We start from the raw sequence: 72,089 nt of genomic DNA, 5'->3' as shown, positions 1-72,089 counted from the left end.
TAAAATAAATTAGATGCTCAACACAGCACTCTCCTTAACACTATTGAATATCAAGCTATTTAGTTTCCTGAGCCAATGCTGCATGCATGCCCTTATAAGATTTTGACATATATTATTTTGTCAAAAACTTTCCAAGTCAAATCTGGAGATTTTCTAAACTTGATGGGAGAAGATTTAAGAGCAAGAGAATGAGGCAGGAGGATCATGAGTTCAAAGCCAGCATCAGCTATTTAGTGAGGTCCTAAACAACTCAACAAGACCCTGTCTTTAAATAAAAAAAAAAAAAATATTTTAAAAGGGTGAGGCTAGGGGTAAGGCTCAGTGGTTATAACAGCACCATTTGATTCAATCCCCAGTACAAAAAAAGAGAAAAAAAAAAGAGAAAGAGAAAATGTACACATTACTAACACTATTAACATAATTACTAAGATTCGAGGCACCTAATATTATTGAGAAAATTGAAAAAATTATCAGTAGAAATTGTCAATTTGTTTTTTCAATCTTTTCCTTTCTTATAGTATTCAGTTTGACACAGCTCCTTATCTTCTCAGATAATCACATTGGGTCTTAAAGCAAAGAACAGCTTTCATTTTAACTCTCTGTTTTAGGGCGGGCATGTAATTCAGTGATAGAGCACTTGCCTAGCATTTGGAGGCCCTAGATCAGCACCACTCATACACACAGAAATAAATAAATAAATAAAATTAAATCTTACCTCTTTATTTTTATTTTTGACAATGAAAGTAAATTCAGTTTTATTTGATGAGAAATTAATAGGTTATTATTTTCAAAACTATTTTGAAGTTATTATCAAATAAATTGCATTTGCTCATACTCAGATTTTAGAAAATACGGTCTGTGTTTTTATTAATGATTTTATAATCAATATATTTGAACTACAAAGATGGTTCAAAATACAATCCATTGTTGCTGTTTGCTTTTATCAGTACATATAAATTCAACATGTATTTTGTTTTGCCTTCATCAAGCATCCACTTGACATTCACTTATGAGTGAAACACCTGGAGGCACTTCCTCAGGAGAGTTCACTCTTCAGTGATAGCCAATACAGATGAACATGAATATCCATAGTACAATCTTACAGATGAATATATTAAGGTGTACTGCATAGAGGTGGTTCTACTCTTATATTCTAGTAGGAAATACGGCCTTAAGAATTAATTTGAAAATAAACATTACTCTTGTGGTGATATTTTAAAAATAAATAAATAAATAGAAAGAAAGAAAGAAATACAAGGTTTCAGGGAGATATTTTTTTAAATTTTTTTACCAAAAGGATCAGATAGCTAAAATATATGTAATTCCTTAAAATTTACCATATAATTTTACATATGATTTCTCCTTTTTTCCCAAGTACACAATACTATAAAAATCTAACAGCCACTGGTTTAGGTGTTTATATGCATTATCCCATTTCATCCCTATTTCAGGTGACTGAGGTAGCCATTACTATCTGCATGTCACAGACAACAAAAAGAAGATCTGGTAAATTGAACAATTAACCAAAAGTCATGTAACTATTTATATCAATACAGAGATCCAAATCCAAAACTGACTTGAAAAGTCACACTCTTTCCATTGCTTATAAAGTGAGAAAAACACAGATTATTCTTCACTTATTTTCAAATGAAAAAAAATAGAGTAGTTAATTTTCTCAAGTAACATAGAGGTTATACAATTTAGGTATTCTAATTTAATTTTTTGTTTGTTTGTTTTATGGTGCTGGAGATTGAACCCAGGGCCCTGTGCATGTAAGACAAACATTACCAACTGAGCTACATCCCCAGTTCTGACTTAATATGTAAAATAAATTTCATTTCAATTTCTTTTTTGTGTTTTGTGGTGTTTTTTCAAACTAATAAGATTAATAAGGTAAAATTAAAATTCATAGAACATCTTACTATATTTTACTGTATGCAATTATAAAATTTCTTAGAATTTAACATTTTCCTCACTTTAGAACATTTGAAATATTCCATTATAACTCTGTAGGACAAGTGAACAAAACCAAGAACGACACTCTTTAGTCATTGAATAGTTAGTAATCTAGTTTTTATCTACAAAATTTCACAAGTGTTAACATGGTATCATGAAACAATGTATCAGTAATACCTGATTTATTTTCAAAGTTAAATTATTGGGTGGCATGAAGAACAGAAGGAGCTTTAACATAATTTCAAAAATTATGGAAATCAAGAGTCACAACCCAGGAAAGGGAGTTGAGTGTCTATGCAAAGGGATATCCTGGTAAGGAACATCAGAATGAAAGGAGTACCCATAGGAAGATATCTGGAGCAGTCTGCGAGATGTTGCAACTCAAGTGATATGAAGTGTGTCCTCATATATGGACAATCCAAGTCAGAATCCAACAGTAATGAGAAGATCCACTGAAGAGACAGGGAGGCATTAAAATAAGTAATAATAATGATTATAATCCTTTCATTAAAGAAGAGACCAAGAACCAATACTTAATGTTTAATGGCAAATGTGATAATTTTAGAACTATGTTAAAAGAAGTAAAGGAAAAGCTTGACAGCACATAATTCAAGTGGTTAAAGCAAATATCACTAGTGGGTAAAATCAAGATCTTTCTGTATTGGACAAAATGCAATGAGAGGAACCTGAGTATGACCTCTGCAGTAATGTGCCAAATATACATAAGCTAAATTTAAATATGTGTACAATGAAGGCAGTCCTGTATTGAAGGACTTTCTAAACTGTGAGCAGTATCCAAAAGCGTTAAGGCCATAAAAGTTAATTAGAAACAAACAAACAACAACAACAACAACAAAAAAAAAAAACCCTTCAAAATAAATTATGTAGACTAAGGAAATGACAACAAGAACATGTGGTTTTGTATTGTATTGTTAGGTTTTGCTGCAATAACACATGGCTAAAAACTTAATGGTTCAAAACAGCTTAAATTTATTGTTTTCTGTAGGTAAGAATTCCAATACAAATCTTATTTCACTAAAGTCAAGATATTAGTATGTGTTATGGTGCCCCCCCAAAAAAATCCAGGTAGTGAAATGATTAGATTATGAGAGTCATAACTTAATGAGGAGATTAATCCATATTATTAATTAATAATTACAAAGGACTACTGAACTAGGTGGTAACTGTAGGCAAGTGGGGCATGGCTGAAAGAAGGGTCAGTGGGGGTATGCTCTTGGGGATTTTATCTTGTCCCCTGGCTCTGATCTTTCACTCTCTTGTTTCCTGGTTTCCATGAGTTGAGCAGATTCCCTCTACTATGCCCTCCGCCATGATGTTCTGCCTCAGCTTTGGCCCAGAGCAATGGAGTCAGCCAACCATGAACTGAACCTCTGAAACCATGAGCTCAAAATAAACTTTTCCTCCTCTACATTGTTCTGGTCAACTATTTTGGTCACAGCAGCAAAAACCGAACTAACACAGCATGATTGCATTACTTTCTGAGAGCTCTGTGGTAGAGGTGAGGAGATCCATTTTCTTACTCATTTTGATTGCAAAATTTTGTTCCTTTCACATAGTCTCCTACATATTAGAACTAACAACTGGATGTCATCAAAAGCAAATCCTTCTCATACTATCATCTTTCTCTGCCCACAGCTCAAATAATTTCTTATGTGGTTAGACGTGCCCCACCTGGATAATTCAGGTTAATCATATTACCTCAAGGTTTCTATCCTCAATCTCCTCTTGCCATAAAAGAAAACATGCTGTTTCAAGCTATTTGGACAGAACATCTTTGGTAATGGGTGAGGAGGGGACTTTCAAAGTTACTTTTAGTGAGTGACTTCAGTCAAATTTATATGTCTCCTGAAGGATACACCAAGATTTCCCACATTTTGAAAAGGACAGGGGAGTCCTAGAGATAAATATTAGTTATAATTACTTTTATTTTTAAAGATTTTTTTGTATTCAATTTATTCAGCTATTGTGCAATAAAATTCATTGTTTTAAAGGTACGATGGAGTATATATACACATTTCCTCCATTTAGAATTTAATTAAATTTCTTGATTTTGATGAAAATCAAAATTAAGCAAGTTAATGAAAAAAACTCCTATAAGAAAGTATATTGAATTTGGAAAGAAGTTTTATTTTGTGTATTTTCTTTTATTTTCATTCCTTTAGAAATTGTCCACATAAAAGAATGACCATTCTGCATACTCAGTTTTCATTTTTATTTTTTTGCAATTTGATTAAACTATTTATGTTGGAAATTCCTTTGTAGGCAAAAACAGTTTAATTAATCCAAAATTTCACTGAATTTTGTCTAATAAAAAGGAAATCAGGTCAAAAACCTCAGAAGAATAAAGCAATTAACCTAAATATCACAATGAATTAGTTTTGGACAGTAAACATCTGAATTGATATCAAAATTGAAATTTTCAAAATTACAACCAGATCCTTTCCCTACTAAATCTCAAAATGATGAGATAAATATCAAATACAATATCTACAGCATATTTTCTTGTATACATCATAATTAAATTTATTTTTAAATGCATTTGCTTTCTTTTTTATTTTTAGCTTATTTATTCTATTTTGTTATATATGACAGCAGAATGTGATTCAATTAATATTACTCATATAAAGCACAATTTTTCATGTTTATAGTTGTACACAAAGTAGAGTCACACCATTCATATCTTCATACATGTACTTGGGTAATGATGTCCATCTCATTCCACTGCCTTACACCCTCCCTTCCCATCTTTCCCCTTTGCCCTATCTAAAGTTTTTTTATTTTTCCCATGCTTCCCCCACCATCCCCATAATGGATCAGCATCCTTATATCAGAGAAAATATTTGACATTTGTTGTTTGGGGATTGGCTTAAATCACTTAGCATTATATTCTCCAACTGTATCCATTTACTTGCAAATGCTGTGATTTTATTCTCTTTTAATGCTGAGTAATATTCCATTGTGTATATATAACACAGTTTCTTTATCCATTCATCTACTGAAGGATATATAAATTGGTTCTACAATTGAGCTATTGTGAATTGTGCTGCTATAAACATTGAATACTAACAACAAATAACCCAAATACAAAACAACAAATAACCCAATCGGCCAAGAAACTGAACAGACACCTCTCAGAAGATAATATGCAATTAGTCGACAAATATTTGAAAAAAATGTCCAACATCTCTAGCAATTAGAGAAATGCAAATCAAAACTACTCTAAGATTTCATCTCACTTGAGTCAGAATGGCAGCTATTAAGAATACAAGCAATAATAAGTGTTGGTGAGGATGTGGGGGAAAGGTACACTCATACATTGCTGGTGGGACGGCAATTTGGTGCAGCCAACTGGATAGCAGTATGGAGATACCTTGGAAAACTGGGAATGAAACCATCATTTGACCCAGCTATCCCACTCCTCAGTTTATACATAAAGGACTTAAAAACAGCTTACTACAGGGATGCAGCCACATCAATGTTTATAGTAGCACAATTCCTAAATTGTGGAACCAAACTAGATGCACTTCAGTAAATGCATTTGCTTTCTAAATATTCAAATATTTTCTGATAATTTCTTCCAGTATAATTTTGTTGAGATTTTGACTGCAGTATATTTTAGTTATTTTTCTAAAATTTTGCTCTACTTTCTCTGAATAATCATAATTAATAAAACACCTAAACTGTTTCAAAAAGGAAAAAGTTCAAAGTCAAGTTATATTGCTTATATTTCATAAATTCATTGTTATTTGGTAATTTCAGGAAGAAAAACATCAATCGCTAGTTTTTGAACTCAGCTAATGAACTCATGTATATTCACTTGTGTTATATTTAATGAGCTTTTAATTTTGTATCATTTGAAAGATGTTTATCATACATGTCATTCTCAAATTCTAAATAGAGTTTCTTTAATTCATTCTGTGTGGACACAAATGCTACAAGAATAAATGGACTACCACCTTGACTCACTAATTGAGGAATCAGGCAAATAACAAGTTTAGCAAATATTTGCAAAATATAAAAGAGGTTTTTAAGAAGAAAATAATGTTAGGATATTCTACCTTTGCCACTATTGTTAAAATTCAGAAGAATTAGAAGTAAGACTTGAGAAACAGGAGGAAAAGGCAATGATTTTAAGTAGCCAAGTTAACATACACACAGCAGATAATCAAACCAATCATAACCTGGAAGTAACAAGAATGTGATGGAAAAGAAAATATGGCTCAATATGAAAAGGAAAGATTAACTAAATGTACAACATAACTGGGAAATGTCAGAAGAGATTATGAGAAATACTTCTAGAGATCATGAATTGCTTCTCTTTCATTCCTCCAGTTCTCTGATTGGTTTACATTCCCTCTACCTTCTGAGAAACAAAGTGATGGATACCCATGGCAAAATGAACGCTTATGGCTAGTTACTCATTCACATATGTTACACATATCATAGTTCAGCCACCAATGCTGAATAATGAGCTCAATATTTTGGTTGTATTTCTCCCTGAATCTATAATCTAATTAATCATTATATAACAGCAATAAAAACAAATAAGAGAGGAGCATTTATTTTGTTTTGATGGAAATTATGTTGGACACTTTGGATAGTCTCAATAAAGTTGCTTCTTAAAATATTCATACTTGAGTTAGGTGTGAACAATCTAAGTATAAAAAATTAGAAGTTACTGTGAATCTTCTCATCATAGTGCTTTGCAGGTATTCTAAAGTTATTACTCCATCTGAAAGAAATAGAAACTAGAAATCAAAGTTGATGAACTGAGTACCATTTATGCATGAAAACAACAAGGAAATCTAATCAACAGACTTTTATTAAAATACAATGCCTTGTCTTGGATTAAAGACAGGCCAAAGAATTATTTGCTTTTTATTTAAGATAAAATGTTTAGGTTGTTATGTTCATATTTGATGATTTCCTAATATGACCAAGGATGTTGATGAGAGCATTCAATGCTGGCTCAATACTGGTTCTAATGACTTATAAACAGACATTAAAGGATTTATTATCATTCTATAATCATCATCATCATTACTATATGGTAACTGAGTGTATCTTAATCTTTGCAAGAGTAGAACACCTAGACACCAACAGCCAAGTTGTATATGTATATAATTAACATTTGTGAATGACACCCTCTCCCAATCTTTACAACAAAAGATATAATAAAGATTAATCCCGATCTTTACTAAGCAAGGTATAATCCCCTCACAACTGCCACAGAGCCTCACCATTCAACAACATAAGCATCATCTGGGAGTTTATTAGAAATTCAGCATATCAGATTCAACCCAGATTTCCTGAATCAGAATCTGCATTTTAGAAGATCCCCAAGTGATCTGTTTTGCATTGAAGTTTGAAAAGGACTCCTGTAGGGTTTTGTGTTTTTTGTTTTTGTTTTTGTTTTCTGAGACAGCATAAATAACACTAAGTAGTCCAGGTACAAAGGTGCTACTTTTGAAAAGACTTGAAGGCAAAATTGGCATAATAAATGTATGAAAAACTAATTAATGCATATTGTATAAATTGTTTGAGACTGTGGGATGTGATTTTATGCACAAAGGTTAAAGCTAAGGAAAAAGATAACTTACAGAGCTTTTCTTTGGGCTTAATATGTATCATATCTTGAAGAGTCTAATTGAGAGGAAATATTGGTAAGAATTTAAATTGTTGGTAATATTCCTTTTTAGAGAAATGATTCAAATATACTATATGGTTGCAACATCATATATGAATATTTATTTGTTAAAATACTAGAAGTACAATTACAATATGAATTCACAAGAACCGAAACATTAATATTTAAAGCCATTGTTTGCCTTTGTCTCCTGCTGATAACTGTTTTCCTTAAAAGCACTACAAAAGACATTTTGAACAGATGGTGGCTGGTTTTCTCTATCCTGCATCCCCTCACAACTGCCACAGAGCCTCACCATTCATTAATCTTCCATAGACTCCAGTAGCACAGCAACTAAATTACACACATACACACACTGAGGCCAGCATTTCTGTCAGGCTGAAAATTAAACTGAAGAGCACTGTGCCAAGTCTTTTAACCAAACTTCACTATAAAGCAGTTAGAAAAATAAACACTTAGCTTGGAGGCTGACCCATGAATGTCCAATCTTAAGTGGAAAATGTTGGCTGGTCATTAGATTTTAGAGATTCTACACAAGGTATATCAGGGATTTTATGGTGGAATTAAAGCCTCAAAACATCTGCTTTGAATTCACCTTGACTCATGACTGTTTTAAAAGCAAGCTATTTCCATGTCTTTGAAATAGGAAAAGAACAAAAATATTACAACAATGATTGTACCAAAATTGTTCTCACCTGTTGTTTAGAAGAAAATAAAGTAATATTACATGTTTTTCAATTAGTCATTGGAACATTTATTTCAGATGACATAGGTCCTGAAAAATAAAATGGGTTTATCAAATAAAAATATCAAATATTCAACACTCTATATTTTAACACTTTACCTGATAACACGTTAACAGTTACCTTGTAAGAGTAAATAATGGATGTTTCCTAGGCATCATTTTTTAGTAACCCTTTTGATATTATCTCTAATTTAGAAAAAAACTTGCAAGGGTAGTTCCAAGATCTTTTGTATTCCTTATCCAGAGTCACATAAGAGTTTAAATTGTACCAAAAAAATTGCTTATTACTATATATCTCTATATTTTAAAACATGAATTTAATTCAAAATATTATTTAAATAACTTGGAAATATGGTGTCATAGCCTCAGTCTTCATAACCATGGCAATTTCTGAAATGGGACCCCAAAAGCTCAGGATATTATGTACTGAAATTTTTTCACTGTTCTTTATATACTTTGTTCAGATTAACTACATATCTTTTAGAAAAATCATATTAAACAGTTGTCTCATGGAGCTTATGGCTAAAATATTTGAACTACTATATTAATTTTTTTGGTGGGTTCATACTAGGCATTGAACCCAGAGGCACTTAACCACTTAAGCCACATCCCCTGTTCTTTTTAATTTTTAACCTTCCACAGACTTCTTTTTATGTTTTTTTAATTTTGAGACAGACTCTCACTAAGTTGCTTAGGGCCTCACTGTTACTGGGACTGGCTTTAAACTTTTGGTCCTCCAGCTTCAGCCTCCCAAATTACTGGGATTATAGCCATGTACCACCACACCCAGCTCCAAGTACTATATTCTTTTTGTGAATATAATCAGTTTTTCTTCCTGTAAGAATGTCATTTTCTTTAGAGAAAGAGGGAAAAATATCAATATTTATTAAGTGTTCAATTTGTATCAGGCTTTGTGTTTAAGGCTGTTTATGACATTATCAATATTTTTAAGGTTCCTTATGGAGAAAAAAAAATCACTTGATATTAAAACTATGGGAGTATTATTTTTCATTTAAGTTGATTTTACTCTGCATGGCTTTATTTTAGAGAATTGATAAGGGTGAATTAAAAGAGGATTACTAAGATGGGAATCTAAAAAGGTAGTTTTTGAGAAAAACATGGACATGGTTTGAGTATAACACAATAGTCACACCAGACACTGGACAGGGTCATGGCTGTACCTTAGGTAAGAATGCTCATAATAGATGGGTAAAAGGTGATAGAGCTATTACAAGAAACCCTTTGAGACATCAAGAACTTAAGTACCAAAGAGGAAAAATGGGAATCTGTGCACTGGCTCATGCTCTTCTGAAATGGGCTGTGGACAGGAATAAACACAATCATAAGGAACCCTGGTGATACTTTAGCAAGCAATGCCTTAACAAGACTCCTGAAGAAATTACTCTGTACACTCAGAGTTACAGCACTAGTCTCCACTCAGTTGATTAATATTTTTGAGAATCTATCACATCAGGCACTATTCTACTGAAGTTAAGCATTGAATACAAACTCAAACAGGAGATATTAGATTTTTATTATTTATTGCAAAGCTCAGAGTGATCCATGCTGAAGCTAATTGGATATCCTTTTGGTTTATTTACTGGGGTTCTTGTCTATAAGAATGCAATAGGAAGTTGACTGTAATAAATGTAAATGGGAAAAATTTTCAACATTGTTTCCATATTTCCTGAAAGCACAAATATTCATGTAGAAATTGATCTAGACATAAAAGGGGTCATGAAGGGCATGATATAACATGTGGGGCATGTTGCATCAGAAAAGAGGAAACCTAACTTGCAATCTGCTTCGGGATCCGGGGGCCACATGTGGCTAAGATAGCTCCTAGCGATTAGCCAGAAGGCATTGCCTGGGTTTTTTGATGAAAAATCAGACGACCTCTAGGATAGGCTCAGAACCCTTCCACCCCCATAGACAGCTCTTGTCACCCATTATGGCCTGTAGGATGGCTGTACACATGAACTCTTCCCATCCTGCTGACCTTTATCCTGATTGGCTCCTGTACATTATATTAGCTGTGCGTTTTCTCAATAAACTGAGCTCCTGCTTTGACAGGTCTCCCTGACGAGTCTGATTGTCCTCTGGCGGAGGAGGACTGGGTGCAGGTGGTCAGTTGACTCTTTACTTTCTTGGCTCATCCTGGTGAGGGCGTGCTCTCCCCAATCTCTCCCGCAGGTCAGGAGGGAAGGGGTGGGGGGCTAACAACCCTGACAGGGTCATGTTTCATGTCTACCCATGGGGCAAAAAGACCATCTCTGAGGTTCAGAAATGCTATATAAAAGCAAAAAATATAAACTGTGTTTTTCATAAGATTTCCAACTTTACACTAATTGCTCTGTCTTTAACAGAACAATGCATTTTCAGCATTTATATGATGTAGATGTAACAATTGAGAACATTATTTAGAGTTTTAGCTTCCTACTGCAGCTGTAACAAATTACCACAGACTTAATGACTCAAACCAATTCACATTTCTTATCTTACCATCTTTGATGACATAGTATTAAATGAGTCTTACTAGGCTGAAAGCAACATGTCAGCAGAATTGTATTCCTTTACGGAAGATTTAAAGGACAATCTGTTTTACTGCTTTTTTCAGCTTATAGAAGCCACCTACACTCCTTGGCTAGTGGTCTTCCATTTTTTTCTTTTTTTATAGATATCTTCAATTTTTTATTGATTTTTTTAAAAATAAATGACAGTGGAATGCACTATAATTCTTATTACACATATACAGCACAATTTTTCATATCTCTGGTTGTACATAAAGTATGTTGACACCTATTTGTGTCTTCATACATGTACTTTGGATAATGATGTCCATCACATTCCACCATTCTTGCTAACCCCCTGCCCTCTCGCTTTCCCTCTCACCCCTCTGCCCTATCTAGAGTTTATCTATTCCTCCCATGCTTCCCCTCCCTATCCCACTATGAATCAGCCTCCTTATATCAGAGAAAACATTTGGCATTTATTTTTTTGAGATTGGCTAACTTCACTTTAATTCACAATAGCTAAACTGTGGAACCAACCTGGATGCCCTTCAGTAGATACAATGAATGGATACAAAAACTGTGGCATATATACACAATGGAATTTTACTCAACAATAAAATAGAACAAAATCATGGCATTTGCAGGTAAATGGATGGTGTTGGAGAATATAATGGTCTTCCATCTTCTAAGTTGGAAATCAGATGTCCAGTATTTCTTATGCCATATCAGTTTGAGAGCCTTGTGCCCCACTTCCACTTGACTCTATATTTACACTGGACCTGTATGTATAATCCAGGATAGTCTTCCTATGCTACGGTTTCATAATTAGCAACCTTTATTCTATATGATACCTTAATTTAATTTATCATAAAACACATTTTATTGATGGGTTGTGAGGATTATGACATAAACATCTTCATTTTTAGCTTAGAGTTCATTGCTCTGGCTACTATACACAGGTAACTTCATTGACATATGGAGGTTTAATTTGCTAAGAATTTCATACTCCAAGTTTCAGTCAGACATTTAAGAAACCAAATTATCTCTTGTTACTTTCAAATTGTTTACTTAATTGGAAAATTATAAATTTTAATAATGTCTGTAGAGTTCCTTTCAGATAGTTCTATAGAATTTTTCTTTGGGTTGGCATTATCTTCAAATAAAGCAAAGCCTATGGGATTTGTTTGTAACCATAGAAAATATCAACCATGCATTAATGAATCTCAATTAAATTGTTGATTAATAAAAAAAACACATAAGGTGTTTATTTAAAACTGGAATATTTAAAAAATATTCACAATTTGTACATTAGTTTTAACACTTTACCCATTAACATCTACATCAAATTAAACAAAATATTGACTACTTATTGTGGTAATTTCTCAAACATCCTGATATTCATTCAAATTGTTTGAAATTGGGAGATGGAACAAAGGAAGTTGTCAGTGAACCTTTGGCCATGTGGTTCTTGCCTCCAAATTCTCCTAAAGGAGTTCCACTTAGGAAGTGTTTCCCCATGCCAGTTTTTTAGATTATTATTTGTGTGTATGCCTACACACACACACACACACACACACACCTTTGCTGAATACTGAGATGATAAGACTGGCTAACATGTATACAATCATATCTCAGGCTCTTGGCATATGTCTTGTGATAAATAATTACTTTTATAATTTATTAAAGTCTAAAAGACCATTAAATTGATTAATAAATTGATTTTTACTTTAGCCAGAAGACATGATATTAAGATATATGTCTATGAAGAAAGATAAACCTGTACTTAATGCCAAGCTGTGCTTTCTATGACCCAGGATCCTCCCACTCCATTGTGTCCAGCTTCCCATCAGGGAACTCAAGCCCAGCTCAAAATACATTCATCAGTGGTTAGATGCATATTCCAGCATGTGGGGATTGATAGGCCACTGAAACTTGTATTCCTTCAGGGTCTGATTGATTTGAACAACTCAGAGTAATATTTCCTTATCTGTACAATGGGAATACCTAATGTGTAGAGTTATCTGAAGAATAAATGACACATGAAAATTAACTAGAAAATGTAGCATTCCTGCTAGAAATTCTCTCTTCCTTGTCAAAAATGTGAATTCTATTTTTGTTGCTGTTGTTGCTCCCAAATAACCCCATAGCAATCTTATTTTTGCAAACTATTCAACTGGATTCCAATGTTTTACACCTCACTTTTAAAAGTAGATAATACAAGCATTGCCAAATTATTTTAATATAAGTGTACTATCTAAATATAATAATTATAAATGGTATGAATAAAATGTAAAATCATCCAAATTATTAGAACCAGAAGGCAAATCAACTATTAATTAATATCACTGTTCTTATTTCTTAGATGTTTTTAGATATATACCTACTGTGAAACTCTTGATTTTGCCTGTCTTGCCAACCTAACAGTTTGTGCCTACCTGTCTGATGAAATTCCACAGTTCTCACAGGCTGGGTACAGATGGTTCAAGAGAATTCTTGTGACAAATAGTCCTTTGGGATCCACAAACAGGACAATATATTCCTTAAAATTATAAGATTCCTTGGGGCAGTTGTTGACAGCTGCAATGCATACATTCATGGCCTAATTGCCAATTAAATGACCCATATTGGGAGGTGCAAAGAAATTGAGGGAAAGATCACACCCTACTGAGCTATTTTTGTATTTTAACTACTTATTAGATTACCTTGATTTTTAAAGAGGCATTACAGTGTGCCTACTAATACAATAAAACTTTCCACAATTTTTTTAACCACAATAGAATCAGAATATTTCTTTTATTCTGGAAGAAAGCAGACTGATCAATAAATTTTATCTAAAAGTATTTATCTGGGCATTATTATAAGATTACTATTGGGTCATTGACCTATTTAGCATTATAAATTATATATTATGTGTGTGGTTGAAATATAGTAAAACTTTGTTCAGTTCTGAACAGCTTAAAAAATGAGGCTAACTGTAAGAAAACAAACCACTTGAATATAAATTTTGCATATTATTTCTAGTTTGTAAAATCAATGAACAAAATTACATTGCATTAGTATTTAGACAAACATTAATCAGAGGAAAACAATGAAAGTTATAATTAATTCTATAATTTGACCAACTATTGGCTTGCTATAGCTCCAGATCCATATAAAGGATCATCTCAATGCTGTAGCACAAGTCTTAGAATGATGGATTTAATCACAAATTAGGAAATATTGTCTTTGAGGATGCTAGGGAAAGAATTAGGAAAGAAGATAGCAAGATTGAATCTGCTTTATGAATTTCATATGCATTCCTGCTTTAGAAAGTGTTTAGTATTTTTCTCACTTACTAAACCTAAGGACATTGTTAAAATGAGTCAAAATTATACCAGAAGATAAAGAATATAAATGCTATCTTACATAAAGCATTATGATATTGCCATTTCAGGAAAAAATATTAAAGAGACAGTAAAAAATTTGCACAAATGAATACATAAAATTTATTCTTAAATATTTAAGTCAATTAATTTCAGTAATTTCAACTGGCAATTAGAAAAATAAATCATAGAATATAAGTTTGAAGAAATTGAAATTATATATTACCAATTTATACTAAAAATTAATGATGTTACCAAGTTGACAAAAATTAAATGTGAGAGGCTAATTGTAAACAAGACTAAAATCTGTTTAATTGTGGAAATTGAAGAAAATTTAAAAGGAAAGTCAGGGATGCTCACCACACTGATCACACTCTAGGAACCCAGTGATTATCACCATCAAGGCATCTTCAAACAGTGCACAGTAATGTAAAACATTGCAAGCAAGTCACAAACTGAGATCAAACCTATAAACAGAAAGAAATACAACTTGAAAAATAATGTGTTAGAAAAGGGTTTTAATTATTCAAAAATACTCTGAGGTAACCAATCAAATTTGGAAAATATTACAACATAAAGATATTTGCCAAACAGGAACGGAAGAATTGGGGAATTTTTGCAGAACTTCTTTTCTAGACTATTAATATTAGCTAAAATAATTATTCTTGAAGTAAATTTGTTTTGCAATGTATTTATTGCTTGGAAATTTTTAAAATAAAAAGACAAGTTACATATTTAGAATTAGATGTCTAAGTTTTAATATATTTTAATTTTTTAAAAAAATTAAATCCAAATGGCATTAGACTTAGAGTATGAAGAATAATCATCTGAGCTACACCCTGAGTCAGAAAGGCAGAAGTTTGTTAACAGTCTATAGGACTGAGAAGAGAAAGTAGAAGAAAAGACAAAACAGAAATTAAAGAGTTAAGAAATGGGTTACAGGTATGGAATCACAGAATTTGGTCATGAGAGGAGGAATATATGAACATTAACAAAAACAGGACAATGACAAGTTCAAAATATGTTTTGAAATAGAAAAATAATTCCTAGAGGGAAACTCTCATAAGAAAATATTACATCTCTTAAAACAGATTGCAAATTTAAGTAAAACTATTTCAGTTTTCTCAGAAAAATACTATTGTCTAAGTTAAAATGTGACCATGGATCTTTAATGCATGGTTTGGAATGAAAATACATGGAATTTTTACTTAAAAGCATGAAGATGTGAATTAAGCTCAGAATGGAGACTACAATCTCATTTGTACCAGAGAAAGATGTCATTGCCCCTCTATTTACTTTTACCCCTCATTCCTCTACATTTTTAAAAAGTAGACTCTTTTGGGATGGAGATGCAGCTCACTGATAGAGCACTTGCCTAGTGTGCACAAGACCCTGAGTTTAATCCCTAGTACTACAAAACAAACAAGTGAACAAACACTTCTACCTTTCCTGGAAATCAAATAAGCCAGATATGCTCGGAGGGAGGTGCATGGTCACTGTATGTAAAAAGGTGATAACCTTTTGTCTCTCCATTTTTATTTGTTTGCCATTTCTTTTGTAAATCATTGTCCACTGAGTAGTAAGGTGACTGAACTTTTTAAAACTTGAGGGAACTGGGTGGGCAGTTTCCTTCTTCCTAAAAGAAAGGAATCCATCTAAATGTGAACATTCTAGTTCTGGGCATGCTGGGAGATTTGAGAGTATTCTTAAAAGATTATTCATTTATTCAAGCAACTTAATTCAAACATTATTTCTGGAATCTCTATTAAGTGCCAGGCAATGTTGTAGACACTAGGAATAAGGAGAAAAGGGGCGGGGCAGACTGTTTGCTCTTAATGAAGATTACATTCCAAAGAAACAATGAAATATCAAAAAGAAATTAATAAACTGGTAAGATATTCAAAGTGGAAATAAGGACTATGAATATAAATGAAGTAGATAAAGTAATATAAAGAAGCAAAAGAGAGTTTGACTTTCAAAAAAAATTGTCTACTCTAGCCTATTATACTGACCTTTGTTCTACTAACTGTTCCTCTATTCCTCTTAATAATTGTCCAATGAAGGGTTGCCAAATCAGAGGATTATTGTTCATAATTGTTTCCAAAACTGGTAGAACTTTAGCTGACCAATTATTGTAAAGCTTCATAATACTTTTGCTCTTTATACTCTAGGTGAAATATTTTTTGAACTCATTCTCACTCACAATATTCTAAATGAAGTTTTATTTAGAATCATTATGAAAATGATTAAAAAGTAAACAAATAAAAATGGAGTTCTAAAATAATGCAAATAATCTACATGAAATCAAAAAATGAGAAACAAGGGAACAAAAATCAGACGAAAAAGCAGTAAATTTAAATCCAACAATGCAAGAATCTACATTTAATCTTTTCTTTAATATTTAATTGATTTCATTTTTAAAATACATGACAGTGGACTGCATTATAATTCTTATTACACCTATAGAGCACAATTTTTTATATCTCTGTTTGTATATAAAAATGTTCACACCAATTTATGTCTTCATACATGTACTTTGGAAAATGATGTCCTTCACATTCCTCCATAATTGCTAACCCCCTCCCTGCCCCATCCCTTCCCCTCCCACACTTCTGCCCCATCTAGATTTTATCCATACCTCCCATGCTTCCCCTCTTTACCCCATTATGGGTCAGTCACCTTGTATCAGAGAAAACTTTCAGCATTTGTTTTTTGGGGGATTGGCTAATGTCACTTAGTGTTATTTTCTCCAAAGCCATCCATTAACCTGCAAATGCCATGATTTTATTGTCTTTTATTGCTGAGTAATACTCCATTGTGTATATATGCCACATTTTTTATATTCATTCATCTACTAAAGGACATCTAGCTTGGCTCCACAGTTTAGCTATTGTGAATTGTGCTGCTATAAACATTGATGTGGCTGTGTCCCTGTAGTATGCTGTTTTTAAGTCCTTTGGGTACAGACCAAGGAGAAGGATAGCTGAGTCAAATGGTGGTTCCATTTCCAGTTTTCCAAGGAATCTCCATACTGTTTTCCATATTTGCAGTCCCACCAGTAATGTGTGAGTGTGCCTTTCTCCCTATATCCTCATCAACAATTATTGTCCTTTGTCTTCATAATAACTGCCATTCTGACTAGAGTGAGATAGTATCTTAGAGTAGTTTTGATTTGCATTTCTCTAATTGTTAAGAGACGATGAGCATTTTTTCATATATTTGTTGATTGATTGTATATCCTTTTCTGAGAAGTGTCTGTTCGTGTCCTTGGCCCATTTATTGATTGGGTTATTTTTTTTTTTTTGGTGTTTTGCTTTTCTGAGTTCTTTATATACCCTAGAGATTAGTTCTCTATCTGATGTGTGAGGAGTAAAAATTTGCTCCCAAGCAATTTTCTTTAAAAAGGCAAAGATTACTGTAATTGTTGGGATGTGAGGTGTTCTCCAAAAGCTCACATTTGAGATAATGCAGGAAGGTTCAAAAGAGAAATGATTGGTTGTAAGAGTCTTAGCCCAATCAATGAATTAATCCCCTTATAGGAATTAACTGAGTGCTAACTGAAGTGGTAGGGTTTGGCTGGAGGAGGTGGGAATTTGGGTATGACTTTGGGGTATATATTGTATCTGGCCAGTGGAGTTTCTCATTCTCTGTTGCCTTATCATCATGTGAGCTGGTTCCCTCTGCCACACTCTTTCACCATGATGTCCTGCCTTACCTCCAGCCTCAAGGAATGGCCTTCTATGGATTAAGAGCTCTGAAACCATGAGCACTCAAATAAACTTGTCCTCCCCTAAAATTGTTCTGGTCAGATCTTTTAGTCACAGTAGCAAAAAAAGCTGACTAAAATAATTACCAAAAAAGTGAAAAAAACAGCTATGTGCCATCTGCAAGTCACTTTACATAAAAACAAAAAGACACACCTAAATTAAAAGTAATTGAATAGAATAAATATATACATTGTAGATGGTAAGGCAAGAGCGGCTATATGAACATAAGAGAAATATATTTTAACATTAAAACTATTATAGATAAAAGATAAAGGTTCAATTTATATGGGCACAGTAATAATTATAAAGGCACATTTGACTAATAATGGAACCTAAAAATATGTGATTCAAAAACTCACAAACACTTTCACAATTTTAACAGGATATTTTGATCTCTCTCTCAGAAATTGACAGAACTAGATAAAGCATCAGCAAATACATAAATTAAGAACCTTTGATATTAATAGAATGCCAAAAACTACAGATTACAGTTTATTTACAAGTCAATGTGTTTATGTGATTCATTCACAAAAGAGACCATATGGTCAATCTTAAACCAAGTCACAATGTATTTAAAGATTTAGAGTTAACAAAAATATCTCTAGGACTTGGCATAAGTCCATGGCATTATACAGAGTATATTCTCTAAATTTAATATAATAAAATTGGAAACTGACACCAATGAATTATATAATATTCTCTCAATAAATAAATTTGGAAAGTTAATAACTTATTTCTAAATAATTATAAGCTAAATTTTCAAGGTTTGTGTGTGTGTGTGTTAATCTTTTTGAGTTCTTTGTATATTCTAGAAATTAATGCTGTATCTGAGATGTAGGTGGCAAATTTTTCCCATTCTGTAGGCTTTCTTTTCACATTCTTGGTTGTTTCCTTTATTGTGAAGAAGCTTTTTAGTTTGATGCCATCTCATTTAGTGATTCTTGATTTTACTTCTTGCACTTTACGACTCTTGTTGAGGAAGTCAGTTTCTAAGCACTTATAAAATAAAGAAAAAATCAAGACCTTTCATTTCATAGATGTAGAAAAACAAGTTGATAAACTTCATTATCTATTTTAATAGAAACTTTCAAGTAAAAGGAATAGAAGTAAATTTTCTCTCTCTGATTCAGATTAATTTACTTTATACTTTCTTCATAAAATTAAAAACAACTAAAATTTGGCCATTTTCATTCAGCATTCTACTTTTTGTTTGTTTGTTTGTTTATTTTTTACGTGGTGCTGAGGATTGAACCCAAGGCTTCAAGCAAGCTAGGCAAGTGCTCTACTGCTAAGCCAAAACCACAGCCACTGCTGGGGTTCTTAAACACTGCAAAATGCATGTTTTAAAAAATCAATGACAAAAGTGAGTGAGGGAAAAAAGTAAAATTGTTTTTACTTTACATGGTGGCTTAGCTAGAAAATTATAAAAGATCTATAGATGGTTAGTAGAATAAACTGGCAAATTTTCAGAGTGAAAGTTAAATATAAAAAATCCTTTAAATTTTTATATAACAAAATCAAAAGAATGGAAATGTTTAATAGTCTACTATTATGCTTCCAGAAGCAAAAACAAACAACAACAACAACAAAAATCCAAATGATTTTTTAAAAAGATTTTGAGACATTTATACTAAAATCTATAGATCAAGAAATCAAAGACCTGAATAAGGAGGAAGCTGTGACATTTTGTAGATTTTTTATGTGTTAATTCTTCCTAAATTAATTTACATTAAAGTCAGTGTAAACCAAAAGCCCAGAAAGGTTTTCTTGTGGAAATGACAAATTCTACCCAAATTTTGTAAATGTCAAATTAGAGTTTTTGCATTGCCAACTGACAATATTAGGAGTAAAGAAATCTTTTCCTGCTTCCTTAACCCAATTTTGCAAATGACTTAGAAGAAATGAAATATTTGAAAAATTAACAAAGTTATAAGACTTAAAAAATTGACTTCAGCACTTTGGTTTTGGCTCAGTGGTAAAGCGCTTGCCTCGCATATGTGAGACCCTGAGTTCGATCCTCAGCACCACATAAAAATAAATAAGTGAAATAAAGGTATTGTGTCAAAAAATTGACTTCAAAATTTTCAAGGTTTAAGAAAATGTCAGAGTAAACAGAACAATATGATATACGTGAAATACATCCACATGTACATGTTTTAGCAAAGGTCCCAGTGCAATTCAAAACCAAAAACAAAATTATTACAACAGATTTTATGGAAACTGCTTGATATTATATGAAATAAAATAAACATAAATCTTTTCCTTCTGTAGCACAAAAAAATTAAACCATAAGTAGATCATATATAAAAGCTAAAATTATAAAAATACTAAAAAATCTTTGTAATATTAGAGTAATAAAATATTTACTTTAACTAAATATTTATCTTAAATATTTAAATAAATATTAAGCAAATGTTTAAAAACTTAGATTCAGGGCTGGGGATATAGCTAAGTTTGTAGAGTACTTGCCTCTCATGCAAAAGGCCATGGGTTCAATCTCCAGAACCAAACAAAAAAAAAAATCAGATTCAGGCAGTGAAAACCATCAAAATTAATAGCCAGAAATTTTTACATTTAAAACTTTTCTTCATTTTGATAATATTAATTCTGCCTATCCAAGAGCAAGGTAGATCTTTCCATCTTCTAAGGTCTTCTTTGATTTCTCTCTTTAGGGTTCTGTGGTTTTCATTGTATATATCTTTCACCTTTTTCATTGATTCCCAAGTATGTTATTTATTTATTTTTTTTGAGTGAAGCTGGTGGCATCCCTATACCAGACCTTAAACTATAGTACAGAACAAAAGTAACAAAAACAGCATGGTATTGGCACCAAAACAGACTGGTAGACCAATGGTACAGAATAGACGACACAGAGACTAATCCACAAAATTACAATTATCTTATTTTAAACAAAGTATACATTGGAGAAAAGATAGCCTCTTCAACAAATGGGGGAAACTGGAAAATCCATATGCAACAAAATGAAATTAAACCCCTATCTCTCACCATGCACAAAACTCAACTCAAAATGGATCAAGGACTTAGGAATACAACCAGAGACCCTGTGTCTAATAGAAGAAAAAGTAGGGCCTAATCTTCATCATGTGGGATTAGGCCCCAACTTCCTTAATAAGATTCCTATTGCACAAGAATTAAAACCAAGAATCAATAAATGGGATGGACTCAAACTAAAAAGTTTCTTCTCAGCAAAACAAACAATTTGTGAGGTGAATAGAGAGCCTACATCTTGTGAGCAAATTTTTACCCCTCACACATCAGATAGAGCACTAATCTCTAGGGTATATAAAGCACTCAAAAAGCTAAGCACCAAAAAAAACAAATAACCCAATCAATAAATGGGCCAAGGAAATGAACAGACACCTCTCAGAAGAGGATATTTAATCAATATACAAATATATGAAAAAATGTTCATCATCTCTATCAATTAGAGAAATGCAAATCAAAACCACTCTAAGATTTCATCTCACTCCAATCAGAATGGCAGCTATTATGAAGACAACCAACAATAAGTGTTGGCAAGGATGTAGGGGAAAAGACACACTTATACATTGTTGGTGGGACTGCAAATTAGTGCAGCCAATATGGAAAGCAGTATGGAGATTCCTTGGAAATCTTGGAATGGAACCACCATTTGACCCAGCTATCCCTCTCCTCAGACTATACCCAAAGGACTTAAAAATATCATACTACAGGGACACAGCCTCATCAATGTTTATAGATGCACAATTCACAATAGCTAAACTGTGGAGCCAACCTAGATGCCCACATGGATAAAAACTTTGTAGCATATATGACAATGGAATTTTACTCAGCAATAAAAGAGAACAAAATCATGGCATTTGCAGGTAAATGGATAGTGTTGGAGAAGATAATGCTAAATGAAGTTAGCCAATCACAGAAAAACAAATGCTGAATATTTTCTCTGATATAAGGAGGCTGACTCATAGTGGGGTAGGGAGGAAAACCATGGGAGAAATAGATGAATTCTAGATAGGGAATAGGGGTGTGAGGGAAAGAGAGGGGGCAGGGGATTAGCAAGGATGGTGGAATGTGATTGTCATCATTATCCAAAGTACATATATGAAGACATGAATTGGTGTGCACATACTTCATATACAAACAGGGGTACAAAAAATTGTTCTATATGTGTAATAAGAATTGTGATGCATTCCACTGTCATGTATTTAAAAAATAAAACCAATTAAAAAACAGTACATGTATAAAGGTATGAATTGGCATGAACATACTCTATATATAAAGATATGAAAAACTGTAATAAGTATTGTAATGCATTCTTCTGTTGTGTATTTAAAAAAATAAAATCAATAAAACTAAAAAACTTTTCTTCATAAAACAATAAAGAGGATAGGAAAATGTCAGCACAAAATGAGAAGAAATATTTACAATATGTATATCTGACAAAGAAATTTTATCTAAAATACATAAAGATGCCTGCAAATCCCATCTAATTTGAAAGAATTGGCAAAAGGCAATGGCAAATGTATCCACCATGATAATACTAGAGCACACCTACTGCAATAGCTAAAGCAGATGGATAATCCAAGTGAGAATATGAAGCAATTGAAATTTACACAAATTGGCAGTTTATTAAAAAATAAATATTCAGTTACTATATCACTGGCCATTTTATTTCCTGATATTTTACACCAGAATACAAAAAATACTTGTCCAGGCAAAGACTTGTTCATAAATTTTCATACCAGCTTTATTTTTATTTTAAGTAGCTCAAAAATGAAAAAGCAATGTGTTTTAGTCATATTTTTTGCTGCTGTAACTAAAAAAATCTGACCAGAATAAATGTAGAACAGAAAAAGTTTATTTGGATGTCTCATGGTTTCAGAAGTCTCAGACCATGGACAGCAGGCTCTATTCCTTGGGGATTAAGGTGATGCACAATACTGTGGAGCAAGAGTGTGGGGGAGGCAAGCACCTCCCATGATGATCAGGAAGCAGAGACAGAAACTCCACTTACCAGATACAAAAGATCTACCTCAAAGGCAAACCCCCAGGGACTCTCCTCTTCCAGCCACACCCTCCCACTTTCAGTTACATCTCAGTTAATCATATGGGGGTAGAGATTAATTCACTGGTTGGGTTTAAGACTCTCACAACCCTATCATTTCTCTTCTAAACCTTCTTGCATTGTCTCACACAAGAACTTTTGGGGGACACCTCATATCCAAACCATAGCACAATGAATTTTTACATACTTGTTCCTATATTAAAATATAACTTACCACACAACAGAATGAACTACCAAAGCACACAAGAATTTGAGCAAATCAGAAAATCATACATGGAGTGAAAAAAAAGAAAGACATAAAAAAACACCTGCTCATCCTAAGGAACTAACATAAAATTCTAAGAAAAGCACAGTACTCTATAGTGATGAGCAACTTACTAGTGATTTCTTTAAGCCAGAAATGCATACAAAAGCTCTAAAAGAAACATTGCCGGTAGAGTATATTTTGACATATTTATAAAAATATTGAATGCATCTTATTCTAATTAGGAATACAACACAGTGAATCTCCACATCATATACAACCACAAGACTTGGATCCTAATTAGAATAAGATGTATTCCATGTTTGTATAAATATATCAAATATATTCTACTGTCATGTATAAATGAAAAGAACAAATTTAAAAAAAAGGAACATTGAAAGTGCCGGAAATGTTTTGTATCCTGACTTTGGCCATGATTTTGTGGTTGTGTACATCTGTATTCTTAACTTTATTTGGACTATGGTTGTATTCATAAAATTGAATACTTTAAATTGATTTTTTTGTAAATTTTACCAAAATAAATTAATGCAAATGTAAATTAAATGAAGAAAGAGGAAGATAAGGTGCCATATTTTTTGAAATGTACGGGTAGTAGAGTCATTTTGATAATTTCCTGTTGTATGGAGAACCAATGCCAGCTTGCAACAGTAGGAGTGAAGTATTCTTCCCTTCTTACTTATCTTTTAATCTTTCTATTCCTTCTCTGATGTTTTAAAAACTCACGTACCCGGAAAATATTTGGCAAAGAGGAAGAAGGCCTGGCAAGTACTAAAGAGAAGCAGCTGGCAGTATCCCCTTTTCCCCCTGCCTGTTTCTTATCTGAAAGAGGCATGAGTTTGGAGAAAGTTTAAATTTCTAGTATGGCAATTTGTAAATCAATGGATGTGTAACTGATGTGATTCTGCAATCTGTGTATGGGGTGAAGGTGGGAGTTCATAACCCACTTGAATCAAAGTGTGGAATATGATATGTCAAGAAATTTGTAATGTTTTGAACAACCCACAATAAAAAATTTAAAAAAATAAATAAATAAATTTCAAATGGAATTTGAACATTTTATTACACTGAATTAAAAATATCAATTATTGATCTGCAATTATTTTTACATCTAAAACTGAAGAAAGATTTTTTGTAGTATACAAGTATGAATTTTTCAAATGTCAAGGGCCTACACAGAAGATAATTTAGGGCCAGAGAAGAAATTTGTACCATGGAGGTTTGATGGATAGTGAATCTATATGATTTTATTCTATGCATTCTATATGCTTACTATTATTGTGACTAAACAATTATTATAAGTGATAATGTGTTAATTCTTTCAAAAGGCCTTTTTCAGTTATTTAAATAAAATCTCCTCCAATTTGCTAAGAACAAATGATATATGCAGAGACAAATGATGACAACTTTCACACTGGATTTACACTGGATCCAATAGTAGTAATGACTCTGATTCAATTTCAGTATGTCTGTAGCAGTCAAAAAACGATTTTGACAAAGAGAAAGAGTAATCCAAACCTAGGTGAATGAAGAAATTACAGACGAGTGAAGACACGAAAGATCAATGTAACTAACTATTAGAGAGCAAGTGACTTACACTGAATCTAATTAGTGTAGGTGAATACATCCTGTTTGTACCCCCAACCACCAATTTGCATTGTTTCTCTTTTTCTGTGATTTCCTGGCCTGACAGCATAATGCACCATTTACAAAAATCAGTACACAAAATATCCATGCTCCATTAAATCTAAGTCATTAAGTGATTGACTGATCTTGAAAAAATTGTTTAAGCTATTGCTCTGAACTTTCTTTAGAACTAGGAAAACAATTTCTCACTGAAATCCATATAAATTAAAACAACAATCTAAATTCTAAGGAAACAGCATTATATGGTAGAATTTGAACCAGTTGAAACTTAAGAGATAATTAGGAGTTTGCCCTTGTGAATGAATTCATTCATTCAACTTTGGATTAATGAATTAATGGGTTATTTTGGGAATGGGTCTATTATTAAAAAAATAATAATAGTAAAACCATTTGACTAGGTCTCTGGTGATGTTCTACACCATCTTGGTATTTCACTAACAAGAAAGCCATCACCAGATATAGCCCACTATCCTTGGATCAGAACCATGAAGTAAAACAAACTTATTTTCTTTAAAACATACCCAGTCTGTAGTATTGTGTGATTAGCAACAGAAAATAGACTAAGATAGGGAGTTACCAAATAGGTGTGGTTATCCTCCAAAAATTAAGGGCTCACTATCCCTGAAAAAAATCCCTATTCACTCCTTTATGACATAATTTATGAAAATTTCTCTAGAATTCCCTTTCTTATTAATAGAAAACCAATTACTTTGAAATCCCTTTGGTCTCTCTAACCCTTTCTAATATTTAAATATCATACTCTTCATGTACTCTAGGAGTATTTTGCATTTCTTTATCATGTTATCCCATGAGAAAACATGCCTAATTAAAATACAAGTACACTGCGAGGAACTCCATACAAACTCTAGAAACACGTTATGTGTTAGAAACACGTTATGTGTTAGAAACATGTATGATGCAGGTTTTAGAAGCAACTATAATGTGAAAAATATCTAGTAAGGTCATAATGATAAAGTGAATTATAGGAGCTCGATATGATAATGAATCTTGAACAGTCTTTGTTAGAAATATTTTTATTATCTTAAGGTATATAAGGAAAAATATTGTAAAAGGAGAATATTAATTGTATTAAATAAAAATCTAGGAAATCTGGAATAAAATATAGTCGCAGAAGGAATAGGACTATAATTCCCATTCCTGCTCCCGCAAAAGCGCACATATATGTAGTTTTGGATTACTATCTTCAAACTAAATATTGCAAACTATTTATGTGAAATACAAAGCTTCTAATAAAATACAAGAAACTTTTGAATAAACTCTGATTTGGTGAAGTTTCTATTTGGTGACATCCCTAGTTTCCTTTTAGGCACATGCCTCTTCAGAATCTCCCATGCCTGACATTTGTCTAACTCAAGCCATGTACTCTTTCTGACACACTCTTCCCAGAATTTGGTCTTGCAATATTTTTATCTTCAGAACCAAATTAATTTCATTTTTCACCAAATTCCAATAAAAAGTTGCTTTTATTTCCCATTTCCATGAGATAAATCTGCCCAATGTAGGACCATATTTGTGTGGTATAACTTTTTATCCCTTGCTTTCTAAATGATTCAAGAAGTAGATTTTATCCTCTATGTAAGATACAGGCACTTAATCGACATTTCAGAATGGCTTAGAGGAATGGCTTGTTAGATTGGGGTACATATCAGCTGGACATCTATACTTCCAGAGCTTCAGTCCTTACTTTTAGCTGAGTAGGTGGAAGGTCCAAGAATCTTTTGCTCCTATGTCTGATTCTCTATCCTTTCCACGTGATCTCTTGCTTTCCATGAGACTACTTTGGTCTTCTGAATATGGAGATTCTTAAGGTATTTGGACATAGCAGCTGCCTTTCAAAAGGAAAGTGCAGAAATTGTTAGTCTTTTTATAGACAAAATGCATGATCACTTACTTCCACTATATTCTGTTGATTAAAGGATAAATAGGCCCAGCCTCTAAAAGAAAAGTGTGGTGAGGAATTTGCATCCACCCTGGTCATAAATTATTTACATTCCTCCTACTTTAAAAAATGTACTTGATCCATCCCAAGATACCGCAGAGTTTTCCTCTATATGTCATCAGATTCTAGTATGAATATTTATCACCTAAATATTTCCAAGCAGGAGTAAGACTCTTCTGGTATGATTTCCCTGGTGTGATCCCTCCTCATTTGTTGCTAAATAAAATTACCTGCCTTCTACACACACAAAATAAAATTCTAAGTTATTTAAGGAAAAATTTCAATTAATACTTTTATTTTGATTTATTTTTCAAATTTTTATTTGTACTTTTTAGCTATAGTTGACAGTAGAACGTATTTTGACATATCATACGTACATGGAGTATGGCTTCCAATTCTTTCGGTTTTATATAATGTGGAGTTTCAGTGGTCCTGTATTCATATATGAACATAGGAAACTTAATGTTCAATTCGTTCTACTGTCTTTTCTATTTCCATCCCTCTCCTTAATCTTCAGTCCTGTTTGTCTAATCCAAAGTACTTATATTCTTTCCTCTGCTCCCTTATTGTGTGTAGCATTGGCATATCAGATAAAACATTCTACCTTTGGTTTGGGGGGGATTGGCTTATTTCACTTACCATGATAGTCTCCAGTTCCATCCATTTATCATTCAGAATTAAGTGCCTTTTAATAGTGTTCCTTGTACCCAGAAATAATTTTAATGTATGAAATTATCTCATCCTGCAATATCTACATTGAGATCTCAAAATATTTTATGGCAGTGTCAGCATACTGTTCAGTATCACAGAAAGATCCCTATGAATCTTATTTTCCAATAGTATGCTGATAACCCAAAGAAAAGAAAGACCTGTCTCAATAAAGATTTCTAGGTGTGGCTTCTGTCTATGCAAGTTAATTGAAATGTAGCACAAAGAAGAACAGTTAATATTAAAGAAATTGTAACAGCTTGGTCTCAAAAGGACAAGGACAGTTCAAAATGTAAAGAAGCCCTGTAGCTATAGGACTTATACCCAGAAAACATTAAGAGAGATACTTAGCAGAAAGGATGGCCACTTTTTTGTGGGGGAGGTACCAGGAATTAAACCCAGGGGTACTCAACCAGTAAGCCACATCCCCAGTCCTTTTTTTGTATTTTATTTAGAGCAGACTCTTACTAAGTTGGTCACTAAATTGCTCAGGCTGGCTTTGAACTCTCATTTTTCCTGACTAAGCCTCCCTAGCCTCTGGGAATATAGGTGTACACTACCATGCCTAGAAACCATTTATTTTTAAAGGAGGAAGAAAAAAAGAATAAGTGAAAAGATGGAGCCAAGAGCCACAAAGAACTAACAAACAAGCGAGACTTTGAGAAATTGAGAAATGCTGCATTCTAGAAATAGCTATTTCTCCTGTTGTTCCCCCTTTAAAAATAAGACCCCCAAAACCTAATGAAATGGGTATTATGATAAGAATAACCATTGGAACAAGATCCAAATTTACAGACATTTGAAAGTGACAATGAATAACCTGTTGATTTGAAATAGTAAAAAATTAAATTATAAATGGTTTTGAGATAACATAAACGTATTTTTTAAAAAATTAACTTGAAAATGTTGACTGGTTAGCTTTGAATAATTCTGTGTTGAACTTAGGTTTAGCATGGTATTGGCACCAAAATATACTGTAGAGACATGGTACAGAATAGAGGACACAGAGTTGTCCACACAATCACAGTTGTCTTATATTAGACAAAGGTACTAAAAGCATACACTGGAGAAAAGACAGCCTCTTCAACAAATGATGCTAGGAAAATTGGAAATACATAGGAAACCAAATTAAATTAAACCCCTAACTTTCACCATGCACAAAATTTAACACAAAGTGGATCAAAGACTTAAGAATTAAACCAGAGACATTGCACCTATTAGAAGAAAAAGTAGGCCCAAATCTACATCATGTTGGGTAAGACCCCAACTTCCTTAATAAGATTCCTATAGCACAAGAAATAAAATCAAGAATCAATAAATGGGATAGAGTCAAACTAAAAAGCTTCTTCTCAGCAAAAGAAAAAAATCAGTGAGGTGAATAGAGAGCCTACATCTTGTGAGCAAATTTTTACCACTTGCACATCAGATAGAGCACTAATCTCTAGAGTATGTAAAGAGTTCAAAAAGCTAAACGCCAAAAAAATAAATAGCCGAATCAATACATGGGCCAAGGAACTGAACAGACACCTCTCAGAAGAAGATATATAATCAATCAACAAATATTTGAAAAAATGTTCAACATCTCTAGCAATTAGAGAAATGCAAATCAAAACTACTCTAAGATTTCATCTCACTTCAGTCAGAATGACATCTATTAAGAACACAAACAACAGTAAGTCTTGGAGAGGATGTGGGGAAAAAGGCACACTTAAACATTGCTGGTGGGACTGCAAATTGGTGTAGCCAATAAGGACATCATTATGGAGATTCCTTGGAAAAATGGGAATGGAAACACCATTTGACCCACTCCTGGGTCTATACCCAAAGAATTTAAAACAGCATACTACAGGGACACAGCCTCATCAATGTTTATAGCAGCACAATTCACAATAGCTAAATGGTGGAACCAACGCAGAAGCCCTTCAGTAGATGAATGGATAAAGAAAATGTGGTATATATACACAATGGAATATTACTCAGCATTAAAATTGAATAAAATCATGGCATTTGCAGGTAAATGGATGGAGTTGGAAAATATAATGCTAAGTGAAGTTAGCCAATCCCAAAAAACTAAATGCCAAATGTTTTTTCTAATATAAGGAGGCTGATTCATAGCGGGGTTGGGAGTGGTAGCATGGGAGGAATAGATGAACTCTAGATAGTGCAAGGGGAAGGGCATGGGGTAAAAAAGATGATAGAATGAGATGGAAATTATTACTCTAAGTACATGTTTGAAGACATGAATGGTGTGAATTGTGGTGAGCCGCTTCTGCCGTTTCTGCAGACTATGGTCGCCATTACAAGATGGCGCTGGCTCCGCTGTGGTCTGTGACAAACAACTCCTTATTTGGGAGAGTTGGCACATGATTTTTCATCACCCTATGAGAAAGCTCCACGTGGCAGCTTTGCATTGGGGCTTGAGATGCTTTATTAAGGCTGGGAGGGGCATCCGAGAGAGAGAAGAAGAAATATCAAGGGCCTGAATAAACTGCTGAAAGAAGATTCCTGAGTTGCGTCTTCCTTGCGGGCAAGGGGTCGTGACAAGTGGTGCCGAAACCCGGGAACCAGAACTTTCAGCAGTCAGGGGTGGTGCACCAGTTAGTCCCAGGTAAGTGGGATCCGCGACCAAAGCGGGGTTAGTCCCAAGTAAGTGGGATCCGCGACCAAAGCGGGGCAGCTCCTCTGTAAACAAAGAGAGAGCATTACATTTTATTGCAGCTGCATTGTGTACTTTCGCTTTTGTTTTCTGTGTTTCTTTTGTTGTGTCATTTTGCTTTTGTTTTTTGTGCTTCTTTTGTTGTTGTGTCATGGGTGCCACATCTTCAAGTCCGCTTCTTCTGGCCCTAGATGGCCTGTTACGTTCTAAGGGCCTGAATAAACTGCTGAAAGAAGATTCCTGAGTTGCGTCTTCCTTGCGGGCAAGGGGTCGTGACAGTGAATATTCTTTATATACAATCAGAGATATGAAAATTTGTGCTCTATATGTGTACTATGAATTATAATGCATTCTGCTATCATATGTAGCAAATTAGAATTTCAAAAGATGGACTTTACATAAAAAAACAAAAGAAATATATGCGGTTTTGATGGAATAGTACTCAGCATTAGAAGAGAATAAAACCATGACATTTGCAGGTAAATGGATGGAGTTGGAGAATATAATGCTAAGTGAAGTTAGCCAATCCCAAAAAAACAAATGCCAAATGTTTTCTATGATATAAGGATTCTGATTCATAATGGGGATGAGGTGGGGAGCATGGGAAGAATAGGTGAACTTTAGATAGGACAAAGGGGAGGGTGAGGAAGGCAGGGGACATAGGGATAGGAAACAGAGTGGACTGAGATGGATATCATTGCCCCAAGTACATGTATGAAGAAATGAATGGTGTGAATCTGTGTACAACCAGAAACATGAAAAATTTTGCTCTCTTTGTGTAATATGAATTGAATTGCATTCTGCTGTCATATATAACAAATTATAATAAATAAAATTTTAAAAAGAAAATATATGCCATTTGGGGTATTACACATGTAAGTCTAAAGATATTCTTCTGAAAAGTTTCAAATGAACTAAATAATCAACAACCTATGAAGTGATGGCTACATAATTAATTTTTTTATTGCTACAAAGATAGAAAGAATATGATGATTTTATTTTGTAATAAGGAATAACAAGCCCACTACTCTCTCTTCCTTGCAATAATACTTTGATATGATAATGTCAAAAGTTTTCCACATCCTTAAAATCATGGCTATCATACAGGATACAGAAGACTCAAGTTTTAAATCACTGTGCTTTCCCCTCTTTTTTTAACATTAGAGAAGCATCTTTCACAAAAGGAAAGGATAAGAGATTAAATATCAATCCCTATGATAAAAAAGTTATAATAACATTTTTTGGTCATGCTCAGATACAATAATAAATTTTTAATTTTAGTAATAAAAAGTTTCAGGTCAGAAATTAATATAACCATTCAAGTGTAATAATAAAACTGTAAACTCCATATAAGGTCAAAATTATATTCAACCTAAATTACAACAAAAAAATACTACAGGGAGTTTTGTTGCATCTATTGGTTTTTAATATCTTTGGCAATTAGAATGAAATAATCAAGGATATGGAAACAAAAGAGGAAGAAGTAGAAAGGAAAAAGAAAACACAAAGGAAGATTACATAGAGGTACTGGATAATTCTATTAAGAAGTCATAATATTTAGAACTATCTACTGTTACAGCTGAAAGAAATTTTCAAGATTATTTCTCAAATCATGAAAAGACCTTTATAGGCAGTGCCATTGCGGTCACTGTCCCCACCCCCAGCTCCAAATTTGATTTGAATATCAGGATTGGTGATGTCAACCATACACCAAGAGAATGTGAAGTTTTGTTACTTACATAATAATGTAGGAGATGAAAACGTTTACAGCAGTAAGCTCTTGGTTTAACAAAAATTTTCAGAAAATAAATCAAGATGAAAAGGCCTTGTACTCTATATGAAGTAATTACCAGTCTCTCTTTTTTTAACCCCTTTTTGTTAAATGATTTTTTTATAAGAATACCATCAGTATGACCTCAGAAATGTGAGCCTAGAGAAAGTTGAATATGGCTAAGAGCTTGCTGGCAAAGATTATGGGCAGTAGCATGCTTTGGAGGTATCCCAAAGGGTAGCTGGGTAGAAATGTGTTATGTCCCTTGGGAGGTGAAGTCAAACTGACATGAGAGGCTATTAAAATGGTTTGAGTAGAACATACTAGCCAATATATATTAGCAAAAATGTTCCAGTTGCTGATTGAAGAGAGTCAGTGATTTTAATAATAGGTTTTGATGGTACACTGAATTGTGGGTTACATGCCACTAATGTTGAGGTAATCCACAGTAAGTTACTATTAGTCAATTTGTTTTAAGGGTTATTTTCTATATAAACTAAATGTTTATTTTCTTGTCTTCTCTATACCTGTTCTTCCTAGAATTAGAGTTTCATTTTAAGTCCTTTTCCATATTATATATATTTAAATATTGAAGGAAACTAAGATAACCTGTCTGTCCTACTGTAAGCTTAACTTATTGAATTGTTTTTAGTATTTCTTAAGTGACATGTTTTTATTGGTTACCCACATCACTATCACGAAACAAGTATTTAGCCAATAAATACTTGTTGAACAAAACTGAGAAAGAACCCTATTTTGTATGGGAAAAGATAGAGAACTAAAATGATTAAAAACATTGCCTAAAGCCTTTAACCTTTAAGGGGGCAGAACATTAATGGATATTCAAACTTTGGCAATATAATACTCTATCTTTATTCCCTTTTTCTGTAAACATAATATTATTCATGTAAAAATATAGGGAATGTGTTCATGAGAGGCTGCTGAAGCATAGCAGAGCTCTTTTCTTTGCCCCATGAAGCTGTGTTATTTTTATAGTAATTGAGATTTTATAAAGCATTTTTTCGTATGCGATTTCATTCATCGAGCAAGATTCTAGAACATTGGGATTTGATTCATAGTCTTATTTTTAAAAGTATATATAGGTATATATATATATATCTATGCCAGCATGCATGTGATGTATTAACAAAGAACACATTCACATTTTTTTCAACAACAATGAGAAAATCATACTATTGAAATCCAGGTGGTAGTTTAGAAAGTTATCAGTTACTGAATATGATATCTCATTTTTAGGCACTTTTTTTTTAAAGAAGGCATTGAAGCATGCCACCACCTTTTTCTACCTCTGCTTTCTTTATGGGGTATGTTCTTGAAGAGTGCTTAACAGAGCACTGCCTTGTTCACAGGGGAATAGGGAGTTTAATGAATCATACATACTTTATTTGAAAAATATCAATAACCATTCACTGGTCTATTCTTGCACAAACTGAATAAAAATCCCTATGTAAATGGTGCATGGCTTTTTTTATGAATCATGCTCTATTTTTTAGTACAATGCTAAATCATCTTAAAATGTGTAGTTTTACCTGCCAAACCTAAGATAAATTTCCATCAGTGATTAAAGACTAGTTCCATTCCCTATAATCCTTGTCAATTATATGAATAGGCAGTAATAGAACACTTTATTTTCTCTGGTTATTAAAACACAAAATAGTAATGCAAATGCACTCTACAATGTCTCCTTACTAGATTGGCAGTGTAACTTATTTAATCAAATTCAGAAGTCAAAAACAGAAGCAGAAGTTATTCTCTTAAAGTCTTAGGTGAAAAAAAAATGTGATGAGCTATGATATGCCCACAAAATATCAGATTGCAAACTTTGAATCTTTCAGGGGTCTCTCTCATTGTCACAGTTGCACATAATTTTTGTTGAAGAAAATTTCAAGTTTACTTGTAGAGCCACAGTTTTATAATTTCACCTTTAGCATAGACCATTCACATTCATTCTGAAGGAAGAAAGTTGATCCTTACTCTATGGCTATGAAGACCATTCATTTAAAACTTTTTAAGGCACAAAGAATATAAATGAGGTCAGATTTTGATTAATGGTGAAGAGTAAATAAGATGCATGTACCAGCATCACAGACGGAAAATATGGAGCTTCTCCCCACTGGACAAGGTTATAAAGAAGAATCTGGTAAGTCAGGTCTTGGACAAACAGTGTAATGTTGCTGGCATTATCTCCATGATACTCATGACCAGTGCTTTGAGTGAAAATTTAATAAAATTAACGCTACTTTCTTGATTTATTTTTTTCTTTTCTTCTTAATCTTCCCTTCAAGATTAAACTCATCAGCACTTGACAAAAACTGCAAATAACAGCCAGATGCAGGAGTTGGTTTTATCTTTTTATGCAAGTATGTGGTGCTAATTAGTGCAAATTGATTAAACTTTAATTGCCTGATCCATGGCTAATTAATATTTATAAGATGAATGAGCAGGAAAACCAGACATTTATTAAAACACTTTAATGATTTTTCATATGTTTTGACAAAGCAAAGCAAATAGATGTTATGAGTATGATGTGCTAGACTAGGGGACTATAATCTGTTGCCTTCTACTTGTGAATGCCCTGAAAATGTACATTGACTTTTAAACACATCTGTTGTAAACTTATCTTTGTTTGATTCCTTTTGAAAATTATTTTCAAATATTTTTGGTGTTAGGCACCACATCATTTGTCACATTATTCCAGTGATAGGTACTAAGATTAACACATGTATGAAATTAAATATTTTATTCTTATTACATATTATATTATGCATTCATGTGTTATAATAACCATATTGTAGTACAGTATTAAAGTGTATTTTATTAGCAACAAAATAATGTCAATATATTTTATTTTTTAAGATTTAAATCTTTTAAAAATAATTATAATATCAATTAAAAATCATTTAAATTTTCAAATTATATAAACCTGAAATGTTTCCACTTACTCATACTGATTCCTGAAATTATGATCCAGGAGTCAATGTTAACTGTGCAAAACTAATTTTACACAGTGAAAAAAGTACACTTGTTAGATATACATTGTTTAATAAAAAGAATATAATTATTTCTACAAAAAATGTTACTTTATGCATGACCAACAAAGTAATTTTTTTACATATTATGATTTAAAATATTAGGGGCTGATTTAAGAATGCAAATGTCTTGGTCATTACCTTGATAATAATTCACAATCCACAAGTCAATGTGTTTTTAGTAAAGTTTTTAAAAGAAAAATATTTTTTAAAATTGCTGAGATTCCTTGTGTTTATTTCTTAGACACTACATATAACTTTCATATTTAATGTCTACTCTATCAAACCAGCCTATATTTCATATTTTCTTGCATATATAGATCTATATATTTCACTATTTTAAGCAATTCTATTGAACTCCATGTTTGATAAAATATTATTTACTATAATCTTAACAAAAGTCATTGAATGATCTTCTAAATTGAGTGTGTGAAAAATATCAAAATAATTAATTATATAATTATCATGTTTTTCAATTAAAGTTGTAATTAATTCCAAATTGAAAAGCTAGCTTTTCTCCTCTTTTTTTTCCAGTTCTTTCATCCTAAAATGTTACAGATTCCACTAAAGAAGAATAAAGAGAAGGGAGGGAGATAGGAGTAGGAAATACAGTGGAATGAATCAGACGTAACTTTCCTTTGTTCATATATAAATACACCACCATATTGTACCACTCATCAATGTACAACCACAAGAATGGGATACTAATTAGAGTTGTATATAGTCCATGTATGTATATTATGTCAAAATATACTCTACTGTCATGTATATCTAGAAAGAACAAACAAAAAATAAACAATAATAAATAAATAAAATTTTACACTGTCTATCAAAGTTGAATTAGCAATTCTGATGGTCTTTTGATGGGTCAGCTTAGTTAGGCTACAGTCCACAGTTATGCAATCAAACAATGACCTAGGTGTTGCTGTGAGGATGTTTTGTAGAAGAGAATGAAGCTCATAATCAGTTGATTACCAGTAGTTATAATCATAATTGTATATGAGAAAATCCTAGGTAATATAGTGGACCTGATTTAATCATTGCAAAAACTTAAGAGCAGAACTCAGGCTTCTAGGATGAAGAATGAAATCCACCTGTGAACAAAAATCTACTCGCTATGACTGAGAGTTCCAGCTTGTCCTTGCCGGCCAATACTATGAATTTAGTCTAGCTAAGCCACTTGCCACAATCATATAAGCTAATTCCTTGGGATAAATATACTATATATTTTCTGCTGGCGGAACTCTGATATAGTAATCATATACTTAATAACTTCAATAAGAAATTAAGTGAATAGATGCATGCACACTAATAAAATAATGAAATGAATACTAAGCAGGTATGGGCCATTTCATTCAGGTATATAAATAATGTAAGATATAACTGGGGAAAGGGGCTGTGTAGATTGGGGTAATACTGGCATTTATGCCTAAAGGATGAATGGTGGGCAAGTACAGTTGACTGCAACATTTCTGTTAGAGGTAACTAAATTGCCAATGTTTGAGACATATACAGAATAACATTTTATATTGTTATTATATATACTTTTAGGGGAAAATAGCTTTTGATGGAAGCTGCAACTATAGGCTGGATCCAGATGAAATAGTGCTTTGTATAATAAGAAAGGCTTATGGATGTACATCTATAAGATTTATGAGAATTAAATACATTTAGAAGGGGAAAGACATAATCATATTTAGATTTAGGGAAATCAGTCTGGAAGAACTATGGAGGGAATAGCTAAAGATGAGTTAAGAGGCTCTTGTGAGTTTATTTTGCTTCTTTATTTTTAAATTGCAGAAATATTGCAATTTTGATATAGGCATAGTCTTGAAAATTACTTGTACATTGGGTCTTTACCTCTATTGCTGCTGGAAGCATTTCTTTCTTGATGGGGGATGGGGGGAGAAAGCCTGAGAACCTAAGTTAGCATATGAAAGGATGACAGAAGATATGGAAAGAGAAGTCCTAGAAATTGCTTCCATTCTAGCAAGGCCCAAATGTATGAGTTCGGTCACACCCAGTCTAAATTATTCATAGTTCTGCTCACCATTCTGAAAATTGCATGTAGCTCATATTTTCCTTGTGCTCTTTCCTCTCTTCAGAATCACCCCACTGCCCATTGTGCCATAATAGCTTTCCCTATTTAACTGTATCTAAATTGCTGACACCCATGATCACGAGAAAATAAATGGTGATTGTTTGTTTCAAAAGCTAAGTTAAAAAGTACATCAAAGTAGAGTAGATCAGACCAGACAGTTTGACAGAGCAACTTATGATACACATGAGATCATTTTGTCATTAAACTAATATTTTGAGGTATTCACATTTAAGAGGTGCTAGTAAATTTTAATTAAAAATATTTTGTAATCATGAAACCAAATAATTGATTATTTCCTTGATCAGACCATAGAGATAGTGGTATTAAATGCTAGGTATAAGAAAAGTTAGCTATGGCTATTCTATCATCAAAGAATGTGTTTGCTTTGATACACTCCTAAATTAACAGTCTATGAGAATCCATAGTCCTCCATATTGTTAATTGAATGTGCTTAATATTTTTGTAATGCTCTTTGTTGCTTTGAGTCACCCCATTGCCCATTGTGCCACCTAACCTTGCCACCATGTAGATATAAAATCCTTTCAGTTTTCTTCTGCACAAGTTTACCTTCCCCTTCCATTTCTTGATTTGAATAACTTTAGTGAATATTTAGAGATCACAGGAAATGATTATACTTAGGAACATAAAGTCTACAACAATTAAGCCATTTCCCACACTCCACTGCACTCATCTCTTTTATTCTTCCAACTTTCTTCCTGGCAAATGTCTAATATCACTCCTACGCTACTCCCCCAGATCCCACTTTCCATTGCCAAACACTTAAAAACCTTTTCTAAATATATTATCCTTACGCAAGAAATCTGGTTATAGTTTTGTTAATGATAACATTTTCTCTCTTGTTCCTTTAGTCCAGAAACTAGCTTGAAACTATGCTTGTCAGTTGAAGGTAGAAATAGCTGAAAAATAAAAAAAAAAAGAGACTTGGGCCGAGATAAGGACAAGAACCCTAGAGACCAAAGTTACAGATGCTCAAGGAAAGAAAATAGAAATAATTTCAAGATTCACATTTTTCTCACTCCCAGATACGAGCTGCTTAAAAAAATTAGGAATGGGTCCGTTATACACATGAGTAATTTCCAGTTTTGTCTACTTAGCTCTGTGATTCTTTGTGACAATTATTAAGTTTTCTATGTGTTTTTACTGGGACAATCAATGAATGCCCACAGAATAGTAACACTGATGGTCAAAGGACCCAAGCTAAGATAATCAGTTTTCCTGGGACAGCAGCCAATGTGCAGTGGTCATGCTTGAAATTCCAGAGATTCAGAGGTCAAGGCAAGAAACTCATAGGTAAAAGGCCAGCCTCAGCAACTTAGAGTCAGGCTCTATGCAATTTAGCAATAGGCTGTCACAAACAAACAAACAAGCAAACAAACAAAAAACACAATTGAATGATGGGGGATGTAGTTCAGTGATAAAGTGAAAAATAATTAAGAATTTAAAACTAATAAAGTTTCCCTGAGACAAATTACACAGGCTGAGTCAATCTGGGGACAAATTATAGGGCCTGAGCTAATAAGATATCTCCTCTTTGGGTTTTTTCTTTAAAGCTGGCAGATAAGACTAGTATTTTTCGAATGTGGACCTACATCTATGGGATTGGACTCAGCTGTCATTTTTCACATTGCATTAAATAGTTTTATTTTAGTAGGAAGAATGAGACTAGCAAAGAGAAGTTGAAATAAGGAAAATGGTGAAAGCTGAAAGGAGACATATAGAAAAAGAGAGAGAGAGAAATAAAAGGGTGGGGGCAGACTGACTTCAGATCATTTATTGAGTTTAGAAGCCTTTTGGATATCCCAAGTTTGTGATCCAATGAAATAAATCTCTTTTATAAAAACTAGAATGAGTGGGATTCTGTAACCTATTAATGAAAGAGGACTTACTTGTAGTCCTGGGCAGTTAATGTTTAGTAAACTGGATAAAGGAAAAGACTTTCTGAACAAGGAAAGGAAAGCAGATGCGCACACACACACACACACACACACACATGATGCCAACCACATCATGTATATAAGAGGTGGGTTCCAAATATATAAGAACAACAAGGCTGGAGGATATGATTTGTCAATTTATGAAACTCATAAGTTGATTTGTAAACTCAAATCTACCTGAGACCCAAGTTTGTATAACTTGATATTACCTCTAATTCACATAGTGTCAGGCAAGTTCACTTTCAGAATTCTGAATTACAGAATTTGCCATCAGGTTCTATAAGAACAAATTTAGTATTGGAATCTTTATTATCAGTTTTGGATAACTCTTATTTTAATGGAAAACAAGAGCAAAAATTTCTGAAAATTTTAAAAACTTTATGGTTCTTTACGAATCCCCATTCTCATTTTTTGCTAAGTTTTAAAAACTTTATTTTATGGTATGTATCAATTGTCAACATTTGCAGTAGGTATTAGTCAGCATTTGCTTCACCAAAAAAGAACCCCAAGTTTTCAGTACCTTATAACAACAAAAATTTGTTTTTATTCATGTCAAATTAGAACTGTGATTTTTAGGAGCTTCCTGGCTAGAGTGTGTGTGGCCAGGATCTACAAACTTGAAGGGGCTTGGCTGGACTTCACTGTGTTCAACTGAGCTCTGCTGATCTTGATTTGGCTTCATCCCTGCTCACATTCTATTAGCCAAGGCAAGTCAGGTGACTAAGTCCAAAGCCAGCAGGATAGGCAGGCATTCTCTACCCAGCAGTAAGGTATTATAAAGTGCCACTTCAAAGGGTGTGGATATACAAACTACTTAGAAAGAGAATGAGAAGAGGAAATAATAATCGAATCTCCAACAGCAATTGAAAGCTTGGAAAGATGAGAGGTTAGATTCACTTTTATAGACTCAGGGAACATCAAGAGTTGGCAACTAGAAACTTAACCCAAAATTTCATACCTACAACAGAAAGAGGTACAGAAGATATAAAATAATTATGTCACTTTCATTAAAAAATGATCCATAGTTTCCAACACTGTTACCCTGGGTATTCCAGGTTATTCCAGGGAGAAGATTTTTCACTATTTAAATACATATATGATTTTATTCCCACAAAGGCTCATAATCTGTTTTTCCTCATATTTTTGAATATCTTAAACAAATGATATTCATTTAATACTATTGTCAATTTTAGTATAGTATTGAATTGTAAGCGTAATCAAAATAATACTTAGGAAAAAGACAGTTTAAAGTACACAAGCAGGACCCTGTGGTATCAGAACAGCCATTCCTTACTTATTTGATGATTTTTAAAAGTGTGCTGAAATTATTTGAAAAGAACATCAAATATTTCAAATTTTTCATTTTTCAATAAAAGTCAAAAGTATAGTTCCTTCTAGGGATTTGAATACTTTTGAATCTGGTACAAAGAGTTTTGTTCATTGCATTTTCTTTTTTCTTTTTAAACTCAGATTTTCTTTTAAGTACCTGTAGAAAAATGTCAGAATAGTCTTCAAGTTCACTCAGATGAAACATGAAAATAAAAGCTTTCTTTCTCTCCTGATCTCATATATCAACCCTACTTTACTCTTCTCTTTTTCCATCACTCACTCAGACTTCAATAGAGAAGTTCATTGAGGATCAAATAATCCAGCTGTTGTTTTCAACTTTCACTATTTTAATGTTTATTTTCCAAATTATTCTCCATTTTCCTACTAAAAATATCATGCCAAATCATTATTTTTTTCTGGAGCAAATCTCATGCTTTCTGTTGCTAGATATCTGATCCAAATCCAATATTTTTCTTGGCAGTTGGTAAACATTATAATAACTAGGAGTATTTTTTTCTACACTTAGAGCCAGGGGAGGGAAGAAGACACAATTAAAATCCATTTAAATATTGATGTAAATTCTCACTTAACCATACATTCTCAAACATTCCCCAAAGGAAGAACATGTTAAAGGTAGTTTCTTAATACATATATGCACTTAGGTTTTTGCTTCCAATACACATTTTTTTTTTACAAGATGGGAGTGTGGTTTAGACAATGCTGTACTTTTCAAGGCTTTTTAATTATTACTTTAAAAATCATTGTCAAAATGATAATGTGTACATAGAAAGCAAAAAGTGATAACTATGAAATGTAAAATAAAATTAATTTTATTGCCCTTTTAATGACTTAATACCTTTCAAATGACTCCTGGCTTTATTTCTTCCTTCATTTTCTTCATAACATTATCCAATAGTCTTTATTATCTATCATTATATTTATTACCTTAAGATCATCTTGTGACATTAAAAATGAGAATTTAGATTAAATTATCTCTATCTACTTCTTTTAATTTCTAATAGATCTCTTGTTGTTTCTCTAAAATTTGGGTTTTTAAGACTTTAAAATTTTTAATTGTTTCTCCAAAATAAACTTTCATGTCGCCTTAAAATAAATATCTTCTGGATGTTTATTTCTCTACCCTTCCCTCAACTGTTTCCTTTTTCTTCCATTTTTCAATTTTTGTCCACTAGTCATTTATATCTCTCTTAAAAGGACTTATAATATTTTCATTTTAAGTTTTATACATTATGAAATATCAAAATTTGTAATAACGAGTCTCTAAAGTGAAAAAACATGGGGTAATTTTTTCACTAAAGTACATATCCATTCTATTTTCAAATAATATATTCAAAATGTTTTTACTGAACACATTGGCACCTTTTCCAGTGTAGTTCCTCTGTAATAAAAGCAACAGTCCTATTTTTAATTACTAAAAACTCAAAAAGTTGGGGAAATTGTATTTTCAGATTAACAGTATTGTCTGTTTTTAATATTAACATTATTATCCTCTTTTTCACCATTATTTTTTATGTACAAGTACTCACCTAAAGGGTTTTAGAATTTGTTATTCTGAAGACAAATGCTTACCTTTTGAAGTAAATCACTCCCAGACAAGTATGAATGCGTAGTTTTAGAGAAATCTCCAAAACAATTCAACCAAACACAAAACTGTTACAAAATTAATAACTAAATTTAATAGGAAATAATTGTTTTTATTAGAATCTATATATAAATTTGGTGAGAAATGCTTTATCAGAAAAAGCTTGAGGTGACACAATATAATTTTTACCCCATTGCAGTCTGTATGAATTTCATTGAAACACCAAATATAATTTGATTCTCTATATCAAAATAAACTGTGACAGAGAATACACAAGTATAATATTAGAGATAAATAATTCATAAATTAACATACCAACTTTAATAGGCATCTAAATATAAAAGGGAACAATTCTTCAAAGAAATAAAAAACAAAGAATTATCAATTTAAAATAACTTTGAACATTTATCTTAGTCACAAATGGAAGTAATTTTGCAAGCCGTAACAAAAGCTCCTACAAGGGAGGTTTCAGATACACATAAGTTATGCTCCATGCATGTATTTTGACCTATTATACATGCATGGTGTATAATTTATTCTAATTAGGATCCCATTCTTGTGGTTATACATGATGTTGAGTATGTTGGTCATGTATTCATATATGAATATTGGAAAGTAATGTTATACAATTCATTCTACTCTCTTCTCTATTTCCATACCCTCACCCTTCCCTTTCTTTTCCCCTTTGTCTAATCCAATGAACTTCTCTACACCCCCATTCCACCTTATTGTGTGTCAGCATCCACATATTAGAGAGAACTTTCAGCCTTTGTTTATTGGGGTTTGGCTTATTTCGCTTTGCATGATAGTTTCCAATTCTATCTATTTACTGGCAAATGCCATAATTTCATTCTTTTTTATGGTTGAGTAATATTCCAATGCAGGCATTTCATCAAATACTTTGCATTAATCCATTCATCTGTTAAAAGATACTTAGGTTGTTTCTATAGCTTAGCTATTGTGAATTGAGCTGCTGCAAACATTGTCAATTATTTACTCTTAAAACAAATATTTACCTCAAAAATAATGTAAAAAATTATCTCTGTCCTCATTACTTTATGCTTTAGTAATATATTTTAGTAACAAAAATTATTATAAAAGAACTGAATGTATAGTATGTTAGATGGTAATTATGAAGAAAATATAAATCAAGCAATTGTTTGATTTTGAAATATTTGTCAAAGAAGGCATTACTTGAGAAGAGACACTTAAAAAAATGTCCTGATGACATTTTTTTTTGACAAATGACAAAGGTAAGTGTAGGAATGCATGTAAGTCAGAGGAAATAGACAATATAAAGACCCCGGAGGAGACTCATGCTAGACTGATTTAAAGAAAGTCAAGATCAGAGCCTCTGAAGGGAGTGAAAAGTCAACTGCACATTGTGGCAGTTGGAGTTTTCCACCATTAAATATTTCTCATCCTATGAAAGCAGGCTAAGTAGAAGATAATCAAGAGTGGTTTTTAGGGAATTGTGAGGATTTGACACTCATTCTAAATAAGGTGGGGAGCCAGGGTCCATTTTGAGCGCAGAAGTGACCTGGTCTGCTTTTCATATTAAAAGGTTTTCTCTGGCTGCTCTGTTCAGAGTAGGTAGTGGAGAAGAGGAGATGAATCATAAGACCAATTAAATTATAGTGATAACTGCTATCAGAGTGGCAGATTTCTAGGAGGTGATAAATGGTATAACTATGTATGCTTATTTTTAAGGTAGAGCTGGCATGATATCCTGATAGAATCAATCATGGTGGAGAGAGAAAACTCTAGGATGATTCAAATTTATTGGAAGGAACTAGAAGAATGTAGTTACCGTTTTCTTAGATGTGGGAGATTGTGAAAAGGTCTCCTCATGTTCAGTCTGGAAAGCGATCAGGTGTTAAGTTTGATTGTTAGTGAAAACTACATAGTGATAGAAAGTAGGCTATTAGATATGCAATTCTAGAGTTTAGAGGAGTAGTCTAGGAAGGGAGCTTAGAGTATGTAGAATCCCTAAAACCATGAAAAATAATGAGATCACTAAGGAAATTCATCTAAGTAAATGACAAGAAAATTTCTGTGTCACTGTAAATATTCAAAACCAGGGAAGAGTAGCTAAGGAAGAAGAAGGAACTAGAATTGTGGGCAATAGGAGAAAATATTTAATGAGAAATAAACCAACTGTGTCAAACACTATTTGATGGTTAGCAAAATGAATTCAACCATTGTGTTTATTCACATGTAAGCCATTTGTTCCTTGAAAATGTATTGCAGTAATATAGTCAGGAAAAGACTCCAATTAAAATAAGTAAGAAAAGAAAATGAAACAGATTAGTTACAGAAATCATAAATGACCAGTCTTGTGTAGTGGGCACTCCTATAGTCCCAGATACTTGGGGGGGGGGGTTGAGGAAAAAGGATACCTTGCACCCAGCCTGGTGAGAGAGAGTGATAAAGAGAGAGAAAGAAAGAAAAGGGGTAGGGGAGAAGAAAGGGAGAAGGGAAGGAGGAAGGGAGAAGGAAGAGGAGAAGAGAGAGGAAGAGAAAGAGTAATTAATTATAAACAAACATCTTTAAGGAAATTTGCAATAAAGAAGAGCAAACAAGTAGGAGAGTAACTAGAGGAAGATTGTAAGTACAAGAGAGATTTTGGGTTTTGGTTGAAATTTCAGCTTACTTTAATTCTGATGGGAATGAGACGATAAAGAGGGAAGATGTATGATGATACCGAATTAGAAGATTGCTCAAGCAATGTCCCTGCAAAGTCAAGAGGGGATAGGATTTATTATATCAAGGACACCTTCATGTGAAAAAGTGTTATGAAACACAGGGACAAAGAGTAAAGGAGTCTGAAATATGACAGATCCAGACAAGAGGTGGTTGGAGAAATAGGTGAAATTCAGTTTACCATAATGGTTCACCTTTATAGTACATAATGAATAAATATATATATATATAAACTCACTTTTTAATATTGCATCAAGTTGAACCAAACCAGGCAGAGCCTCTCTATAGAAGTGAGCAAAGGAATTTGAATCCATATAGACATCAAACAAATTTCCTAAAATTTCAGAGTGTTGGTATATCTTAAATTAGCAGATTTTCTAAAAGAATGCTGAACAGGTGGAATGTGGTTGGTGTCTGTCTTAGGTAGACTCAGGAAACTTTTCTTAATTAACAACAAAAACCTAGTAAAGCAATTTAAGTATGAGGACCCCAAGTTTTTGTCAACATTCCTTTAATTACACAATTTGTCTTTCTGCAAATTCCTGGTTAGGATCAATATTTCATCAAATACCTGCAGAGCCTTTATCCTGTGTCAGACCCTGGAGATACATAAATGAAAAGTGGCCACTGTCCCCTAGTCTACATTTCAGTAGGGAGAGCATGTAAACAGGCATTTACTGTTTTGTTTACTTAGTAGTAGCATAGTTGGGGAAAATGTGTGCTCAGCACCAAGAGGTACTATTTAAGAGATGTGATCTCTGTAAAATTCAGGATTAGTCTGAAGATGCAATTCTTGTTTTGAAAAATGACCCAAATTTGTCCCCACTCTCACCTGCCTCCTAAAAATAAGGATGTGTACCATCAGGTATTACAACAGAATACAGCACTGCTTATTCAAAGCAGGGCAAGATTGATCAGGGAGCAGCTGGCAATGGTTCCCTGTTTCACTGACAGAATAAAAGTCATAGTCCCCACAATGGCTTGCAAGGTCCTTCAGAATTTGGCATAAATTCCACCATCCTAAACTCCTCCCAACCTCATTCACTCAGTGCCAGCTACACTGGCTTCATGCTGCCAAGTCTCCCACACACACTTCTGGTTGGGGCTTTTTGCAATCTGCTCTTTCCTAGAAGGCTTTTGCCCCAGATTATCAACATGGCTCCTTCCCTCGCCTGCCTCAGAGCTTGGCCCAAGTATCCTGTGAATGAGACTTTCCAAACAGCCTCCTTTAAATTGCAGTCCCTTCCCCTCCCCCAAACTCAATTCCCTATGCAGCAGTATTCATGTTTTAACCTCTGCATGTCTTTAATCTCTTATATCATCTTTTAAATTAAGCTTGTGTTTATGTGTCTCCTTCATGTCTTCAGTACGATAGGCATTTGTGTTGCATTTTTTTGCTATTTTAACTCAAATGCTAGAGCACTGCAAAGCACATAATAGGCCCCTGTAAATGTGTTAAAGAGTGCTGTAAAAACGTTTCTTCTGCATTGGATGTTGGTTAGTGAGAAACTCATGCTTCTGCTAGGCATAGGACCAATGTGCCATGTGTTGTTGATGTTATATTAATCATGATACATTTAAAAATGTAGATCATGCAATAACCAGAGGTGAAAGACCGATATTAAATGTTATCATACTTCAGTAGAAAATATGTAGTAGTAACTAATATATACTTGTTACAGTAGGTGGTACAGAAGTATATTTATCATATTGACTACAAGTATTTTCTCCTCCTGCATTAATTTATAACTGGTTATACAGAAGAAAAGTGAGATGATAACCACAGTATAATTCATACATTCAGCAGATTTTTGAATACCAAGTAGATGCCAAGCACTGTTTTTGCATAATAAATGGAGTAACAAGTTATACTTTAAAGGATTATGTTACCATAGCATTTATATTCTAGTGGGTTCCATGTTCCCTTTTGCTCTTGATTTTGTAAGAAAGAGTGTTATGCTGGTGTTCAAGGACAGATTCTGAGATCATGCATTCAGACATTCATAAAAAAGACAATGAACAGCAAAATACTCAAGGGGGTGTGAGTAATAAGCAATATGGTGTTTAGTAAAAATTAAACAATGTTGTGAGCTCAGGATTTCCTTCCATACCTGCTATTCACATCAGTACTGATTTCAGATCAGGTCTTGAGCCTATAAGACAAAGGAAAGTAGAGACACCTGCTGGAGTGACAGGGTGAGGAAACAGGAAGGAGACTGTGTGACAAAGACTGTGGCATTTCTTCTAAGGTCACAGAGAGAAAACCATACAGATATGTGAACAGACAAGGAAGTTCTGACTTCTAATCAAGTGTTTAATAATTGGATATTTCTAGTCTTTTTATTATAAAATATAAAAGGGTAATAAAGAACAATTTAATATTTGGAGTATTTAATTCAAAATTATTAAGTGTTAATTGAAAATCTATTATTTTTAGCTACGAGTAATTAAAGCAATTATAGGAGAGTTCAGTCTCCATTAAAACATATTTTTGAGGTGAAATATACTGAAAAAGGCATTCTCTTTCCTTCTCCATGATATTAAATCTCCCATAAAAATGGGAAAACAAATATTTAGGCTTCCCGAATCCCTATCATTTTGGATAGACTAGATTTATTTATTTTCCAGGAGATGTAACAATTAGATAGATCTATGAGGAATGGAGGACAAGGCCCTGAGGTCATGGTGGACATGTTTTCTCAGTTTGCCCATGCTGTGCGAAAAATCTGTTGTCTAAGGCAAAGGCAGCAGAATAAAATGCATTTGGTGGGGGGAGCTCCTGTGAATTTATGAGAAGTGCATCACAAAGACAAATATTTCAGCCATGCAATTCCATTCGGCCTTTTCAGCTGTGTGTCCATAGCAAGTCAACGGCTAAATTGAAAAATCAATTCCAATTTAAATTATTGGAATAAAGAACACCAGGAGTCAGAGATAAAATGGCTTTGTTCTCTGAGATCCTTTTTAATTGGAAAGTTATTTCTTCAGGGTATTCTAATGGTTCTGAGGGAAGATTGCAAAATAAAGTTGATCGGCTGGGGGAAGGTTAATAGCTAATGTGCTTTCCTTGCTGCACAGCAGTCTCCTGTCTTTATGACATCCCCCATCATATCTGGGAGGACCAAAGATTCTAAATCATTTGATACACACAAGGACTGTATTTTTTTTTTCTTAGTCTTTCAGAAATCATCCTGAGGCTGGAACCTTGGCAGAGCCTTTTTACTCCTGTACCCTTTCCAATTGGATCTTTTTTTGCTTATAAATATCACATGATTCCATTTCCCTTTTCCTTTATTCTTCCTCTTGTTTTTTTTCTCTTTTTTAAAAAAAAAATTCCTTATGGGGATATTTCCCTAAGAATAAAGTGGTAACCAATGGCTGTAAAAGTCATCTGAAGAGGATGCTGGTGAAAGCTCTAGTCTTTAAATATATTATACAGAGGACAAAGAAAAATACTAACAGTTATAGACTTAGAACATGGACAACAAAGATACAACAATAATACAGAGGGAAAACATAGTATATATAGAAGATGTAATAAATATTGTTATTAAAAGGCTAATACTGAGTATGCTGAAAAAGCAGAAGTCATATTTAGAAAGCTTCCATCCAAAGTTTAAAAAATAAAGTTTAATTAAACATGTAATAACCTTTGCTCTTGCCTGTAGAAAATTGTTTGGGGCAGCTGTAGATTAGAAACCTTAAATGAGCATTTAATTTGAAATTAATAAAACAGCTATGCTATGTGTTAGGAAAAGTTACTGAGGTTTGCTTAGTATATTTAATTACTGTAACAGAGATAAATCTCATTGCCATGTAATGAACTCAGAAGTGCAGATACAGTAAATATGTACTTACATTCTTGTTATTAATGCTTTAAATTTGTAAGAATATTTAGGAATTTAATTAGCATTTAATAAGATAGCTATAGCAAATTACAGTAGTTAGACATTAAATGTAAATTAATATTTTTAGTATTTAATTGATATTAACTAATTAATTACTGTTTATTACATGGCAGCTAGATTTATCTTTTATAGAGTTATTAAATCTCAATTAAAATGCTCTTTTAAGAGAGCACATTCAATTAAAAATAATATTCTATATGAATTTCATAACTCCCTTCTCCCCAGGACTTGGGGTACATAAGTGTATCAAATTAAATAACCAAGGTGGTTTGGACAGGAACCCAACTGGGTTATGCCTGAATGACTCAAGCAATTCCAGACCTGCCCCAAGTAAGAAGCGTTTATTTATTGAAAGTCATATATTATTTTTTCTATTAAAGTTATAAACTATGTAAGCCTACAAATGACTCAACTCAAAATATCTCTTTACAATTACTGCTACCATGTTGAGAGATTACTTTTAAGAAAAGTTAACTGTGGACTATTAAAATACTATTTATTATTAGTTTTCGCCTCTTGATATGTCACAAAGTGACAATCTCGTACAAGTTGAGATTTTATTTTTTTTCTCTACATGTCTATGTTGCTCCTGTCAATTTATAGAATATAGTATGTGTTCATTAACTACTACCTGGATGAATTATATACACAGTCCCTGACTTATGATGATTTGTCTTGCAACTTGCAAGTTTTAAATTTTGTAATAGCATGAAAATTATACACATTCAATTAAAACCATACTTCAAAAATTTTGATACATTCTTGGGATACTGGGTAGCAGCAATGACTTAAAACTTCCAGTCAGCCATGTGATTGTGAAGAGAAACAGTTAATACTCTGCGGTATATGTTGTCCCTAATGTATGATTGATATTCAGTAGGGTAGATATATTAGATGCATTCTGACTTATGATACTTTCAACTTCTAATGGTTTATAGAGATGTAACTCCATTATAAGTATAGGATCATCTGTATTACATCTCCCAAATCCAGTACCAAATAATTCCTGAAGTTATTTTAGAGTTATGGTCAAATTGAAACTGAGAGAGTAGAAAACAGAATTTACTTATCCTCTCATTGCAGTAGGGCTGCCAATTTTTAAATCCTGATGTAACCTCATTGAAAGTGTGAGATGCCTCTCAAAGGTCATATTACTATTGTTGTATGTAACTATTCTATATCTAGGTGTTCTCTGTGATTATAGCAGGTAGTGCATAACTCAGGATTGAAAGGATTAAATGAGCTAATAAATTTAAGATACATTAAAATAAGTTGGCAAATAATAAAAGCTCAATAGGTGTTTGCTGTTCTTCTGATCTCTGTTAAAGAAATGGTCCATACAATTTGGAGCTGGAGAAAACACATTATGTTCTAGCATACTAAAACAATTGAAAAACAAATTAGCTTATTTTTATCTAATTTTATCTCTGTAAATAATTAATCTCAGTCATTGTAAATATTTATCACTGCCCACAGTCATTTTCTTGACAAAGCTATAACTACTATATGATTTTCATCTTTATCTCATGAATCAATTCTTGAGGATACGTTGTCATTTATGTTATTACAGTTTGCAAGCATAATGAAGATATTAAATAAAACCTACCTTACATTGATCTTGTTTCACTCTACTAGGTATCTAGCACCTCAGCTCAATAAATAGCCATTCATCATTATTTTTTTAGTCACTCTTAAGTCTTGTGACAATGTTCTTACTCAGGCTAAATGACATTAATTTTCAGTTTATACTGTCTGAAATCATTTTTGAAACTCAAAATTCTTCAGTTATATTTGCTTATTGTTCAACTCTTATCTGTGAACATTTCATTTTTTAATAATTATTTTTAGTTTTAAGTGGACATAATATCTTTATTTTATTTTTATGTGGTGCTGAGGATCGAACCCAGTGACTCATGCACGCTAGGCAAGCACTCTACCACTGAGCCACAACTCCAGCCCTGTAAACATTTTTATATAATTTATTTATTAAAAAATTACTTTGTTCATATGATAATTTAATACACAAAATGTATACTTCATACTAAATTTGTTTAGAATCTTCTAGAATAATAAACTTAATAAAATCAGGACACAGATTCCCCTAACAACCACTTTATATACATCACTTTTGTACATTTAACTTTCTTTTATTCTTCTATAAAAAAGTCTTTAAATAGAAAAATCTTGTTTAAAAAACCTTCCAAATCTAGCATGTCATTAAATTGTAGCTAATAAAACAAAATTTTTCTCTGTTGTGTTTGATATAGCGTCTTTATTTTGCTTCTTTGAATTTTTTTTTCTGTAGTGAACATGTAAAAGAAATGTTTTTTAGAAAACAATTAACAAAAAAAATAATCAAATGTTGTCATCTTCTCTTCCATAGATGTTAGTCAGCTTTTCCTCACTGTGCCCCAAATATCTGACAAGGATAACTTAGAGGAGGGAATGTTTATCTGGGGATCATGGTTTTAAAGGTCTTAGTCCATAGATGACCAATCCATTGCTTTGGGTCCAAGATGAGGCAGCACATCATGGAAGAAGGGCATGGCAGAGGGAAGCAGCTCATCTTATGGTGACCAGGGAGTAGAGCGGTAGGGAGGGAGCCATAGTGAATATGAAGCCTTCTAGGGCATATTCCCGGTGATCCATCTCCTCCAGTCATGTCCCACCTTCTATAGCACCCATTCCGTTGAGCAGGGATGGACTTATCAAGTTATAACTTTCACAGTTCAATCATTTCATCTTCAAATATTCCTGTATTAATAAACTTTGGGGGGATACCTACATCCAAACCATAACATTCTATCCCTGTCCCCAAAAGCTCATGTGTATCTCACAATGAAAAATGCATTTAGTTTATCCCCAAGAGTCCTGTAGATTTAATAGTTCTGGCATTGTCCAAAAGTCCAAGTCTAATGCTCATCTGAGACACAAAGTAAACACTTGACCATGAGCCCCATAAAAATCAAAATCAACTATCTATATGTGTATAAGTGTGTGTGTGTGTGTGTGTGTGTGTGCATAATCTGCAATTATAGTGGCACAAACATTCCCATTCCAAAAGGGAGAAGTGGAAGCATAGAAAGAAGGAACAGGACCAAGACCCAGTAAGGCAAACAAGTTCCATAACTCCAGCTATAACTCTGTGTATAGCATCTAGGACACACAGCTGCATGATGTACTCTCCAAAGAGCTTGGGCAACCCTGACCCTTTGGCCTTCTCTGCTGCAACACATGTGGGCTCTCTTAGTTTGTCTCTTTCTGCACTAAACAATTCTTCTCAACAGACAGTCCACATTACTGACATCTCTTAATTCCTTGGTTCTCCATTCCAGCTTCACCTTCACCTTCAACTTCATGTACCCCAGGGAATCCAACCATGATACTCCTTTCCAGGCATTTCTTTGAAATCATGGTGGGAACCTCCATGACCTCTTTAACTCCAGCATCCTACATACCTACAGAACCAGCACCACATGGATGACACCAACTGTTGCTGGTTCTCACAATATTTGAGCTTCTATGACCAAGGCTGCAGTAGCCACTGTGTACCTCCATGGCTGAGTAGAGTTAAACAACTTCCCAGGACCCCCCTGTGGAAGCAGAGTTACCCTACAATCTTTTCTCATAGGAATTTTCCATTTTGTACTCTATAGCCTCTAGTGCGTGTGGTCTTGAAAATTCTTGAGATGTCCTTGATCCATCTTTCCTATTGTGTGAAGTACTTAACTTCTGTTTAGTGGCTATAATCTCAAGAGGTACACCTTTCTCTTGGCCTCAGTTTCACTTTTCCAGACAACTGCAAGTTTTTTTTTTTTTTTTTTTAAATCCTTCAGCTCTGCTTTCTGCTTCTAATTCTCATAGTAAACCTGGCTGAAAGCTGCCAGCAATATCCATGCCACTGACTGAATACTGTGCTATCTTGAAATTTCATCCACTAGATTAATTATCCCACCACCTTTAAATTCAGCTTCACTGAAAATATGAGGACATTGATGAAAATATAGAAAACTTCTTTCCCAGAATGTAACATGAATGGCCTCTAGTCCATTCTCAAAAGAATCCTCATTTCTCTATGAAACCTTATAAGGACTCTCTTTACTCTCTGCATACTGGTATTCTAAACTCCAACCAGAATTGCTCATTAAGGTCTACTTAAAATACTCTAAAGCTTTTCCAGCCTGCATGGCTAAACTTTTTCCAAACTTCTCCTACAAACCGAAGGCTTCTGAACCAGGTGATTCAGTCAGTCAGAAACCCCTTTCTGGGTACCAATTTCTGTTTTAGTCAGCTCTTCATTGCTGTGACCAAAATACAGTACAGGAACAACTTAGAGGAAGGAAAGTTTATTTTGGCTCATAGTTATAGAGGTTTAATCCATGATCATTTGAGTCCATTCCTCTGGGACCAAGGTGAGGCAGAACATCATGATGGAAGGGTGTGGTGGAGGAGTACTGCTTAACTCATGGCAACCAGGAAGCAGAGAGAGTGGGGAGGGAGGATAAGCCACAAGGAAGATGAACCCCTTCAGGACTCACCTCTAGTGACGTACCACCTCCTTCAGTTATAGCCCACCTGTCTACATGATCATCTAGTGCATTTAAAGTAGGATAGACTAAGCAGGTTAAGTAGGTTACAGCACTTACAAGCTAATCATTACACCTCTGAATATTCCTGTATTAAGGGACACCTTACTTTCAAACCATAACACTGAGCAAAAAATGATGGCTCTGTTAATAGACTTATGATTAAAAGGAGGAAAAAAAGCAATTAAAAACAATGGAGGGAAAAGACAAGTCCATGGAGGTATAATGTCTTATTTCTTTAATTCTTCATCAGTTTCTGTTGATTCAACCTGGGTCTTTAGGTGTGTAAGACTAATTTTTGTGGCAGAAAAGAACTAAAGGACAAATCACAGAAAATTTGACAGATGTGAAGAAAAACGCTGATTTTCTCAAGAGTAAAAAATAAAGATGAGAAGAGAAAAAAGAAAAACCTTTAATCAGAGAAGTTTCTAGGGGAAAAAATGAATACAGAACACAAAAGTGTTTTATTTATTTATTTATTTATTTGCATTACAATTCTTAATAAACCATTAACAAAAGTATTTTTAATGTTGGGATGTGGGTTTGAAATTGACCAAAAAAACACCAGGGGAAATTAATTTCAATTACTAATATTTTGAATGGATTCAATCAGAAATTGACAAAGAGAAAACAATTAAAACCCAAAACAATGAGCTAATCATTTTGAAAATCACTTGTAATTATCTGCAAGGAGAAAGGCTAAGTAAATAAGAAACTGAAGTCACCAGTAATAACAGAAATGACTAATAGGGTCGGGTCAAAATTCTTTGTCCAACTTATTCTGGTCTCTGGACTATAGAGAATACAGTCCAGAACAACATCCACTGGACTGGAGGGAAACAGGTATTCCAGTATCCACTTTGACTACTAGAATAAATTATCAGTTAGGTTTCAGTATATATTTCTCAAATCTGTTCTGAATCTGCTATTGCCTTTTGTAAGTGCCTATTCAACTGTTTTTTATCCTTGTTCTGTCCTTTAGGTTTGATGTATGACATTGTTGTAACTGCTTCAAACTCAAATTCCCAGCCTTCTCCTTCTGTCTTAGTGCTGCTGGGTTCAGTGCCCTTCAAATGATAATACTCCCCTATTTTTACCCAACTTTTGGACGTTTCTCATGCTAGTAAATCAAAGAGATTATATAAAATATTCTGCTTTATAATGCCTGGATTTTCCACCTATAAAAATGTTTTTTTTGTATTTCTTAGGGACAACAGTGGTGACAACATTAGAGAACAAAATTACCAGACAAAAGAAATCCATGGCATTATTCAATCAATTCCTATCACATAGTAACATGCAATATCATATTCATAACTAAAGACAAAGCCTTGAATGGGCTATTAGAGTTTTATTCAGGAGTAACTTCATAGGGTTCCATTTCAAATTACATGAAAAAGCCATTCCCTCATGGCTCTGACAGTATTATTTACATGTCATAGCTTAGTGCCTTTTACCAGTTCTGTATGAAAAACATATAACATCTATTCTTGGTCCCATATTAGCCAAAGATGCAGATAATCCTTCTTTTTCAGGTCCCATTCTCAAAATATTGACATGATTCTAGTTGAGAAAAACAAGTCATTTAAGTTGGCAAAGGTTATATGTTTGCTACATAAATTTATCAATCTATATATGCAGTATCCATAAAATAATACCTTTGATTACAATTTGTATGTGAACAGAGTTCCCAGGTACTTACCCACTATTGCTCTGAGATTGCATTTAGGGGATCAAGAGATTTAAGGTAGACAGTATTAACAAGTGTAATGTATAATTGAAGAATGCAGTCCGGAAGAATAAAATATCAATTGGCTGAAGAAGCAGTTGAGCATATCACATAAACTATGGGTAAAATGACTATGATATATAGATAAAATACCTGAGTTGTATCCCAGAGGTTGGGTTTTTGGTGAGGTTTTAATATAGGTACATGGAATCTGGCTGCTGAAGTGACTCCATGTATCTGATAATAGGCCAATTATATATACCATGACATTCTGAAAATAAATGTAAAGCTATCAAAATTTTGCACTTCATACATAATGTATTAGTGAATGGTTAGAGACAGAGAAAGATTTTTATCCAACTTTAGACTTTAACATCAGCAATGGCCTCAACAAATAATTTCTTCAATGGATCATTTTCTAAAGGAAGACAAGTAGAAAATCACCTTCCTTCTTGGTGATAGATTAGCAAGAAATAGAAAAAAAAAGGAAGGGAAACTTTAATTAAAAACCTAAATTGGGCCTTAAATCTATTTACAAAATGTAAGGAGAGATTATGTTTTTACCAAATTCACTCACTTTATAATTCTTCAATAACCAAAATAGTTGTGTAGGTTGCCACTGTAAGAAAGTATTAGGCAAGAGGATGGGGGATGTGTTTCCCTCATCAGACAGTATTTTTTTTCATCAAGGCCTATAGCCTAGCCCCAAAGGACTTACAAACATATGCTATAGTTTGTGTCTGGAATGCCCCCAAAGGTCCATATGTTAGAGGCTTGCTCCACCAGCCTGGCACTATTGGGAGGTGTTTTAATCAGCTTTTCATCACTGTGAACAAAATACCTGACATAAACAACTTAAAGGAAAAAAAATGTATTTTGACTCACAGTTTCTGAGATTTCAGTCCATGGATGACTGGCTCTAAGGCAAAAACATCATGGTAAAATTTATGATGGAGAACAGTTTCCCAGGTCATAGCAGCCAGAAAGTGGTGTGTTGGGGTGGTGGGAAAGTCTGGAAAAAGAGATAGTCCCCCAGGGGATATGCCACCAGTGACCTATACCCCACCTACCTACAATTTCCATCTCTTCCTAGTATTGGATTCAAATTATCAGTCCATGAAATGGTCTAATCCACCACTGCAGTTAGAGCCTTCATGATACAATCACTTCCACAAATCCCAACCCATGGACATTGTTGCATTTAGGACCAGGTCTTTGACTCATGAGTTTTGGGTAGACATTCCAGATCTAAACCATAAAGAGGTGGTGGAAGCTTTTTAAGAATTGGGACCTAGTAGAAGGTCTTTATGCCACTGGGGGAACGCCCTTGCCAGGGAATAATGAGACTGTGGTCCTTTCCTCTTTAGCTTTCCTTTGCTTCCCGGTCATGAGGTGAATGTTTTGGTTCTGGTTTATGCATGGGCTATGATGTGCCACCACCAGCCCAAAGCAATAGAACCAATCAGTTATGAACTGAAACATCTGGAACTGTGAACCAAAATTAACATAGCCTTTTCTCCTCATAAGTTGATTATCTGAGGTTTTGTAATAGTAAGAAAAAGCTAACTAATGTAGCAAGATAGTATGTAGTAGTGGAAGTTCCTGGGGGTATACCCTCATACTTGCAATTTACCACTGACTCATAGATTGCATAATTGATTTAAGAATATAGGAATAAAATATGTATTTCAAATTGTGGAGAAGAAAAGATGTTTCTCAAGAAACACAATAAATACAGCTCAGAAATTATATCAAATAAATGTTCTTTAGAGCAATTATTCTTAAAATTTATTGTGATTCCCAAGACACATAATACTTGGATGAGAGTTACTGGGTTTTTTTCTGTATTTTTAATAAATTCTATAAAATATTCTAATATAAATCAAACTTTAAGAAGCATTGAATTAGAGGCGAATGTTGTACAAACCAGAATAAAAACAAATATGTAGTATTTAATTTTCATTACAATTATTTATTATAAGGTATAATTATAACATCTTTAGTTATGATTATTTTTAACATTTATATATTAAAGCTGTACTAACAATTTCACCTTAAAATTTTAAGAATGAATCTTTATCTAGTATTTATTTTTAGATTTGTTTCTATATTTGATACATTCATGTAATTTTTCCATTACTATTAGTAGAAATGAAATTTATGTGCCTTCATCAACAGAAGTTAAAAATTTTTCATACAACATTTTCAAATATATGTTTATAAATTTTGAGAATGTATTTGATCAGGGCAGAAAGCAGCCTGATGAGTAACATTTGATTGATAAGACAATGTGATTCATAATTGATATAATCTTAGATCTTCCAGTACAACAAAAGGTCAATTTGAAATTTGATGGGGGCTAAAGCCTGGGATAAGTTGAAAATGATGTCGAATCATGTAAAGAAGGGCGATACAGACACAAATCTACTAATTCATATTAAATTAAAAAATATCTTGGAAAGCATAGTAATTAACAGCTAGTTCCCAGAACTTGACATTCCACGCAAATGTCACTCTCCAGGGTATTACAGGGGAATTAGAGTGTCCTTTCACTGTCAGTCTGATCTACCCTGCTGAAGAAGTGCAGGGGGAAAAAAATCTCATTCTTCACGATGTTTAGAATTCAAATAGCAGTTCTTCATTTTTATTTGTGTTTATAACTTAAAAAAATAATTATAAATCTTACCCATTTTATATTTTGAAGACACTATATATTCACAAATAGTTCTTTGCATTTTAAAAATAAAAATATTAGAGAAGAGCTGAGAATGCTTTTTCACAGTTCTCTGAGGGGTAAGGATTGGGTGAGGTTACAGTGGTATCTTTATTCTATTTGATCACAGAATTTCACTCCATGAAATGAAAATGTTTCCCCCATGAGTTAGTATCCATATTTTCCTAATATTCCCCTGGTTTTGCTTTTGTTTTTGTTTTCCATCTTAAGACTCCATCTATTTGCTTTAAGAAAAAGTATTTATCACCAGTCAACCCCAGCATCATTAAAAAAATCAACTTATAGAATGAGGATCACATCTATTACAATCAGGTATTAATATAAAAATCGAAATCACAATCAGTGTTTATCATCTTCTTTCTAAAACAAACATATTATTAGTGAAGAACACTTAGGAGCACAAAAACAAAACAAAACCAAAAATTCTCCAGAGTCTGAAACAAACATGCAGACAGAAAATATATTTTTTGAGATATTTTCTTCATTGAATTCATCTGGCCTCATACATACATTCACACTAGTCATTGCTAAAACAACAGTCTCCCTGTCAAAATGAAATCATACTCCTTCATCCCATAATATTTTGTGCATCCCTTGCATTGATGAAGTTCTGCACATTTAACTGCCTCTCAAACTCTTCTTCTAAATCCCCTGAACTCTGCACTCATGATCTTCATACTTTTTCACATTTTAAAACCCTTCTCTGAACACCACTCTAGTCTTAACAGAAATAAAATTGGCATCACCTTTTATGCCTGAAGTGGAAATTTTCTTCTTTGCATTTGGTCTGAGAGTAGTATTAGTATCATCTTTTCTATTTATTATACCAGACCATGAAGTCCCCTGTAGTCCTGTGAAAATTCAAGCTTCAGACTATTAGGCTTTTTCAGTGTCCCCCTTTTCATTGCCTTCATCTATGGACCATGTAATGCACATAATATTCATTGAAGATAATTGTGGTATCCTCTTCACTGAGGTTCTTGGAATTATCATGAAGGACATCCAAGGTCATGGTTAATGCCCTGATATCTCAGTTCCTTGCCTTTATCTGTTCCAAGGAATTTTACTTCCATTCCATCTATTTACTCTTAAGGTAAACATCTGAACTCACTCACCACTACAACTATTTAACATAAGACTATTTTTACTTCAGACTACCTGCTCCTAGCCCTTTTCCCTACTGAATCTCTAAGTTAACATGCCATCAGATATAAATATCCTTATCCTCATTTTTCCTCCATCAATAAACAACCCCACATGAATTTATGCAAATTTCTATGTCTTCCCTCTTTCTTTTTCCCCTAATGTAGGACGAGGTATCCCTCTTCCTAGAAGAGGCTAAAGACCCTTAATATCTGTTAGAGATTCTAGAACCTTCCATCTCTTCAAAGTACTATATTCAATTTATCACTTCATTCTTCTGTACTTTCAGCACCTCATTTATCTGTGGATCATGACAATCAGAATTTTATATATCCCATATAAGCTGGTAATGCTACTCTACCTCTTTAAAAAAGTTCAGTTTTCTATACAATCTTTCTTCTCTTTCTCATCTCTTATTCCTTCTTTAGTAAACATTTATCTTTACTTGATTTCTAACCTATTATCAAAATCTGCTGTAACTAAAAATCCCTATATACAATTATTATGGTATCACACAACAATTTCCCTATGTCATATTTGACCTGGCCATTCTGGAATGTTCTATAGAGTTAAATCCCACATTTCTTGAAAATATGCTTATTTTGACTATCTTTGTCAATTTCTTCATTATTCATTTCCCCTCTACTGTATTTTTAAATTTTCTGTCAATTTAATAATTTCCTGGGTGAACAAATTTCTAATAATATTTGTGTATTATCTATACACAATTATTCCCAAATATATCATTTCCAGACTAAAACTCCCTTTTTGACTTTGAATTCAAATATAAACCTGACCATTTGGTATCTCTTTCTTTTCAAACTATCTAAATTTATTACAAATAGAGACAAATTCCTCACTTTCCACTTGAATCCTGCTACTATTCCACATTATTTTAATAACAGAAAATGACATTCGCACATAACATGCTTTGCAAAAGCCTCTTTTTGCAAAGGAGATACAACAACACAGACAATATATTTTCTTCCAATTCCTTTTACCAAGATCTGTCCATTTTTCTTTTGAAATAAAGCACTATTCATTAACTTATTTCCTTCTCCTTTACAGCCACTTTGGGTGGCTGTAATTTTAATTGTTACTTACCACTTCGTATTTTTAATTTATGCATATATTCTAGTTAAACACACACACATATTCTTCTTTACTCATATATATAGAAAAGTATAAGTATAAATATACAATTATATAGATTTTCATAAACCATACATGCTTATGCTCACTAATGAGCAACAATATCAAAAAGTGGAATATTATTAATGTTTGAGAAGTACATTTGTGTGAGCTGTTAATCACTACCTTCCTTGCTATCTTTTAATAACAGATTAGTTCTGACTATTTTTTCATTTTATATTGTACATGTAAACATCCATTGCTATACTTGAGATTTTCTCCCCCCAATACAGTTTTAACATGGAAAGTTTGTGATTCCTGAAATAAAAAATAAGGATATAACTTCTAGATTCCATTCATAGATCTATAAATCTCCTTATAAATTAGGAATGTCAAGAAAGAAGTGAAAATTAGAAATAAAGCATTCATAAAATTCACTTGGAAAAACAGCCAAAGCAATCCTGAGCAAGAAAAGTGAAACAGGAGGCATTATAATACCAGACCTTGAATTATACTACAGAGCTATAGTAACAATAATGGCATGGTATTGGGGAAAAAATAATTGAAGATCAATAGAACAAAATAGAAAAAAAAAGAGACAAACTCACATAAATATGGTTATCTCATATAAGACAAAGGTGCCATAAATGTACGTTGGAGAAAGATAGTCTATTCAACAAATGGTGCTGGGAAAACTGGAAATCCATATGTAGTAGATTGCAATTGAACCCCTATATCTCACCCTGCACAAAACTCAACTCAAGTGGCACCCTGTGCATACTAGTAAAAAATGTAGGCCCAACTCTTCACCATATCAGTTCACAAACAGGCTTCCTCAATAAGACTCCTAAAGCACAAGAAGTAAAATCAAGAATCAATAAATGGGATGGCATTAAAGTAAAAAGATTCTTCAGAGGAAAGAAAACAACCAAGAACATGAACAGAAAACCTAAAGAATGGGAGAAAATCTTTATCACCTGCACCTCAAATAGAGCATTAATATCCAGTAAATACAAAGAGCTAAAAAAACTTAATGCCAAAAGAACTAATAACCCAATCAATAAATGGGCAAAGGAACTGAACAGGCACTTCACAGAAGAAAAGGTACAAATTGTCAAAAAATATATGAAAAAATGTTAAATATCTCTAGCAATTAGGGAATCGCAAATTAAAACTACACTGAGATTCCATCTCACTCCAGTCATAATGCCAATTATCAAGAATACAAGCAACAATAAATGTTGGCAAGGATGTGGGGAAAAGGTTCACTTCTACATTGCTGGTGGGACTGAAAACGTGTGCAATAGCTCTGGAAAGCAGTATGGAGATTCCTTAGAAAAGCTAAAATGGAACCACCATTTGACCCAGCTCTCTCACTCCTCCTTACACCCAAAGAACATAAAATCAGCTTACTACAATGATGCAGCTATATCAATGTTTATAGCAGCTGAACTTACAAAAATAGTCAAACTTTGGAACCAACCTAGGTCCTTGAACAGATGAATGTGAATACACACACACACACACACACACACACAATGGAATATTACTCAGTTAATAAGAAGAATGAAATTATGAAAATTTCTGATAAAAGGATGGAACTGGACATTATCCTAAATGAAATAAGCTATTCCCAAAAAATCAAAGGTTAAATGTTCTCTGATATGTGAATGCTAACCCATAACAAGGGAGGATAGGTGGAGGAAGTATAGAAATTCATTGGATTAGTCAAAGGGGAATGAAGGGAAGAAAGAGGAGATGAGAATAGGAACTACAATAGAATAAATTGGACATAACTTTCTTATGCTCATATATGAGTAGAGTATAACTCAACATATTGTTCAAGCACAAGAATAGCATTAAAATTGTAATGGGTTGCACCCTATGTATGTATAATATTTCAAAATATACTCTACTGTCATGTCTATCTAAAAGCAAATTTTAAAAAGGGGGAGAAACATAAAAACAAAATAAAAATACATGAACATTTAAAAGGTGGTTCAATAATTTGAAAACTCTGTACTTAAAGCTGCACATTGTCTTACAGCATTTTATTTGCTTCTTGTTCTGTTGTTTGTTATATTAAAATTTTTAAATCAGAGAGAAAACATCAGCCTTTCTCATGCCATTCATACTTGCTATGTAATTATTGCCAATATCACTCTAATTTTAAGTAATTTATAAAGAATTTCAAGGTCTTTTGTAAGCACAGTGACAACAAAAGCTATATATATTTTTTTCTGTCAAAAGGTAAAGCTGGAAAATGAAATGAAATGAGCAATTTCAGTTGCTGTTCACTATCAGGAAGGCAGTCTGGATGGAGTCCACCCTTGTGAAGCACCTATTTTTTAACAGTAATCATATTCTTATTCCTGAGTGTATCATTTAAAATGTCAAAATATATTTAAAATCAATGTGAATTTGTAGAAGTAGTAAAATATGACCCAAAGACAAGCTTATAGAAGAAACAACCTTGAGATAACCTAGATATTGGATTTTGTAGAAAAGGATGTTAAATTATCTATTATTATTATTATTATTATTATTATTATTATTATATCAGAACATAAAGGAAATTTTGACAATGAATGGATACATAACAATATGGCATATAACTGGAAACACTACAAATAAATAAAAACCTTTTAGGATAAAAAAGGCAAACATCTAAAATAAAACATTAATTGAAGGGTTTATCATCTAAAAAAAATGGAAAAGGATAGGTCAATATACATAAAGACAGAAATCTTAGTTCAGGGTACCAAAGACTGGGTATCCTATTTAAACATCACAAATTTATCATAATTATAGAACCTGGGAGTTCAAGATCAGGGGCTAGCAATAGTGATAATCTGGTAAGAGCTCTATTCCAGCTTGGATATTGCTTACTTCTTCGTGTATCCTCATAGCAAGACAGGCCTAGAGAGTTCTCTAGGACCTCATTTATAAGTCATCAATTTTATCCATGAGGGTGCTACCCTCATGACCAAATGACTTCTCCAAAGACTTACTTCCCATCATATGGAGGATTAGAATTTCAGCAGATGAATTTTGGCATGGGAGCATAAAACATTCAATCCATAACAATACATAAAAGGCAATTATCTGGAGAACATAGAGGAAAACTATTGAGAAAAATTGAGCAGAGCCTCATGAGGACATTATCAAGTAGTATATAGCATGTATGGAATAAAAGTCATAGAAGAGGAGGACACAGAGATAATGACAGAAAACAAGATGATAGGCAAAATTCCCTTAAGATTTATGAAATCGTAAACTGAATTAGGAATCCTAGGGAATCCTAAGCAGGATTAAAGGGATCTATACCTGAAATAGCCTCCCAAAGTTTTTAGAAAATGATTATATGCAGAAATTCTGAAAGCAGTGCTTAAGAAAAAATAAATTCTGATAAAAATGAAAAATACATAGCAATGGCTGACATATAAGAACATTTAGTTGGTTGCCAAGCGTTTTCATAAAGAAAACTCTATGAGTAGATGGTTGCATTTGTGAATTACATCATATATCGGAGGAAGGAAATATTGCTCTTTAGTTTTTGTTTTGTTTTTCAGGAGAAAATACGCCCAACCTATTTATGAGGCCTAAATAACAAGATTAAAATCTAAATATTGCAAACAATTGTAGATGTTAATATCTCATGAATTTAGGAGCAAAAATTCACAGTTAAAATGTCAACAAATTTAATCCAGCAAAATATGAAAAGAATAATACTTCATGGTCAAGTAGGATTTATTTCAACAGTGCAAGCTTTGTTAGCTTTTAAAATTAATGTCAATAGTCATATTAATAAATCAAAGAGCCCTATGATCATTTTAAAATTTACAGAAAAAGTATGCCTGATAGAATGTGTCCATGACATAAGAACTGTAGTATTATAAGAAATCATCATCAATTTTTAAGATATATCTACAAAAATCTGGTGTGAGTGTCCCACAAAACTATAGAATATTGAATGCTTTTCTTCAAGACTCAAAACACTGCAATAATACACTAACCATTTCTATTTCACATAATAATAAAGGGTCTAGTCATTGCAATAAGGCAGGTAAACAAATATAAAAAAAAAGATCAGAAAGGAAGAAGTCAAACTTTTTCTAACTGAAGTAAGACTAGGTCTTCTATAGAAAATTGGAAAAAGAATTACTACTACAGTAAGCCAATTTGGCAAGGTTGTAATATCCAAGATTACAAAATCTAACTGTCTTTTTATATAGTACAATCAAAATACAATAAAGCAAAACTTTAAAAGTTTTATTAATTGCATGAAAAAAATAAAATAATTAGAAGTAAAATTAATGAAAAACATGCAAAATTTCTACATTAAAAACTACAATAATTTGTTGAAGGCAATTAAAGCAAGACAAAAAAAATGTAGATATGTACTAAGTTCATTAACTAAAGTACTTTATACTGTAAAAAATGTTATTTCTCCATAAATGATATGGGATTTAATTTTATAAAAATCATAATCCAAGCAGATATATTTGGGGAAATTGTCCAGATGATTCTAAAAATTGTATAGAACTCAAAGAAATAGATTCTTCAAAAATGTTTAATTAAAAAATTAACGTGGGAATATTACACTGCCTATCTTGATATGACATGAAAGCAATAAAGATAGTGATGAGTTATTCGATGCAATGGAACTGATAGCCCAGAAATAGGCTCATATTTGATTTTGAAAAAGAAACAAAGGTTAGTCCAAGGAGTTGGACAAGTCTTGTACAAAAGTGAGCCTGGAAATACTAGATATCCATACTGAGAAAGATAAAGAAAAGGAAGAGGAAGAGGAAGAAAAGGGTTGGGGAAACCTTGATCCTTATTGTTCACAGTACACAAAAATTGATTTCAAATGGATTATAGGTCTAAATTTAAAAGCCAAAAAAATAAAGTATTTAAAGAAAATTTAAGAAGAAAAATGTTTATTTACTTGAAATACTCTAAGGATTTTTAGAAAAGTAAAAACACAGTAATCATTAAATAAAATATAAATTAGACTTTATCAAAATTAAAAGCTTCTATTCACAATCATTAGTAGATGAAAATAACTCAAGTATCTACCAACAAATTAACAGATAAATGATTATGTTACATAAATGCTAGCTCTCTGAGCAAATTTGTTTCAGTATGTTACTTACTAGTTATTGTCTTGATCAAAATTAACTAATTGTTAAAAATATTTTTATTGAAGTTGTTTTCATGTTTATATACTGAGCCTCCTTCTAATACAGGTGGGATTGTTTTTACATATGTGTCAGATAACGTATTTTTTCAATGATAAATTAAATAATTTAAATATAAATTTGAGTGCTTGGTATTTCTGACTCCAACACTAATACAACATTTTAAGAGAGGTGCGCTGGGGAGTGCACCATTCTTGTTTTTGCTGACAGGAAGAGGATCTGCAAATAAACTATTTTCATATCTACTAGTTTGGATACTTGATTCTATTCTTGAACTGATAGCTGTTTGACATTCCATGATGAATGGTATGTGGTCAGCTATTTCAGATTTTTTCCGTTACTAGCATTACATTTCTAATGTAAGGATGGGTTATTATTAGCTAAAGCTTTTATTTCCTGGGATTAGGTAAAATGAAAAGGGTTATTTCTGTTGATACACCCCATTTCACATTGCAATGCAACTATTCAACTGTAAAACGTCCTTAGATTTCTATTTGAATGGTCAAGAAATGGCTGATTATGTGTTATTGGCCTTTAAAGGGCCAGTGTCACTAATAGTCATAACAAAGTTATTCACCTAATAATTCCACAATCTTAAGAGCTATTTTAATCTTCTTTCTCAAAGTTTTTGTGCAACAGTAGAGAAATACTTCAAGACATTTAAAAAGAATGTTAAATAGAAACACTGTATTATCTGTGGATAATGTCAGATGAAATTTTCTATTCATATGTGAAAATAATGCTTGCCTACATTATCAAAGTGTATTTTGCACTAATCATTTAGCAATCATCTATCTATAGGAATATAAATAAGCACTTGTCATTATTGGGATATATTACCTCTTACAATAGCATATTGAGAAAGGATGCAATTGATTCAGGAAGGAGTATAGGACTTTTTCATGGAAATAAAAACATAGCATCATAGTTTGCAATAAAGATGGTCTATGAGAACAAGAGTTACTGCTCTATGAGTGAACAGGACTTCAGGTCCACTGTTTCCATATTTACCACAAAGAATTAGACATAGATAATGACAATATTATTAAAGGTCATCATGTGCACCCTGTTGTGAAAATACTGTAATTTCTCTGACTCATAATAACAAAGACATATAGAATCATTAGTAAATCTAACACTTCTGAAGGAAGTGGTTATCTTCAGTTCCTTTAATTATAATATTTATCATTTATATATAATGCTAACCTTGAAAAACACTTAGGTAATAGGTTAAAAAACTATGGGGGTTGGAGGTACAGTTCAGTGGTAGAGCACCCTTTTAACCTGGGGAAGGCCCTGAGTTTGATCCTCAATATCACATGCACACACGAAATATAGATATGTATCATATACATTTATATATTGGTAATTATATAAAATATAATATGTTTATATATTAGTTTTTATTTTATGTGTTAATAATTATATGCAATATAGTGTGTGTATATATACTATGTGAAGGATAGGTTCATGTAAATACTTAACTTGAATATATGCTATCTTTTTATTTGCATTTTAATAAACTACTTTTAAAACTTGGGAATATATATGACTGTAGCTAATAGATATAATATCTAGAAAACATTGAAAAATCCTAAATTTTCTGACAAAAGTAATGAAAAGAACCACTCAACAGTAGCTAATCTACATGTATAATCAACATGAAAAAAGCTCACTTATTACATTACTTATCACATATACTCAAACTTAAATTAGGATTTATGCATTGGTATTAAAATTTGATATTATTAAATACTAACTTTTAAAACATCATCCTAAATAACCCTAGGTTAAAGTGAGGAACTTAAGCTTTCATATGCACATGAAACATCTAAAGGTTCTTTACTTTTTCTATTTTGGTGTCAATATAGCTCTGTAAATGAGTGGTTGACATTAAAACAAGGTAAAGAATTTTTCAGAGGGATAGTAATAACTATTTTTCAAAAGTGCCTATCAAGTGCATTAAGTACTTTCTTGCCCATATATGTACATTCTAGTTTCATGTAGCTATTCTGCAAAATATATTCTTTCAGCTCATGAAATTAGATAATAAAATAAAAATAAAAACCTTTTTAAGGAGTGAAAGCACTCTAGGCACCTTAGTCTTAAAATTAATAACACAACTCTTCTTATTTTATTTCCAAATATTCCATAGGAGAATGTAAGCTTAGAAATTTGTGGAAGGCTCAGATCACAGCTAACCCACTGTAATCCAGTACCACAATGTCTATTCATCTATATAATATGTGTACCTTTTCCAATTCCATTTTATTCCTCTCTATTTTCTTCTTTAGCAAAAATTTGACTGGGCAGGATTTTGAGGTTAGAAGTGAGCATTTTTTTTGCCATATAAATCTATGTTTTTTCTTTATTTTAAATTGATACATAGTTATAGATATTTATGGTGTACAATATAACATTTTGTTACATGTATACAATGTATAATCAGCAGATCAGTGTAATTAGCCTATCGCCTCATATATTGAACATTTCTTTGTACTAGAACATTCAGAATCCATATTATTAATTATTTTCAAACACAGTTACCCTACTGTGCTATACAAGATAAGAAGTTATTCCTTCTATTCCACTATACCCCCATAACAGTTAACCATCCTCTCTTTATCCCTTCTTTCCTCACACCCTTTTCCAGGCTCTGGCAATTACTCTTCTACTCTCCACTTCTATGAGTTGGACTTTTTAGCTTCTACGTATAAATTAAAACATGTGATATTGTCTTGATTCATAAGCTAATTGGAAGAATGAGAGGCTACATCTTTAATGCTGACTCCTGTTCTAATATGTTCTTTACTTAACATTGACCTCCAAAACCTATATAGATAGAAGGTAGACAGGTAAATGAAATTATTTCTTTCCTTACATGGTGTTAACTTGTTCAAGGATTTAGGTAGATAATATACACATGGGCTACAATAGAACACTATTTGGCAGTACTAGGAGCTGATGGAGCTTCCTACTTCCCACAAATAAAATTAACAACATCTCTGATCTCTTACCATGGAATCAAAGCTGGATATTGGCTTTTACTATGCCTCTTTAGAATAAAGGTCAAGGTATATCAGGAATGCAGAAAAATGTGAGGGGGTTGAAGATTGCAAAGGGAGTAATTCTGCCTTATGTTTGTCTTTCTTTCTCATTTTTTAAATGAGAAGGCGTAAAAATCCAACAATAGATGTAGACTGTGACTATCCTTCTGACTACAGTTACATAGACAGTACACCATTATCCAGTATTTTGCCTCAAGTACTGTAGAAGAGACTGTTTTTCTCATAATTGTTATCTACAACTCTATGGAACAAAAAATAAAAACATAGTGTACTTAAATTAATTATTATAAATTAAAATATAGTTCACTGTTTGAAACTATGTTCAATATTTTTCTAACTACTTTTATTACATATTGTTGTTTTAAGTCACATACTCCCCTCCTAGAACTGTTTTAAGAATAGAAAGGGCAATTTAAATGCAAAATCTCTTTTTTTTTTTTTTCAAAGAGGGTGTAAACCTATAAATGCATCATTGCACATGTGGATGAACCTTTCATAAAAATGTAAAGTGAGTAATGAGATGCATCTATTTCTCCAGTATGATTACTTATGAAGTTCAGTGACAGGCATATTCCCCTATGATTTGATAATACTCAACAGTTCTTAGTCAATTTTTTAAAAATATTACACTTGGGTTTTATTTACTTATGTTTTTATTCCAGATTCCATGGACTCAAATATTCCTCTTATCTCTTCCATAATGAACTAAAATATTTCTACTGTCAGTTTTTATTCTTTACTTTAATAAATAGTAAGTAATTTGGAAGGTGATGACTCTCAGAAACTCTTGCCTTAGTTTGAGAGAGCTATATATAACACTGTATTTTTAAAACCCCAGCCCAAAACCAATTTATATTTTGAGATATGAATATTCTTGAAATGCACACATAATATACCTAATATCTTGATATTTATTTATGACTATGGGTATACTCTTGACTCTTGAGGCATAGGCTGAGCACAGCTATGGCAGTGTCCACTAGGGAGAGCTGCCTTACAGCACACCACAGCTACCAGCACTGCCACACATGACAATTCTCTACCACTAGTAACAATAACGAGAGAGAGAGAGAGAGAGAGAGAGAGAGAGAGAGAGAGAGAGACTTATCAGCTTTTCCCAGGAAGAGAAATTTACTAGTAACATTCCTCAACATCAAATATAGTTCTGTTATGGTACCAGTCATTTACAAGTATATATAACTGCTCATATCATTGATCTTAGGATTTTTTACCATTTCAATATGGAACAAACCATGTGCCAAATGACTTTTATTTTCCAATTCATCACTCCTCCTTGGCTGAGTAAAAGTAACTTAATGCTAATATCCTTGATTATAAGAAAAAATGAATTACTATATGTGTTACAATTAATATTGTAAAAAGTTGTGTAATATAAAAATAAAATAGTTTTATATAAAGAAAGAACTTACTGAGGGAAAGGATTGCTTTCAAACATAAAGAATTGTTGATACGAAAGCAGCAGCAAAAAACAAATAGTTTTAATTCTGGTACCCTCATCCGTAAACTGCACAATTTTTAAGAAAGGAGAGCATACATTTTAAAGATTATAATGTTAGTCCTCCTACAATCAAAGTTGGTTCTTCTAATCACTATACTGACATTAAGGAAAAGAGAGTTTGTATTGGATTTTGTTTGTGATTCCAGATCATTCTAAACTTCTTTCCTGTTAAAAGGGGACTAAATAAGAAATCATTCAGATTGTTTAGCACAATAAATTTCACACTTGATGTGGACAGTTACACATAGCTCTTAAAACTAGGTGCAAAAATCATATAACCACTGATTTCACACTATCAAGTCTTCTAAATTATAAGATTTTAAGAAAAATCACATCTACTTGTGATTTGAAACTACTCTTGTTGAATATATTTATATTATTGTCCTCAGTTACATGTGCTTGTTGATTTGTATACAATATTTACTAGTTCCTCTCCCTTTTCCTTTTCTCTTGTTTTATTTATTTTCCCTTCCACATCATTTAGCTCTGGTTCTAGCCTAACAATTTTTCTATTTTGCAAGTGAGTTTAAAGGGAAATGTTATTAAATCAGGGAATTCCATAAATATTGGTTAAAAGTTATAAATAGGTTGTCTTTGGTATTTGTCAACATAGAGTTCTTTCAATTAAAATATTTCCTGGCTACCACAGCGTGGAAGCTGCGGAAATTGGCTCCACATCCAGCTGGCTGATTCAGTAAGAAATCAGCTGGCCTCAATTTAGATTTCTTTTCTTTTAAAGCAGTGCCAAATTGAGGATTAGTACATTGTGGAGAGGGAGGCGGGCAGCTCCACCCCTGATCAGCCATTCTTCATTCCCTAGAATGGGCTTGCCTTCCCAGCCCCAGCTGTGCACTGAATTAATCTACACAGGGAGCTTCTCTATCTACACTGTTTTCAACATGCTCATCGAGGTCCTGTGCCACTTCTGACAAAAGTAAAACATGGCTCTGGTAACTCCGGACCTGGAGATTTTACACAGACCTTAAAAACAAACATCCCAACACCCACATATAGAGGGGAAAAGAAAGAGAAGAGAATACTTTTAAATATAAATTTTGAAGAGAGTCAACAATTAACATCCAATCTTAGGAAAATTAAGTAAGAAGATTTCAGACAAGAACATTTATTCAAAAACAAGTCCATCTCAGGAAATGGATGTGATTAGACTTCTTCAAAAATCCTTTTAAGGGCTGGGGTTGTGGCTCAGTGGTAAAATATGCTCGCCTAGAACGAGCTGGGCCCTGGGTTTGATCCTCAGCACCATATAAAAATAAATAAATAAAATAATGTGCCCAAATACAACTAAAAAATAAATATTTTTTAAAAATCCTTTTAAATTGATGTGTGAGAATAACTTAGTTAGCAACCAGCCGGAGAAGAGACACTAATCCTTTTCAGTGCCTCATACACATACCTGTGCTATTACTCCACCAGTGCCTTCTTACAGCAGCTTGCACTCAGATTGCCTAGGCCAAGGTCTAGCACACTAACATTTTCACGTTCTGCTTGGCATCTCTTGGAGCCCATGAGCCGAATAAGTGACTTTATGAAGTAATCTTGCTTTTATGCCAATAAGGAAGGTCACATATATACAATTTTATTGTGTGTTACTATTCCTATAAACTGTGACCTTTTGTAAAAAATATGATCAGTGCTTATTTTTGAAGTATTATTGATGAAAATGTCTAAGAAAATTGTTTGGGGTTATGACTTCACTCAAAGTTAGCCAGCTAACCATATTTGTTTGAGTTTATCCTTGGTTTATATAATCATCCATCTGTAAACCAGGAATGCAACTTGCTTGTCTGTATTTTCATAAGTACCAGAAAAGACATTAAATTCTCTATAAATTAAAATGTTAAAAGAGAATACAAAAAGATTTTCACAGAAAGTATCTTTACTTCATTTCATCTTCTTGTTAGTTCAAGATTTATTTTGTAATTTGGATAAATGAATACAAAATATACATCTGAAAGATCTCTTGATCAGCCATCCTACAAGGTTCCATAACAGTCATAACCGACATTCTGACAAGAAACTTTATAACAACAAAAAAAGTGATAATGAGAAATGTTGATGAATGTATTTCAGGACCTGATCATCTGTCTGTGCCTTTACCTATGAATGTATTTCATCTATTTCCTTAATTTAATTCCTTAACAACCACTGGTTCTTCAGTATGTCCCAGGTCTAAAGGCAATATCTATTGCTCTCCACCAAGACAGCTAATCATTGAAAATTGTTTC

Source organism: Marmota marmota, unplaced genomic scaffold, assembly GCF_001458135.2.
Source record: "Marmota marmota marmota unplaced genomic scaffold, marMar, whole genome shotgun sequence".
NCBI classification, from domain to species: domain Eukaryota; kingdom Metazoa; phylum Chordata; class Mammalia; order Rodentia; family Sciuridae; genus Marmota; species Marmota marmota.
This window is presented reverse-complemented; position numbering follows the sequence as displayed.